We start from the raw sequence: 72,089 nt of genomic DNA, 5'->3' as shown, positions 1-72,089 counted from the left end.
TCACAAGATACAAGACTTGGCCCCTGAGAGAGTTTGGGATCAGATTGGAAAAGGATTTGGTGCAGTTGGAAGTTGGTTTGCAAATTTAGGAAGTGGAATCCTGGGATACATCTTGAAACCAATAATAATGGCTGTAATCTGTGTTTTTTTATAGAGATGATTAAGACATACAAATGGCACAAGGCAAGGCAAGTGGAGAACTCCTTAATGCAAAGAGAGAGAAGGGAAGAAAAACCGCAGGACAATCATTACGAGAACTTGAAGAGATTGGAGGATTTCAGACAGAGAATATTAGCCACGAAGTTTGTTTTGATCGGTCTACTATGCAGGGATTTAGGAGTGTTTTATGATGACTCAAAGACATCAAGGGGGGAACTGACAGACTGCAAACAGCATTTTATTTGTAGGGGTACACTATATTCACGTGTTAATTGCACCTGCATATAATCCTTTATTGTATTAACGCTGGTTCCCTGGCGAAGTTGTGTTGAATGCTCGCCAGGTAAGACCACTCTTGACTTTGACCCCACTTTCGATTTAATTGCGCTCACATTGCATTTTAATACTTGCTGCACTGTGTTTTTTATTCTTTGCACTGAGCTCTGTTTAGTGATTTGGAGGAGGGAGGGGGATCGATCCGCCGAACCACCAGGGCAGCAGGTTAGCGGCCTAGTGGTTGAAAGCGTGGCTATTTAGCCTGCATGCTGACGCAGACGCGCAGCGGACATGCGCATTGGGTGCGCTGCTGGTGGGCCGAAGACGCGCCAAAGGTAAGCCTGTCTGCGACCGTCCGCGCGCCGGCCGGGCACTGGGCCAGTCCCCCTAGCCATTTTGCCCCAAAATTCATAAAGTACACCAATGAGGAGCTACATGGACTGAACCCAGTTAAGAGTAGGCTATGCTGTCCTTCTAATCCTCTAATTGATATTGACAAAGGCATGGAGAGTCTCTCCTGCCTTAGCTGCCGGCAACAACTTCCCAGCGTTCTTAATCTACCAGCACATGGTTCGAGTGTTGAGATTGATAATAAGATGGACGTAAATAGTGCAGGCGTTTGAAAATGTATTTTATTTAATGCTAGATCTTTAACTAAGCATAGTATGGAATGTGCTTTACTGTTAGAGGAATATGAGGTAAAGCTGGCATTCATCACGGAATCATGGACAGACAATGCTGCTGGACCAGACCTTGTTAAGGCTACCCCTCCTGGATTTCACTGCTACACCTTGGACAGGCCACATAAAAAAGGGGGCGGGCTTGCTGTTATCTATCATGACTCCCTGGGACCTAACTTTTTCCCTGTCTCCAACACTACATGTGAAGCATTAGCTTTCAACATTCACTCTATAAATCACAGGACCTTTAAAGGCATATTATTATACCGCCCACTGGTTCCTAAAAATGTTTTTGGGGAGACAGTAGGTACCTTACTTGAAGAAGGACTATGTCTAGAATCCTACACAGTAATGGGTGATTTTAATTTTAATTTAGAAAACCATTTGTATTCTGACACTAATCGGTTGGAGCAAATCATGGGGGCCGGTGGCCTTCGACAGTTGGTGAAGGGCCCTACGCATGAAAAAGGACACACCCTTGATGGCATATACTTGATCAACCATGACCTTGTCTGTTCTTCCGTCCTTCCCATCTCATGGTCGGACCACTGTGCCATTCAGTTTGAATTGAATAGCCATGGTAACCAATTAGCTAATACTAAACCAGCCCAGGAGATTGTGACCAGAGCCTGGGGAAAACTGGATATTAATAAATTTGGAAACTCCCTCATTATATCGATGCAATCCCCTCCCATTGGAGTAGAAAATGCCGCTGCAGCCTATAATCAATGGCTAGCCACATCTTGCAATCAGCTAGCTCCTCGGTAACAGTGGATTCCCAAATGAGCCCTACCGTCATCCCCCTGGTATTCGGAAGAACTCAGAGCTAAAAAACTGGATTGTAAATTGTTAGAACGGGCATGACATAAAAATTATGGTGAAGCAGATAAGGAAAGATACAAACACTGCATCACTATTTGAGTTATTTGAAAGCACAGGTGCACCATGGAATGAACAGGTTTTCAATAATAACTTCACAAATATGAATGGCCAGAAAGTCCGTTTTGTGTAGATTATTTATTTTTTCAATAGAGTGAAATAGGACAGCCCACAGCATCACTATTTACAAACAATTGTTACTGGAAGCTAAAAGAAAGTTTTTTTCAACTCAGATAGCATTGGCCAAGTCCAATTCAAAGGAACTTTGTAACACCATTAAAAAATTGTCTACTCCTACTGCCCCAAGGAGCCCTAGCAAGCCATTATTATGTAATAAAATTGCAGATTTTTTTTAAACATAAAGTTGAAATTATATTTTCTTCCTTCACTGAAGCCAATAAAATGGCACAGTCAAACTGGAATCTGAATAGACCACGCAGTAGTGGTTCTTCATTGGTATTTGACCAATTCTCACCACTGGAGGTATCAGAGACAATTAAGGTCCTGACCTCAATCGGCTCAGGAGCTCCCAGTGATCCCTGCCTTGCCTGGGTCATTAAACAAATACCTGAAGTGATAGGAATGGCCTTGACTCCCCTACTAAAAGCCATTTTTGCATCTGGTACAATCCCTATAATCTGGAAGCAAGCCTCTGTTCTTCCTCTATTGAAGAAGCAGAATATGAATCCAAAAGACCCCAAAAACTACAGGCCAATCTCGCGGCTCCCTTTTCCTGCTTAAATCTTGGAAAAAGTGATGAACATCCAGCTCAATGCATTTCTCCATCGTAATTACTCTCTGGATCCATCGCATTATGGGTTCAGGGCAGATCATAGCACTGAGCTGGCTCTGTTGAAATCTACTGAGGAAATTAGAGAGGCCGTAGATGGAGGAGGTAGTGCTGTACTCATTTTATTGGACTTGTCTGCGGCCTTTGACACGGTCGGTCATAAATTACTGATGGACCGGTTGTCTGTGATCGGTGTTGGAGGCCCAGCATGGAAACTCTTACAATCTTTCCTAGCTGACAGGTCACAAACTGTGGATCTGGATGGTAATTCATCTAAACCATTCACACTCCCTTGTGGGGTGCCACAGAGTTCTTCTCTTAGCCCAATGCTTTTTAATATATACGTGGCACCACTGGCAGGAGTTATTGGATCCTTTGGCTTCCAGCTCACCTCCTACGTTGACGACACACAAATAGTGTTGTCGTTGACTAGGGAAGGTGAGAAATAAACTGGGGACCGTTTACATGAATGCATGAGCGCAATATCCTGTTGGACGTCCTTCAGTTGCTTAAAACTTAATTCCAACAAGACTGAGGTCTTAAAGTTTGGGAATAATCCACAGGTGTGGACACCGGATTGGTGGCCGGAAGACCTGGGCCCTTGCCCTGTACCCACCAGGAAGGCCAAAAACCTGGCGGTATTAGTGGACAACAAACTCACCATGGGTGATCAAGTAAGCATGGTGACCTCAACTTGTTTTATGATTCTTAGAATCATAAGGAAAATCAAGATCTTCTTTACCGAGAGCAATCTCAAGACACTAGTCATGGCCCTTAAAATGTCGCGTTTGGACTATTGTAATAGCCTATATCTGAAAATACAAAAACAACATATGTATAGGCTTTAATTAGTCCAAAACGCAGCGGCCAGGCTGCTGTCCGGAACACACAAATTTGTCTCTGTGAAAGGAGACCATAAGAAGCTACACTTGCTTCCGATTAAACAAAGAGCTTGCTTCAAGGCACTCTGTATTGTTTTTAAGGCCATCAATGGAATTGGCCCTGAGTTTCTTAAGCAAAAGTTCCACTGGTATGTTCCTGGTAGAACACTACGATCTTCCAGTGCTAAACAAGTGCAAGTCCCCATGTCAAAAAAAGTTAACTAGGGGGCAGGAGTTTCACTCTCTGTGCCTTCGAGAGCCTGGAATGAGCTTCCCTTTTTTCTTAAGATTGCCCCGGATCTTCTCTCATTTCGGAAGGGCCTGAAGACATGGCTCTTCTCGCATTAGTACTTCTCTCAGCTTGCCCAGGTAACCAGTACTTAGCGCCAGGACACCCAAGGGTAATTGCGCGCTCTACAAGTGCAAATAACATAACATAACAAAACAACGTAAAGTGTTAGAATTGGGAAATGTGAACATGAATATGTGACTTATTTTAGGCAAGTGAAAAGTATCACTGAGACTCAACGTAGAAACTAAATGTAAATAGCAAAAACCATTAACATGCAGTGACAAATATTAAAAAAAAATAACCATTGCAAAAGCATGCCAAGGCCAGACCAATTGGTGTTGCTAATGTTTTTTATAGGTCTCCATCAAAATGGCACATTGCTGAATTGGTAACACATTTATATCCTAACACATTCAAACTGCACCTGTCACTGCTGCATTACTTGTAATATCCCCTAGCTAGTGAAAAAGGTTTAGTTAAATGGTGCTGCTGACTCAAACGATCTGGATTGCTTTGATTACCAATTTTAACAGAAACAAATAAAAAGGTGAAAAGTAATTTCAAGAATAAAGTGAAAACAAAAACTTTAACAAGTAACAAGTGCAAGCTTTTCTGTTACTTAAATATAGAATAGCGTTAAATCAAAAAAATAGAGGAAACGTGCACAAAACCTTATGACTGGTTTCATTTAATGTACATTTATATGTGATTTTATCAAATTAAGTATTTGTGTGCTATTCACTTCTCAAGCACCTATGTCGAGTTTGAGGTATAAGGTCGAAAAATACCAGAATTTGGTTGTTATAAGAAACTGAACATTAGCGCCCATGCACTTGTTAATTTTATCATACATACCCCTTGTTAATGTTGACGAAAAAATGACCTCTCTTTTACATCTCTGAGCATGTTTACATTTTTAATGTGCTATTTTATACAATACGAATGTGTGTCAGAGAGCAATATATTTATATCAATGAAATAATGATAGATGTCTTTTTATTGATTATCTGTACAGTATCCAGATTGAAGAATGACGCTTATAGGTCAACTTTCCTTTGACTGAATTACTGACAGAGGTAATATGGTCTTTATAGATATTATTTTATTCTCTGAAGGTCCTAAAGAGGCGTCTGCTAGACGATGTCCTAAAACCTCACACCCCAGCTACCGTACATTCTTCTGTTGAAGACCAAAGAATTAACTTTTGGTGCAATTAATGTAGCTTCGTAGTTTCAGAATGGTTGCAGGTGGTCTTGCATAAAACGGTACTACATGGTATGTAGTTGTTCAATCTTGTTTGGTTCTTTTCAAGATTCCAAATGGAAGGGCACTGTTTTAGCGAGTTCCTCTCTGTGTCACTCTGGTGTGTTTATTATGATTTGCAATGAGCTTTATTCACTATTACGTTCTAAATCTACACTTTCAGATTTACACTTATGTGCAGGTGTAGATTTATATCTTTCTGGGATTCGCAGAAATATGTATGAAAATCTGCTGCAGGAGTCTGGGAAGGTCATCTGACATTCCCATTGGGATCCTATTTCTGCGGTAAAAAGTAGTGGAAAACACCATTTGAGGTGAGTAGGGTCCCCTGTTTTTTCTCTGCAGGGAATATATGTTTGTCTAGTGGAGAAACTCCTTCACCTAGACCCCCAACAAATTTAGAGGTGACCCATTCTCCTTCCCTCCCTGAAAAGGAATTTATGGCAGCCATTGGTTGGAGTTAAAAGACAACCCTTTCAGGGGTTAGAAGGGGAAAGGAGAAGTTTGGAATGCCCCAAACATACATGTTTGTAGACATTTATGAACATCCAAGGTTTATCTAGCCTGGGACACCCAGTTTCCCATCCGCTGAGTACATATGTAGAGAGCTTTGCTCTTCGGGCAGAGATCTCCTCACACACGGATAGATTTTCGTCCTCTAAATTTGGTTGTAAACTTGCATTTACTATCAATTTTCACTTTCCGAACAGGGCCCATTGAGTTGTTTTGCAATTAGGTTGCTTTGCATCAAACTAAAAACAGAAAGTTGTGCAAAAATCAATAGGTCCTGGGATCACACAAGCATGTGAAACAAGATGGCTGCCACCCAATAGATCTCCGAAAAGCCTGCTGTAATGACGATATAAACGTTGCGTATTTGGCGAGTTTACCTGCTTGGTTTTGCTTCTGACTGTCAAGTAAGGTGGACACTTGGTGTTGGTGTCATCGCTGGGTAATTTTTGGCTTCCTTTAAGGGGCTTCCCTGCTTTAGCTGTTCACCGGTCAGGCAAGTGAACTTCTGTCGTAGCTTTCTCTTGAAAGGGCGGAGTTATTTAAAGGAAAGGGCGCGGCTGAGGCCTAAACCACACCCACAGTTAGTTTTAGCTGCTGTATACCCTCTTTTTACAGAGTTAGTCATGTATTTCCTCCTATAGCTTTATTTTAGGCTGTTGTTATCATTATTGCAGTGTAATTATCGAAATAGAAGGGAAAAATGTGCATGTTGTGTGTAACAAGCGCAAACAAAATATTTCTCCTCCACCAGTCAAGTAAAAAATTGTGGACTCTGAGAAACCTTCTTTATCCATTTTATTAGAGGAATTACAAGCAGTTAATTCCAGTTCATAAAATATTGCATCAGAAATTAACAATATGCGCAAAAATATGGCAAGTCTTTCTGACAATGCAATTAAAATTCAGGATAACAAAGTCCAAAATTGATGATTTGATGCCTATTACAGCAAAAATATTGCAGGTGAGTAGTTTGCTGCTTGATTTAGAAAATCGCAACAGAAAGTACTCCCTGTGTATTTAAGATTCGCCACAAGATGTTGAAGGGAATAACTGTAGTCAATATTTAAAAATTGTTACTGGGTCTTTAAACCTTACTTTTCCAGAAAAATTTGAAATTGATAAGGCTCATAGAATTCCTTCACATTGTAATCCAAGCCATACCAAACATCGGCAAATGATTTTCAAGGTTTTGCGTCATCGTCTGGTGATGATCTGGAAAGCAGCAAGAGAGATCCAATATTTGATGGTCCATGGTCATAAAATTTGTATTCACCAAGACTACGCTAAATAAACTATTAAAATACACAAGGAGTTCCTAGACTGCGACTAAATAGCTGTGGTTTAAAATATGGCCTTTTTCATCCATCTACTATGAGAATATGGAAAGATAATTTTTCTAAGTCTTTTCATCTCCCTGAGGATCTTCGTCTCTTCCTGGATCAGCATTTACCACTCTCAATGGAAACAAATTTGTCTGGCACTTGATTATTATTTTATACATTTTTCTTGTTAACTGGCCTTTGAGAGCTTTATTTAGGCAGGTACATCTTGCATATGCGTGTGTGCAATTCTGAGCTACTATTTAAGTTTTTATGTTGTTGTGTTTATGTTTGTCTAAGTTGTCTTTTTAGTGTTTGTCGCCTTATTTCCCTTTCTTCCTTTAACTTCATTTGGAGCTACTTTTTATTCTCTTATTTTACTTGTTTTTTTTTTATGCTTAGCTGACTTTGCTCTACTATAAAAATGGATAATATTTAAGGTATTAAAATAGTTTCTTTAATGTTAAAGGTTTACAACACTCTGTGAAACGTAATTAGGTTCTAGAATATTTAGCTCGACGTAAAGCTGATAGCTGTTTACTTCGGCAGAATTATATAGATGATACAGTTTTATCTTATATGAACAAAAATGGGTTGTCACTGATACATATCCTCTCCTGCACTTAACAAAACAAATTGAGTTGTTATTCTATTTGCAAAAAATTACATCTTCTAATTCTAATCAAATGTTCAGATTCAGAAGGATGTTACATCATTGCTAAAATTAAAATTGACAATACCATTTTGCACCTGTTAATATGCATGGTCCATCGTACGATGATCCTCATTTTTGGTCGCTTTTCACATCAAAAATACTAAAATTAGGTAATGTTCTGCATATTATTGAAAGCAGTTCTAATCTTATATGTGACCCCTTATTGGCTATCTTCTTCCCAAGGCTTTTTTCACTCTATAAAATCCTTTTTTTGAACTACCAAATTAGTGGATGTTTGGCACCTACATCATCCAACAGAGAATTTTTTAATCTAATCCTCATAATTCATACTCTTGTTTAGAGTATATATTAATATCTCATCAATTAATCCCTTCAGGTTTTGCTCCTACTGTTCATAATATTGATATTTCCGATCATGCACTAATTTAATGTGTTTTACAACCTAGCTCCTCCCAGCAATCTCAAGGTCGAGGGAGCATGAACACCAATGTTGTTCTCAATGAAAAAAATAAGCCAAAGCTTTTGTTTGCACTAAATGATTATTTATTTGTTGCACCCTGAAGGCTCTACTTCACTTGGAAATAGATGGGATGCATTTGAGGTGTATATTAGAGAGGCAACAATTTTTAGTATGGCTCTTAAGAAAAAATCATTTAATTGAAGAGTTAAAGAATTAGATAAATAGAAAGCAATGTATGAGCATCTCTTTATCACATCTAATGACATCAAATATATATTGCTACTGCAAACCCTTTGTTATGAATTAAACTCAACAATAAGCAATAGAGCTGGTGTATGATTTTCTAATAGCAAAGCAAAATTTAATTTCAATGCTAATTGATTTGGAAAACATTTGGCAAATTATCTCTGTATTAAGAGAGATAAAATTCAAATTAATGCAATTCATAATTCTAATGGTCAAACTGCTTTATCCTACAAAGGATTAGTTCAAGAATTCATTAATTATTATTCAGCTTTATATGATACGCCTCCATCAGGTGATATGTTACATTTTAATAACTTTTTAGCTATGTGTGATTTCCTAAGGCTACTCAGGGGCATATCAGCAACAGTCGGCGATAATTATGGCTAAGTGCGCTTAGCTCAAGGATAATTATCGCTTAGCGCAAGGATAATTATCACCGGCTATCACTGGATTTTATCGCAGCGATAGCACGCTATCAGCAACGCTTATCTCCAATGTGATAAGAAATCCATCGATAGCTGCAAAATGTGCGATTATCGCTGTAAATCCAGCGATAATCGCACAGTGATATGTAAATCCTTATAGATAGGGCAGGGTGATCTCATCCTTATAATCCACCACCCATAGCCTATATTGGTTTAGTCAGTTTAAAAGCAGGCATAATAAAACGTGCGATAAGCGCGGTTAGCACTACTTTTATCGTCGCTATGCAGATAAGCGTGCAGCTTGATAATTGGGGAAATGTCTGTTAGCAACATTTCCCACGTTATTTTAGTCATTTACGCCCTCTTTGCATGTCATTAACGTTGCAAAGTTGGGAATTGAGGTAACGGGCGCAGAGGCTTAGGAGCACGCGCTAGCGTGTCATTGCTGATAGTGCAATAAAATTATCGTCGCTTTTCGCCCAAAAATGGACCCTAAAGCGGCGATTATTTTATCGCAGGGCCTTGATAATATGCCCCTCAGTTAGTTACAAATACATTGGATTTATCGATTACATTAGCAGAAGTGAAATCAGTTATTAAATCCCTTAAATTACTTTCATCTCCTGGTCCAGATGGTTTACTGGCAGAATTTTATAAAGAATTTTCTCCTCACCTCACGCCTCATTTATTTAAATTGTTTACTTATTTTGGTAGAACAGGTTCAACCTCTAAGACCTTTACTGAAGCTTTAATAATAGTTCTCCGGAAACCTAACAAGGATCCCACCATTGCCTCAAATTATCGACCTATTTCTTCAATTAATCAGGATTGTAAACTTTATGCAAAGATTTTGGGAACCAGATTCGCCTCTGTTGATACTATTGTTCATATATACCAATGTGGTTTCATGAAAAATAGACATTCTGTAAATAAGGTAAAATTACTATTCCATACCATTGAACCCCGTCCCTCTTTACAGAAGCTTTCTGGTGTTTTGGCATTAGATGTGGAAAAGGCATTTGATGGAGTCCATTGGCATGATCTTTTCCGTACCTGATCTGAGTTTAACTTTGGCAGCTCATTTATTAATATGGTCTCTGCTCTTTACTCAGGTCCTTCTGCCAAACTTTTCTTTTTAAATGTATTTTTTATTGCAGTACTGATACACGGCCATTCCGCCCACAACCCGGAGGTCGGGCGGCAAATTGCAAACGACGTATGATCACTGGTCCAGCAAAAAGCCCGACACATACAGTCTGCACGCCTGCCAAACTTTTCTTTAATGGTCAAATTCCTAATAAATCTTTCCTTTCTGGGATACCAGACAAGGTTGCCCCCATCACCTTTACTTTTCCTACTTGCTATAGTACCTTTACTTATTGCCATCAAAAATTTTGTGGAAATTGAAGGTCTCCTCCTAAATAATGTTCCAATTAAAACGTCTATTAAATCTAATTCACAAGTATTCTCAAATTTCAGGGTATACTTTAAAAACTAATGAAACTATTGTTTTCCTTTGAATGTTTGTTATTTCCCAGATATGCTACCAAAGAAATACTATGGCAAAAAGATGAACTTAAATATCTATGTATCTTATCTTCTCTCACCATTAAACAATCGATTACATTGAATTGTGATTATATTGCCAATCATATCAGACACACATTTCATAAACGGTCCGCCTTACATTTATCTTGATGGGGAACAGTTGAGTCTATTAAAATGATTATTGCTTCAAAATGTTTTTATCTTCTTTGTATGACACCTTTTCAACTTCCTCTTCAGGTTTATAAAAATATTGATAAACTCATTTCTAATTTTATTTGGAATACATTTCCTAGTGTAAATTATAATAAATAAAACATTGCAGGGCCTTTGGTTGGGATTGTATTTCTGCCCATTATAACTGTGCTTTGGGTGGTCCTAAGAGGATGGGGCCATCACTGAATCGTCCAGCAAGATGTGCTCTTTGTTTTTAAGGCATTTTCTCGGTTCTCTCCCTAGGTTAGGGAGGATCCCAAAATCATCACTTCTCTCACTGTGTGCTAAATTAATACTTTACTTTTTGTGAAATGACTATATCTATTTTAGCATATAAAGACAGAGATACTTGTTATTTTACCAGAAATATATGAGGTTTTTGTTGGCAGAGCAAAGTTGCGGATTTGGCAGAGTTTTTGTTCAACTTCGTGGAGTTCTGAAATAGTTGCCTTATTATTAAATAAAGGGTCTGCTTTTTTGACTTTTGATAAATTACAGCAAAAGTTTACTTTGTAACCCTCAGATAGTTATAAATATGAGCTCTTGTGTAATTCAATCCATGATTCACTTCCAAATAATTTTCTTCTAACGAATGCTTTGGATTTAGAAATGTTCATTTACACAATTGCTTCATCATCACCTGCAGTTTTTTTTCTTTACAAAAAATTGATTAATTCAAACGGGAACAATATTAACAACTTGCTCATTGTTTTGGAACAATGAATTACATTTATCAATATCTCAAGACACATGGAAGAAATTTGGATAAATAGTATATCTGGCTGGTTGACTGTATCTCTATAGAAAACAAATTAATTTATAACAGTTAATTGTTTATTGTCACCTTTAAGATTATTTAATGCAAATCTTTCAGTAATTTGTAAATCATCTTTACTTAAAACAAAGATGTCCGTTATCAATAGCAAACTTCTAGATTTTTGTAATTTCTTCTGCTTTAAAATCAATTATTACCAATTGGAAACATGTTTCATTGTTATCTGTACATGCATGCTGGTCCCGGATAACATTTACCAGAAAGGGAGCTATATTGACTTTGCCGGGTGTCATTAATAATACTCCTAATTATCATTTTTTTGGGAGGCCTATTATTTTTATTGATTGGTTCGCTTTAGTAGCTCTATTTCGTTAACATTGAAATGTTGTTTACATTTATTCCTTTTACGGTTTCCTTTTACTTTTATTAACAATATCCTATTTGAGAATGTATAGATACATTATTGGCTTGCTTTTATATTATCTTACAATTGATAGAGTTTTTGGCTTAGTTATTAAATTGATGTAGAATTCTATGTATTTTTTGGTGCCCTTTTTGTATAGTCTTTTGTTTTAACCTACAATTCAATAAAACATTTTGAATTACAATAGGTCTTGTAGTTCAAGGTAATGTGCAACAAACAGTAGATATTGCTCATGATGCAGTAGTTCAAGGTGCTGGTTTAAAATACCTGTGGGATTTTCAAAAGGCCAGGGAGCAATTCCTCCTGACTATACTAGGCGGTAAACCTGCAATCACCCACCAGAAAGTTAAGCAGGCAACCCACATGAATTGCCAATTTTTAGACCTATATTGACAGATTTATATATTTTAATGGATGTCATGCCAGTTATTGTGGGACATGGCAAACTGCATAGTTTAATATAGTGTTCCATGTTATGAATTTTTAGATTGACGCCTTTATTTAATAATCTATCATTTTAAAGGTGAGACACAATAAAAGCCACACACATCAATTGCAAGAGACAAAATTTGTACATATGCATTTTCCCATAGTTTTTCAGAAATGACCCCCATAAACTTCTATATTCCTAGGGCTGGTTAAACTTGCATTCAAGGGTGGCTTCTCTTCAGGAGCTTCGTGGGGTAGCCTTGCCACCTGTGAACTATCACATAATTCATGGAGGCACTGCTAAATTAAATACAATTGTAATAATTTAATTTAGCAGTATTCATTCAAATCCAGCTTTCATGTTTATATGAACTCTACAGTGTACAAGTCTTTCCACTCGGACTTTCCACCAGGCTCCTGATGATAGGAGGATTGGCTGAGGTGACTGAGCGATGATTCAGCTGGAGGGCGTTGCTTAAAAACACAACACTCTGAAGATGGATGTCTGGATTGTGCATGTTAGGTGCATAGATCAGCTACATACTGTGCATGACCTAGGCATATCTGCTGAAATGGGGGTGTCACGGCACACATCAGTGCATCCTTGAGGCCAATGACGAGTGCCATAGAGCAGCAGAGGCCGGATTCCCAGCACTATCCCAGTTTCTGATGGGGATGTGCTTCCAGTCCTATCAAGAAGCGGGGAGATGGCCTGAGGTGGGTCTTCATTTGAAACCTGGCCCAGCTCCTCAATAGGAATTATGGCCATGGAACGACTGAATAGTCAGCATAGAAAGAAAGGTAGGTAACAGAAAATAATTCAGTGTTGTTTCTCTGTGCATGTGTGAGTGAATGTGTATTTGTGAATGAATGAAATAGAATGATATTCGCTGAGAGTGTGTGCTAGTTTAAGTTGATTGAGAGGGCCAATGAGAGTGAAATAGTGAATGTGAATAAGTGAAAGTGAGGGAGTGAGTAAAGCAGTGTGAGTTAGATTGAGTTAATGAGGGGGAGATAGTGAGAATAAGTAGGAGCGAGCAAGGGATGCCTCTATCAATGATGCAGCAGGTGGAGTTGCACAAGGACACACAGGCTCTGGTTTAACTCCACCTGCTGCACTCGGAAAGCAGAGCACATGTACTCCAGGAGTTCAAATAAGAGCCCCTGTACGACAGTAGTTGTGAGTGAGGGTCAGTGACTGTGAAAGTGTGAGTGTGTGCAAGAGTGTTTGTGAGTGAGAAACACAAAGTAAAGGTATGACTACATTTCTTTGGAAGGGCACCCAGAGTCAAATTTGTAAAATCAGGTGAACACGTGGCAAGTATTATGCCCCAACACCTTCTGGGATCACCAGCCACCACTGCCTGCATTAATATATTGCATCCATCCTCAAAGATAAATCAATTCATTTGAATCTTCCCTCTGTAATGGTGGGTATAAGTAGGAATCCTTGTTTCCCTAGTGCTATATAATCCGCTAGTGCTATGCAATCAAGCAACTTGCCACCAGAGTGACTTAGAATACAGTACTCACTACAGGCCGATAACTTTCAAACCTCAAATACAGCCAAGGAGGGCCATGTGGGTCAACGTCTAGGGCTCAGTCCACACTGCAATTCTAATATATCATAATATCTGAATCTATAAGGTTGCCAACAGGATGCGGTAAAAAAAATATGAACTACTTATACACCTGCTATTTGCATCTTGGTCAGTGATTTATTGTTTTTCTCAGGTCTATTACGCAATCTATACAAATGTATATATTGCACTTATCTTCATTTTTCCCTGAGGTGAACATTTAACCCCAATGACACTCTTTTCCATCCAAGAACTGTCTCAGAGATATTGCAAAATGGATGGATCTCAACTTTTTGAGACTCAACACGGGAAAGACAGAGGTTCTATTCTTTAATCAATCCTCTCCTCTGCACTCAAACCTCTGGTGGCTGGTAGATCTGAGTCCCGCCCCCTCCCCTAAGGACTCTATCAGAAACTTGGGTGTCAGATGGGATAAGTGTCTTTCCTTCCACAATCAAGTTCATACGGTTTCTGCAGCTTGTTCTCCAAAATCAGAATGATAAAAAAATTCATCAATTACTTGCCCAGTAATACCAGAAAAACAGTTGTCCAGGCTCTCATTAGATCCACCTGGACTACGCCAATGGACTTTACCTTGGCTTAACATCAGGCTTGTGCCACAGACTTCAGATAATCCAAAATGCCGCAGCGCGGCTAGTCTGTGGCATTTCACTTGGAGAACATATTTCTCCATATCTGCAAAAGCTCCACTGGCTTCCTGTCCATAAAGGATCGAGTTCAAAGCCATGACCCTGGCTTTTCGGTCCACAAAAGGCCTTGGCTCAGCCTATCTCTCACTGAGTCTACATCCTTACTGTAACACCCGAGTCCTTCGCTCCAACTCTAAGCTGTTACTTGTCATCCCGAGATTCAAAAAAGCGCTCATGGGTGGTAAAACATTCCAAGTGTGCGCCTCCACCCGATGGAACAAACTCCCGCTCTCCCTTCGCCTGATTCAAGCGGAATCAGCATTCCGTAGATCTCTTAAAACTTTCCTTTTCAGTTAAAAGGTCTCCTCTTGTATGTTCTAGCTGTCTGTGCATCAGCGCCGGGACACCCCGTTGGGGTAGCTGCGCGCTTTATAAAATACACAAATAATAATAATGATAATGGACATATAATAGCTTCAAAGCTTAGAGAGTCAAATTTCTTCAAATATTCATAAGGTTTTAAAAGTTTGAAATGCTGTTCCTCTTTGGGCATGTCAAAAAAAATATCCTAAACTTCTGGTTTATTTGGCTTTCAGAAACGATTGCTACAAACAGCTCCTGGGTTAAAGATACTCATAGAAATTGGCATGCATACTTAGCACTTTTAAGGATTCAAAAGCTATATCAAGATATATCCTCAGATATTCACTGCACAAACATTGGGGATGACATAAAATCAATTCACAAACAGATGAAGAGCACAAGGTCAGTGCTGGACCTGACTCTCTCTGCAGGGCCACCGCCAAACATTTTGCGTTTAACCCTCCTGTTTTCTGAGGTTTTTTGGGGGGATATTAGGAATATGTGCACTTTACCACTACTAACCAGTGCTAAGGCGCTAAGGTGCTCATGCTCTCACCCTAGAACATTGTAAAATTGGCTTACACCCAATTGCCATATTTCACACATTTCAGTTACCAATAAGCCTCTAGTAAAGTGGTACTACATTTACCAAGGGCCTGTAATTAAAATGGTACTAGTAGGCCTGCAGCAATTATTATGCCAGCCACTTGAGCAGCCCTTTTAAACATATCATTGCAGCCTATGTGCAGGTTTTAACTATGAACTTGACCTATCAAAATAAACCTTTTAAGTAACCTCAATTATGGTCCATATCAAATTTATTATAAATATAAATACTGAAAAAGTCTCAGAATGGAATAACTATCCCAATGCGAAAGTGCCAATTAGAGTGGATGAGGAGGCCTCACCCACTAATTGTTACATGCTTCCTCATCAGCCTTATACTGCCAGTGATCACACTTAATTGCAATTATTTTGTTGATTGTGGAGGTGTGCAGTGAAGGGCCTCCATCTCTCCCTCTTATGTTACGTGGTAAAATAGCCCTTTTGCCAGGCCTAAACCTCCCTTTTTAATACATATGTCACCCCTAAGGTAGTCCTTAAGCAACCCCCTCCTAAGTGCAGGGTGCAGTGTATTTCATCAAAATATCTTTATTCGATTCAAAGAATCATAAAAGAAAGCGAGTCATAAAATATACAAACAATTCCAGTAGTTAGGATATGTTCACAGTTTGTAGATTGCCAATGTATGCAATATTACATTTGTGCAAATATGCAATACAAGTTTAAAGTGCAATCAAATCAATGCAGAAGAGAACGCATTCATAAAATCCAGTATGATAATATTCACGAGAGTAGATGGCTAATTCATGGGAAATAACATTTGTACAAATACACAAGATCCGGACTAAAGTGCAATTGTCATAAAAACAAGGAATACAATTCATGTATAAGATACAATGCCTAAACTACTTTTCCGAGAATTACTAGGAATATATTTTATAATAAAATATAAATACTATATACAGTAAAAATTTCAGCTAGAAGAAAGTACATTCTCAATGTTCTCAGATCTGATATAAAAATAAGAATCATGTTTAAAATTTCAAACCCTTTTTCATTCTAATAAAGTTAGCAGCCAGTAAGAATCTCGAAACTCCAAAAACAACAAGCTGGGTATTATCAGTCTTTAAAATGCGCAACATTTGCATGTATCTTCTCACACCCATCTTCCTTCCTAGCGGTTCAATCCATTTCTGTCTAGCTTTCATATAAATATGACAAAATAAAAGGACATGGGCTATGCTTTCCTTTGTAGACAGCTGGCACATTGTACACTTGTTGTCTTCCTCCCGTTGCGGGTCATTTCTCACTTAGCTGTAAAGGACCTAACTAGAAGTGTCCCATACCTAAATTTTAGATACAATATTTTGGAAGTTGAGGTTCTATTTGATCAAGGAAAACCTCAAAACAAGGGACAGATTTAACCATCAAGTAATTATTCGTAAGTGGGCCAGGCTGCTGTTTGATGCTACTTTTAGTACAGCCTGGCTCCAATAAATCTTCTTAAGTTCATTTTTTGAGTTAAGGGTCAATTTTTCTGGGTTGAGCCAGAACTCGCTGAGCCCAAGGTCTGTTAGCCACCTACGAATGTTGGCCAACCACGGGAAGGATACATGTATATCTAATGCAATTAATTCTTTTAGTGCCTGTCTGTAAATAAAAAGTTCATCAGTGGCCCATAACCTGATCCAATATAATAGGGTCATCAAAACTGCTCTGTCCTTACTTCATACAATGACAAGGCGCCATAAGGTCCATGCATATTTAACTATGAGGGGGATCCACATAGCACTACTCCAGGAAACGCACGTTACTAAAGCGGAGGGGCAGGCCCTTCAGCGGCGCTGGCGGGGTCAGATGTTTAGTACTACGTACTCGGCATTTGCACGAGGAGCGCTGATATGGATAAGAGCTTGGGTACCTTTTCAGATGCTGACACAGATTGTTGATCAAGAGGGTAGGTTTGTAGCAGTGACGGGACGGTTGCAGGGCAGGGATACAGCAATCTGCAGCGTTTATGCACCAAACATAGACGAGGCGCGTTTCCTTGAGGGTTTATCCAGAAAGCTGTCTCATTATCTCACAGGTTCAGTGTTGGTAGGTGGGGACTTTAATTCTATAGCCAATGTCTCCTAGATAGGTCACACCCGCCCTTAGCGGGGTCCCCGGTGCTTAAATTAGCTGAATGTAGGCAGGAGTGGCGACGACAGCACCCTCGCGACCGGGACTACTCGTATTATTCTGGGATGCGTGACTTACATGTCAGGTTGGATGCGATGGTGTGCTCTGCACGGTTAGCTCCTTCGATAGTACACTCGGAATATCTGGCCCAGACCATTTCGGATCACAATCCCCTGATGATTAGGGTACGCTGGGCAGTGACAGAATCCGTTATCCCCACTTGGCGCTTGCGCCCCGAAACTTTAGCCGACCCGGTCTTTCAGAGGGAAGTACAGGACGGGATACTACATTATTTTAATGAAAATGCGGGTACATCCTCCGCTAGAGCACTGGAGTGGGACGCCTTTAAGGTGGTAGTTAGAGGGATTTGCATTAGCAAGCATGTTGGAGTAAGGAAAGTGTTGGTGCAAGATGTGGAAAAAGCTGAGAGCCATTTATGGGCAGTGGAGTTGGCAAGGCCTGGGTGTCCTGAGAAACAGGCTGAATTAGCGGAAGCCAAGGAAGCCGTGGCGGTGGAGGTGGGGAGATTATGCTGTTTTGATTATAAGACCTACCTCACGAAAGTGCACTTGGAAGGTGATAAGGCGGGGTCTTTATTGGCTTGGTTGGCCAACCCGGTGCAGTGGGGTTCCTCCATATTAGCCCTTGAGACTGGTGATGGCAGAGAGGTGTTTACACAACATAAGATTCTAGAGCGGTTCTCACAATACTATGAGGCATTATACAGGAATGCTCGGCGCGCGGATGGCTCCGATATTGATTCCTTCTTGGAGGGACTGCCCCTTCCGCAATTGGAAGAGGAGCAAGCTAAATGTCTGGGCGGCGATGTAACATTGGGAGAAATTAGTGTGGCCATCAACCATATGGCCCGGGGTAAGACGCCGGGTGTGGACGGGCTGCCGGTGGAATTCTACTGGCAGTACGTGGACCTCCTGGCTCCGCGGCTGTTAGAAGTATATCGGGAGGCGAAGGTCCTTGGTATGCTTCTTAGTTCAATGCGTGAGGCACTGATTGTACCGTTGTTGAAACCAGGGAGGCAAGGGACGGATCCTGCGTCATATCGCCCGCTTCCGATGCTGACCACTGATTCCAAAATCCTGAGCAGGATTCTGGCGACGCGTTTGTTGCAGCATATGACGACTCTGGTGCATGCGGACCAGGCAGGGTTTATCCCGACGAGGAACACGGTGGCTAATGTGCGGAGGCTGTTGCGGTTAATGGATGTGGCTCAGTCGGGGGAGGCGTGCCCCATGGTATTATCAGTACACATAGAGAAGGCGTTTGATAGCTTGGAATGGGCCTATTTATACAAGACTCTAGTAAGCTTTGGAGTAGGGGAGGATTTTGTGACCTGGACTGGGGTGTTATAGAACTCTGTGGCGGCTAGAGTGAAGGTTGGGGCATTGATTTCACCTCAATATAATGTAGCCTGGGGAACGAGACAGGGATGCTCGCTTTCCCCATTGTTGTTCGCCTTGGCTATAGAACCGTTGGCAGCCAGGGCAAGGCTTGGAGAGTACTATGGAGGCCTGGGTGACCAGCACTACATCTCTGTGTATGCGGACTATCTGTTGATGTTCCTGGAGGACACGGATGCTGCGTTGGAGGGGGCGGCGAGCTTGTTGTCGTTGTTTGGTAGTTTGTCTGGATTGGGTGTGAATTGGTCCAAAACCTGCTTGTTCCTGATGCGAGCTGGGAATAGACCGAGTCAAGGATCTAGAGTAGTGCGTTGGGAGCCATCCTGCATGCAATATCTGGAGGTTCATATTTATCATGGGGTCGGTGACTTGTTAGAAGGCAATATAGGGAGATGTCTGAGAGCCCTGAAGGGCAGTATGGCCTTTTGGGCGGGTTTGCCGCTTTCCGTTATGGGTCGAATAGCGTTATTAAAGATGGTAGCCCTGCCCAGATTATTATATTATTTTCGGACGCTCCCTATTTGGATCCCAAGTTCAATTTTTAAAACACTTAAGTCCTTGGTAGTTGTTTTTTTGTGGGGCTCGTGCAGGAGGAGAATAGCACAGACAACACTGATGCGCCCAAAGACGGAGGGCGGGTTGGCGGTTCCTGATTTTGAGTTATATTACTTGGCAGCCCAGCTGCAGGTATTGACACAGGCGATAGCCAAGGACTTCAGGGGACCTGACGTATTGCGAGGCAGGGACATACCGTGGCATGTATTATCATTCATAGTTATGCAGCAACAGCTGGACCTTAGAGATCTTACGTTGGAGGAAAGGACGTTGCGGTTATGTTGGAACCGCTCGCAGCGGAGAGCGGGGGTGTTGCACCCCTATGCGCCCGAGATCCCACTTCGGATGGTTACAGCGTTACCACATGGGGGGATTGGTCACCGTTATTGGACTGGGAGCAGGCGGGGATCCAGGTAGTGGGTGGCCTGTATGAGGACGGGGTATTGGTACCCTATCAGGTGTTATGTGAGAGGTATGATCTGCCCGGCGGAGGGTTTTTACTCCATGCAGCGCTGGTAGCTGCGCTTCAGAAACACTGGAAAGGTGGTTTGGCTGAACCGGTGATGACGATGGCATGCTAATATGTGGTGATGGCTTCGGGGACCTTCAGGGCGGTGACTTGTCTTTACTCTAGGATGCTGAATGAAGGGCTGCCTTCGCTAGATGCATTGAGAACCAAGTGGGAAGCGGGCATCAGTAAACCCATACCGGAGGCTGCGTGGGGGAAAATAGTTAGAAGGGCATGGAAAAGCATGAGAAACGCTCGATTTCAGCTAGTGCACTTCTATATATTACATAGGGCGTACTTAACACCGGGCAAGATCAAGAAATACTTTCAGGTAGAAGACGCGGCGTGCCCCCGGAGTGCGAGGGCGGAGGTAGAGCTGGAGCATATGTTGTGGGGTTGCCCAAGGCTAGCAGCATACTGGGCTGAAGTAGGGGAGGTATTGGAGGGGGTCACGGATAGGCCAGTTGATTATGATATAGCCACCTGCTTATTGCATTGGTTTCCACATACATCTAAGACTAAGTTGACGAGCAGATTCATTGACTTGGGCATGATATTAGCTAAAAGAGAAATTACAAGGCACTGGAAGTCTAAGGAGGGTCCTAGTGGCAGAAGATGGCGGGTAGAATTACAGAAATGGGCACATAGCGAGAGCACGGTCAGGTATCAACAGGCGCGAAGATTGAATAACGAAAAGGCATTGGAAGGGGCACATGCATGGGAAGCAATTGTACAGTCCTTGGTAGATCAATGTACAGCAGATGAGCGGGCGGAGGGGGCTGGACAGGAGGAAGTACCCTCACAAGGTTGATTCTGATTAGTTATCGGAATGGCGACGTCAGGCAAGAGGGCTAGAGATTCGCATGTTGCTGCACACACTGGTGGAGGTGGAGGTGGAGAGGGATGGGAAGTTAACTTTGTAACCAAAATGTGTAATGTCGGGTTTATATGGAGAGGGGTATGGGTGTGAACTGGAATTGGCCAGGCCTACTGAGATTTACAAGATGTAATTGAGAGGACTGAAGAGGGGAGGGGGCCGGGTCTGGACCAAGATTGCAGGCTGTCGGTGGTGGCTGATGATACTCTGTACCCTTCCTGAATAAAATTAATAAAATGTGTTTTATCCCTAGGTCATATACGTACGGCATCATCGGGGTATTTTGGCGCAACGGGATCAATGCTCTTAAGACCCTGTTTTCCCCCATAGTAATTGAGGTCAGTTGCTCCCCACCCCACAATGCATAACCATAGAGGGCTGCAGTTTGAGCCTTTGATTTGTATACCTCCAATGCCGGGGTGATAGATTTAGTGTAAGTGGCATGGAGTTTTTTCAGGATGGGCGCTGAATTTTGCGTTAAAATCGTTCCTGATTTCCTAATGTGGGGACGCCACAAAAGCTTAGAATCTAGGGTCACTCCTAGATAAACAAAGTTGTCAACCCTCTCTATTGCTGCACCATTTAGAATTATATTATTTTAAAAACTTTTGTGGGGCCTGATGCACATATATTTAGTTTTGGAAGGATTTATTTCCAGGCCCTTTTCTATACAGAGCTCGTCCAGCTTATTAAGGAGGTTCTGGAGCCCCCTGGGAGTTTGTGAAAGCAAAATAGTATCATCCGCAAAAGTAAGGGCGCACACGTGGGAACCGACTAACTTAGGCAAATCAAGTTTTGAATTCAATAAGGAGTCTACCATGTCATTAATGTAAAGGAAGAACATGGTTGGCGCCAGGACACACCCCTGGCGCACACCTCTCCTCACCGGGATCTCATCGGTTAGTTCCCCACCTAGTCCCCAACAGACTTTTGCATAGTTGTTTTCATGGAGTCTTATCAATTGTACCAGGATATTTTTGGGGAGACCTTGTTTTAACAGATTTACTCACAGCAGATCTCTTGGGACTAGGTCAAATGCGGCCTTAAAATCAATAAAGGCCACATACAAACTACCCAATCTTAATTTGGTATATTTCCAGGCAATGGTTAGCAGCCTGAACACCTGATCTATGGTGCTGATTCTTTTTCTGAACCCAGCCTGGTAAGGGGACAGTATGTCATTATCTGCTAACCAAACATTTAACCTTTCCAGGATCTGCTTAGAATATATTTTTTGGGTAATATCTATCAGGCTAATCTGCCTGTAGTTGGCGGGATTGTCTTTGGGACTCTTCTTATGTATAGGGACAATCACCGCCCCCTTCCATGAAACAGGAATGGGCTCACCGGTACTTATTGCATTACACAGTAAATTCATGTACGGGACCCATATATCTAGGTCGTGTCTAAAAAGGTCCCCCGGGACATTATCGGGCCCTGGAGCTTTCGATACCTTAATTGATACTATAGCCTTCTTAGTTTCTGTAATAGCAAAGTATAGTAGAGCAGTATCATCAGATATTAACAACTCACTAATTATGTCTGAGTTCTGCTTTAATATCAATTCCTCAGGTGCATATAAATGTGCACAATGTTTAAATCAGGTGGTAGGAGCCAGGTAATAGTCCTGGGCTAACTTACTAGACTTTGTACCTTGTGCAATGATCCGCCAAAATATTGAGTGGTCTATTGCCCTTGCGGCAGCTAACAAATCTTCCCAGCCTGCGTCCTCCCAACGTTTGGGTTCTATCCTTAGGGTCCGGCTATAATTGTTCCTCGCTTGCCTAATTGGAACTGGTTCTTTAAAGCGCAGTGTTTTTATTAAGTCTATTTTAGCTATTCTACATGCTTCATTGAACCAGGGGTTAGCTAGTTTCGACTTGGTATTGTGAGAAGATTTCCCCATTGCTGCTCTAGTAAGAAAGGGTTCAATTTTTTCCACTAACATAACGTGGATTTGAGGGATTAGAATAGGATTTGCATCATCATTAGAAAAAAATAAAAGTAAAAGATCACAAAAAATATTATAAATAGAGTCAATGGTTCAATTTTCCCTAAAATTTTCTGCCATCTAACGGCCCGCCTGTTATTACACAGCATAGGTTTTGGTCCCTGCATGCCTAGACTAATCTGAGCCTGGAAGTGTTTGGCTTCTAACAATAGACATAGGGGGAAGTGGTCACTTTCCCTCCGTCCCTCTACTCTAAAATCAATCACATACCCCCAGTGTGTAGCACTTACCAAAATGTAATCTATTGGTGAAAGTGCCTGACCCCTAATAAAGGTATTTATTTGCTCAGTGTCAGATGGGCACCTACCATTACACGCCCGTTGACCTTTTTCTATGGTAAAATTAAAAATCTGGAGAGCTGAAACAGTACACCTTGCTAATTTGTCAGTGCTTAACTGCGGGATACCTAATGCTTGATCTCCTTCCTCAGTTATTTTTACTATACCCCGTAGGGGGTTCGTAACAGCAATTAAAATCGCCGCCAATTAGGATAGGACCCACATTGGTGATAGAATCAATAATCTCAGTTAATTGTGTAATTAGCAATGATTCTTTTGAAAGGTCACGAGGTCTTATATATATATTAAAAAGTAGAAAAGTAGATTTATTGGGGAATTTTAGAAATGATCCCTGAAGATCATGTGAACCGGTCAATATATCAACTATTTCAGCCTCTATTTGGTTCCTAATCCATATTAAGAGCCCACCAGAAAGTCTATCTTTATTAAGGTGAGTTGCTGCAATGCTGAATGTTCGATAACCCACTTTAAATAATGGTTCCAAGGCCAAATGTATCTATATAATTTTGCCAATCTGGTTCCAATCATTTTTTTGTAAGGCCTGCTATATTCCAAGACAAAATATTAAAACTACTTGTTATAGGGGCGATATCACTATAGTCTGCTTGCTTACCGTGTATTTAAAATGTTGGAGATGTACATTTAGGTTTTACATGTCCTGGTAGTGAAAAACTCCTAAATTAGTTTTTCACTACTGTGAGGCCTACCTCTCCTATACAATTTAAAATATACCTTTTATTTAGGAACAGGTAGAAATGTCATATTTGACTCAAAACATTGTAATTTTAAATCCTCTTTATTGGTTAAAACTGATTTTAAGTCACAATTCTGAGAATGCCACTTTGCCTACTTGGTATTTCCTTCTCCTAACCATTTGGTGCCTGAAGCCTGTGTCCTGGGTCCCATGGCTGAGAATAGAGGGGCAGTTGGCTTTTGTGTATTCCTCCCAGCCAGTGAGACAGAGGGGGACTATCTGGTTGCAGACTGGGAGGGGCGGAGTTGTTCCCTGCTCTACTTACGTTTCAAAGGAGCTACTTCCAACACACTCACAAAGAAATTGACATCAGTTTTTTTCTCTCTAGATGTCTGGGAGCTTGGGTAGTGGAGGAAGGAAATTCCATAACTAAACATGGGGGGAAAATCTAGAAGTTTCTCCCACTTCAAACGTTTAGAACATGTATAAATACTGGACTGTCAGACCAACACTTCACTACACTTCTGGACTTGTGGAGGACACTCAGAAGGCTTGTATTGCACTTCAGAGATCGACACTGCTGCTTGAGGGCTGCTTTGTACCAGAGAGGACTGACCTGCTGCTTGAAGCCTGTCTTATACCCTCAGAGGAATGCCCTACAGCTTGAGGCCTGCCTTTCTGTTTGAACCCAGAACTATAAGAGTTACTGCTAGGGCCAGTTAACTGGCCTCCTGTTCTGAGCTACAGGGACATAAGTTCCAGCAACCTTGAAACTTGAACCTGACTCTGTCTGAAGTGAGTCCTGCCCAGTAAGAGCCACTGAATGAATATAATCTTGTCCATTGGTTAGACCACAAGGCAACTGTCTAAGGCATGTGGGCATAGAAACTATGAATATATTGTTAAAATAAAACAGACTTACATTCTGACATGACGTGACATCCCCCTTCTGTCTTCTGAATGGCTTGAATGTGGTATCCAGCAGCAAACTCCCCTAACCAATCCTGGTGCTGCTCTCACCAGCATGAGAGCAGCCCCAGGATTGGAGGGATTGGCCTCACTCAGCACTCCTAAGAGCACTGGAGGTCTGTGCTTTCCATTAACCCAGGTCTTTAAGATACACATGTCTGGCTGGCCAAACAGACATGCACATTTTAACGCACACAGCTCCCTTCTGCTGTCATTTGGCACTGTAGCACTGGCCTACCACATCCTGTCACTGTTCAGGATGTTTTTTTGTTGAAAAATAAAATGGTAATAAATAAACTTTATTACCATTTTATTTTTCATCTCTGGTCTGGGGCTTTCTTAGAGGAGCATCACTCCTCCACTCCAACAGAGGAGCAGCCCATGGCCCGATTCACAAAGGCCCTCCAAACTCATGTCGGAGGCCTCGCAGTGGTGGCAGGGAGCTGGCACCCGTGGTGAGACCTTTGCAATCAGAAACTACTATGCAGATGTTTTGCCAACACTCCGGGGCCTCTGCCACAACAGCGGGGCCTCCTCCGCAAATGCAGTGGCGCTTTTTGAATCACGCCCTAGTCATTTAGCAAAGCCAGCAGAGGGCTTCTAAGAAACCCTTTGGGCCTCAGCATTTATCTTTTTTACATGATTGAGCCCAGGCAATACAACTAAGGTTGTGATAATTAAATGACATTTTCTCTTATGTTTATATATTCATGAAAATGTAATAACATATCTGTTTACATTAGCAAACTCTTTTAGCATGTGAGTTGTGATGTTCAGTCAAGGAAATATCCCAACTCTGCCTATAAATCATAGTTAAAAACCTTGGCAGGTCCAATACTGCTTCTTGTATTCTCTGTGGGAGAGAGCCCAGCAGCCAAGAAGGCAACATCTGCTGCATCTGAATCCGAACCTCGTTCGGCCCTGTTCCAGCTGCATCTTCCAGATGAGTGTTCCTTCTTGGATACAACATGGGAAAAACAGAACACTTGTGAGAAGATCAACGTGAAAGAAATGTAACAAGTTGGAAGGCACAACCTGTTAGGGTTTTGTCCCAGCTACCCAACTAGAGAGTTCTCACACCAAGTACTGGACTGCAAATGCTTGTTTCTAGCTTGTGAAATCATCTTATTACATATGTATTTGCTTCCTTTGTCTGTTCCCTAAATTTTTTTAAAAAGCTTAATAAAATTAAAAAATGTATTTTGGCATGCGCCACCTACATCTAATGTTTTAGAAGTTGAATTAACTGTTTTAAATAATTCAAACATATTACTGTGTTGAATTACCATGAACTCAATTAAGTTTCCATGTTTATGAAACACAAGCTTGGGAATGCCAGTCGGTAGGCCTGATTCGCAAAGAATTAGACGAAAGTCTAACTTTACGACTTTCAGTATTCACGAAGGGCATTTACTACTCGCAAAATCCCTTTGTGGATACTGAAAGTCGTAAAGTTCAACTTTGGTATTCACAAAGGGCCTTTCTGAGTAGTAAATGTCCTTTGTAAATACCAAAAGTCATAGAGTAAGACTTTCGTCTCAGTTTACCTTTGTGTATGGGGCCCGGTATTTTTTGTATGTAAACACGCATTCATATTAAAATGTGTATTTGTGTTTTACAACATTTCGTGCCACAGGTATCATTCTTATATAACGTGCACCCTCGAGGGATGACATTGCAATTGTAACTTGTATTTATTTAGTGTGTTGAAGCACGTAGAGGCGAGTAGTACACCACTCTGTCACCCATGATTAGTGATAAGAATTTAGTAGATCAGCAAAAAGGTTTTTTTTTTGTTTCCTTGTGGATTAGTTGTGGCAAGTGTGGTAAATTAGTGCTCATTGAGATTCCATGTAATTACTGTATTGTTTCGAAAGGGATGGATTAATCAAATCTGAAATTGTGTTAGCAGGCCCATGCCCTTATGTGTAGTTACTAAGCAGAGTAATCCAGGTGGAAAAACCGTGAGTTGTGCACAGAACTGAAAATAGCTAGACAGAGTGCCATACCTAGAAAAAGTGCTTCATTTGGAAAAAAGATAAGTGCAGGGTCCTAAAGTTTTGCTTGTTGTCACATAACAAAAATGCATAGCCTTGATTCCACCTCATGCCTCTTTAATCCATCACCTCTCTGCCTCCTTATCTCACTTGTGCTGGCTCTTCCTGTCTCTGTTTGTCACTTTTTTCCCATCTTTCACTTTCTTTTTCCTTCCCCCTTGTCTGTTAGGAAAAATAAGGGTGCAGTGTAATATAGTGGATGGCGTAGAGTGGAGTGGGTTGGAATAGTGTGGAGTGGGTTGGAATACAGTGGAGTGGGTTGGACTTGTATTGAGATAGTGGGCTGGATGAGTTGAAGTAGATTGGGCTGGACTGGATTGGAGTAGAGCAAGTTGGATTGAGTGGAGTGGGGTGTATTGGAGTGGATGGACTGGATAGGGTGTATTAGAGTGGGGTGGATTGTATTAGTGGATTGGATTGGCGTGGAGTAGGGTGAATTGGATTTTGCTAGGCAGGATGGATTGGATTGAGTGGGGGTACTGAACTGTGGTGGGGTGATTGAAGTAGAGTGGGGTAGATTGGACTGCAGTGGAGTATGGTGGATTGGAGAGGGATGTTTGTATTGGTGTGGGATAAGTTAGTTTGGATTGGAGTGGAGTAGGGTGAACTGGAGTGGGTTGAATTGGAGAGAGGTGGATTGTAGTTGGGTGGATTGGATTGGCATGGGGTGGAATTGGATGAGGTGAATTTGAGTGGAGCAGATTGAATTTGGCTGGATTGAGGTGGATTGGTGTGGGGTGGATTGGGATAGAGTACAGTGGATTGGATTGGGGTGTGGTGAGGTGGATTGGATTGGAGTGGGATGTGGTGGGGTGGATTGGAGTGGGTGCGATTGTGTTGGATTGGAGTGGGGCACATTGGAGTGGGGCAGATTGTTTTCTATTGGAGTGGGGCAAATTGTTTTGGATTGGAGTGGGGCAGATTGTTTAGGATTGGAGTGGGACAGATTCATTTGGATTGGAGTGGGGCAGTTTGTTTTGGATTGAAATGGGACAGTTTGTTTTGGATTGAGTGGGGCAGATTTTTTTGGATTGGTGTGGGGCATATTTAAGTGGAACAGATTGTTTTGGATTGGAGTGGGGTGGACTGAGGTGGATTAGATTGGAGTGGGGTGGAAAGGATTGAGGTGAGCTGAGGTTGACTGGATTGGAGGTCAGTAGATTAGATTGGAGCAGAGTGGACTGTGGTGGATTGGAGTCAGTGTATTGGGTGTACTGGGGTGAGGTGGATTGGATTGGAGTGGGGCAAATTGGAGTGTGGCGGATTAGAGTGGAGCGGATTGGAGTTGGGCAGTTTGGAGAGGGTAGGAGTGGGGTGGATTGGAGTGAGGCAGATTGCTTTTGATTGGAATGGGGCAGATTGTAGTGGGTGGACTGTTTTGGAGTGCTTCAGATTGGAGTGGGGTGGATTAGAGTGGGGCAGACTGTGTTGGATTGGAGTGCTTCAGATTGGAGTGGGGTAGGCTGGAGTGGAGCAGATTGGAGTGGAATAACAACAAAAACACTTTGATTAGGGTCTAGGCGGGAATTTAAAGACCAAGCTCTAGTAAGTCCCAACCATACACTGAACTACAAATGTACTAGAGGGTCTGAAAACATGCAAAACAGTAAAGAACAGGAAATCAAATTAACATCCCTCGCGTATGGTCCACCCACAGTCACCCTTCACCACGACCCTCATGGTGGTCAGGAAAGGATGCCCATCCCTTCCCGAAGGATGAGCAACTGGCTTTGAAAACATTATCTGAGAATAAGGGACTTACAATCAAGCCCGCGGACAAGGGTGGTGCCATTGTCCTTCTCGATACTAGTGATTACCGTGCAGAGTGCCTTCGCCAATTGAGTGATGTGAATTCCTATCGCCCCTTGGAGGCGGATCCAACCGAGGAATTGAAGACGACTATAGCCAACATGACTGAGGAAGCAATGTCAGAAGGGTGGATTACACCGCAAGAAGCCGCTTTTCTGTGTAATACTCATCCCGTGATTCCCTATTTTTATGCCCTTCCAAAAGTGAACAAAGCCAAGCGACCTCCACCTGGCCGCCCTATAATTTCGGGCATCGGGTCGGTTCTCGAACCGTTGTCAACTTTTGTTGACTATTTTTTACGGCCCATAGTACAGGAGATGCCCAAGTATCTAAAGGACACTACAGATGTACTACGCCTCTTACCCGGGATAGATTTTGATCCCACCATGGACCTCCTCGTCTCTTTCGATGTGGAGGCCCTTTATACATCGATACCTCAGGATGAGACCCTTGAGGTCATTCAGCTCCTCCTGCAATCTAGGACATTGGACAACATCACCCCAGTACACTTCATTATGGCATGTGCCACTTTGGCAATGAAGCGTAACTTCTTCAAATTTGAGGACACAATATATCTCCAGGTATCAGGTACCAGTATGGGGAGCGTTTACGCCCCCAGCCTGGCGAATTTATATGTCCACTCCTATGAACCGGAACATGTACTGACCAATACCAACCCCTATCTTGGAAACATCAAGATGTGGCGAAGGTACATCGATGATGTCCTAGTAATATGGCGAGGGACAAGTGAGAGTTGTCATGAATTTTTGAAGTGGCTGAACAGCAAGAAACGATTTCCTTCGCTTCACGATAGAAATTAAGAGGGACAGACTTGCTTTCCTAGATCTACTGATTACATCAACTCCGGGGGGTTTACAATCTGAACTCTACAGGAAGCCTTTAGCAAAGAATTCCCTTCTTTGCTTTGACAGTCACCATCCTCGATCGCTGCGGGAGAACCTGCCATTTGGACAGTTCTTGAGAGTACAGAGGAACTGTTCTAGTGCTGGAGCCTTCAGGACACACTCCACGGCTTTGAAAGAACAAATGATCTCAAGGAAATACCCAACCAAATTGGTACAACGTTCTCTCAAACGGTCCAGGAATAACAATCGGTCTGCCCTTTTGGAACCTTCCATCGCCAAACCATCTCTGGATAGGTTAACATTTGTGACCACTTTTGGAACACTATCCAATAAAATACAAAAGTTTGTCAGACAACATTGGTCCATTCTCAACTCTGACCAAGCCAGTGTCCAGACCCCGCTCTTTTCATTAAAAAGAGGACCAAATCTTAGAGATAAACTGATTCACACCAGACCGCGCACCGAGGAACCCAGGGCTCTGGGGTCCCTTTGGGACCTTCCTCCAGTTACAGGGCACCATCCCTGTGGTACGTGTCATTCTTGTCCACAAACCAAGAAATCAACAGAGATCGACATAGGGACTACAAGACCATGGATCCAGACCAGATTTACGAACTGCAATAGCAGTAACCTTGTCTATCTCATTACCTGTCCCTGTGGGATTAAATATATAGGGATGACCACCCGTAAGATCAGGGTCAGAATATCAGAACATAAGAGCACCATCAGGTGCAAAAGGCAGGCAACGAAACTGACTAATCACTTCCTGGAAGCGCGCCATCCATCCACTGCGTTCCAATGGACAGTAATTGAACAACCTTACATCCCTGCAGACATTACTGATGTGTCCAAATTTCTCCTTCTTAAGGAACAGAAGTGGGTGTTCAAGATGGGCACAAACCGTGTTGGCCTGAACGATGATATACCCTGGGCTATCTTGTAAACTTCATGAATCTTATAATTTCAGATTAAGATTTTGTGTTTCTTCCAGCATTATCATCCTGTGAGTCCACATATGTACCAACAATGTCTCTATATATATATACCAACATTGTCTATGTATATTTACCAACAGTGTCTGTATTTCTATTGGCATCTTGGGTGTAGGTTTCTGCCTAGCCCTTTTTCTATAGAATTATCTTGTCTATAGAATTATCTTTTCAATAGAACAATTTTCCTGGGATGTTACATCCACTTCCCAGGAGTGAATTTTGCCACATACTTGCCTTTGGGAATAAAGAGTATCTATGTCATAATGGGTTTGACATTAGGCTGTCATTTGAATCGAGCGAGAAGGTGGGGCACAGCCAACAAGGTTTCTTTGTGTTAAAGTTTCTTCCCCTTAAAGTTTCTTTGTGTTGAAAATCCAGAACAACCCTGCGTTCTCGAGTGCTGTGTATAGCACTATTGAGAGAAAAAAACGTAGTGCAGGCTCGAACTTGGTGCCGTTTTTCTCGGGTCCTGATTGACTGTTGTCTAATCCAATCAGACGCCATGTTAAAGAACTTGAAGCGTCACGTGATCGGACGTCTGACCAATCAGGCGTGGTTTCATATACAGACACCATGCATTTCCGGGTACCTCCCCGATCGGCTCAGAAGTTGAGCCTTGGAGTACCGACAGAGAGGTAGAATGTTTCCTTGGCCAGCGCAATACTTTGGGGTTATTTGCTTCTTAAAAACGCAGCATTTTGTCAGCATCTGATGTGTCTTTAAATATAAGCCTTATTTGAATAAGTTCATGTCTGGTACACGCTCTGTGATGCTGCAGGGCGAGTCATGTTTAAGTTAATTAACCTGCCTTTTTAAGAACGACATGGTAACGATCCCATTTGTCATACTTTGTGCAGTACCATTAGTCGTTATTGTTATTATTTCAGTTCATTGCCTTTATCGAGACAGTTCTAAGGGTGGCGCTGGTAACTTGCTCTTTAGATGAACAAAGGAGTGGCATCAGTCCTCATATGTGTGCCTCTTTTCTCCTTAGAGCGGTGCTTCCCCTATCCCTGAGCCGTGGCCAGGTGGGGTGAGGTTCATACACCTCCCAAATTGGGTAATGTGTTTTATCTCCCTTTTTCATCTGTTATTTCGAGTACATGTGGGGAAATTAGTACTGAATTATACAGGGTAACAACATTAGACGTTACCCAAGTACTGAATGCAAGGATGCCTACATCAGCACCTTATAGACTTATGCTATGACGTGAATGCAACAACTATTGACAGTGGATTCATTCTAAAATCCCTCTTTCTCTCTTTCACTTTCCTCAGAAATTCGTCTGAAGTGGGAAGGTGGAAAACGATAAGGACACCTAGTAGACTCAGGTGATCTTTGTATCATGTATGGTTTGTTAGCACATTTTCTTTTTCACTAGGTTGCAGTAGCTATAAATAGAGATTGGTCCTGAAGAAAGCAACGGCATATCATGCCAGATTTGCTGAAACATGTCGACCCCAATACACATCTAGACAATTTGTAATGTCTTGATTGTCTCTGACTACTTTTTAATATTGGCATAGTGGGTAACAACAAAATAAAGTTATCAGTGCCCACTAATCCAATTTTAAATACACGTTTTTCTCTTTTTTCACACACTTTTTTGCACTGCAAGATCAGTCCCGGCTACTTTTACATCCTCACAATGAGTTATAAGACCACATAAGATCTGTCTGAATGAGCACAGACTTGTTCTAACATCTGGGCCCTCGTCATGCGAGACGAGTGGTACCCTTCGTGGTGGTCTTAAAAGAAACCCAAATGATGAAGGGCAGATTGGAGTGGGGCAGATTGAAGTAAGGTACATTATTTTGGATTATAGTTGGGCAGGTTGAAGTAGGATGGATCAAAGTGGGCATATTGTTTTGGATTGGAATGGATTAGAGTGGGCAGATTGTTTTAGATTGGAGTGGGGCAGATTGTTTTAGATTGGAGTGGGGCAGATAGTTTTGAATTGGAGTGGGACAGATTGGAGTGGGGTGGGTTGGAAGGATTGGAGTGTGTTGAATTGGAGTGTATTAGGTTGGGGTGAGTTGTTTGCATTGGATTGGTGTGGGGTGGATTGGATGGAATGGGACAGATTACTGTGGGGTAGATGGAGTGGATTGGAGTGTACCTCATGATTATGTATTAAAGCATAATTTCAGAAATTACATGTAAGAAAGAAACAATGATGCCTCATTTTGAGAAAAGTGACCACGAGCTAAAACAAAAGAAAACATGAGTGCAAAGTGAGAAAAGAAGACTTGGCAAATCAAAAGAAAGCTAACTATAGAAAAAAAAACTTTGCAATTTCGTTTGTCCGGCTGGGAATGTTTTTACCAGTCTCAAGCCTTCTGTTTGCAGGTCCTTGGAATTTGAAAAGCACAAAATGGTACCTCAATCACATCAAGAGCAGCGGACGCGCACTAATTAAGTTGAATCACTTAGTGCTTGGTCCCTACTCCACTGAGAAGAACAGAAATAATGTTAGGCCTGCATTGATGAATTATGAGGCTGTAAATAAGAGTGCCACGCATGCCAACAAAACGGTAAGCAGTGGGTGGGCTCCAAGCCCTTTTTGGATACAAGAGTGTCTCACAAGCAAGATACATGAGCTAGCGCATGCTCTCGCTCTCTCGACCGTAACAATAAGTGCCAGTTGGCTCCAACTGCAACTACTGGCTCAACTTAAGTACTCATTGCATACAATTGTAAATATTGAGGCAGCCTACCTTCCTGAATGAAACCTCTGCTCTTCAGAGAATTGCAAACATGCAGGCAAATATGCCTCTGCTTTGAACACAATTGCAAACAACAAAGCTGCACACCAGGAAGAGGCCTCTGTTCTGCACAGTACCACAAGCAGGGAGGCAGTATACCTCCATTAAAGAGCCACTGCTCTGCAGTCCTTGATGCCATTGAAATTGGCTGTCACATGGAGGAAATCTCATTTCTGTTCTGCTTTTCCTTTCTACGCAAACATAAGTGCCTTTTGTCAACTCCACAGCCGTCTCTGCATGATTTCACAGAACCCTCAAGGTAAATATGCACCAGAATCTTAGACCCATATGCTAAATTTATAGGCAAATCCAAGGGCCTGATTAACAAAGGTAAACTTACACTTTTGTGAAAGTTTACGATTGCTTGCAATTCACAAAGGTATTTTGTTAGTAGTGTTTTTGCAACTGGGGAGTCTTCGCACTTAAAAAATAGGACAGTGCCATATTTTTAAGAGTGGAGACCCCACAGTTGTAAATATGCTACTAGTAAAATATCTTTGTAAAAAGCAAGGAATCGTAAACTTTCACAAATATGTACATTTACCTTTGTGAATAATGCCCCAAGTCATCGGGGAGACCATTCTAAAGTATATGCCATTCTTTTCACAATCCATTGCATTCTGGCAGCTGTGGTGTTGATTCATTTTGTCTGAAGCATTTGGATTAACACCCATCAACACAATGATTTGTAAAAGAGAATCCTTGGACTGGCCCATGTTATCCCTTTTATCATGGGTCTGTCTGACAACCTTTTCACTGGTACTTCTTTGCTTCAGCATCTGCACTGCACACGCTAGTGGAGGAAGGGCTTTAAATCAAGTGGGGTCCTCTACATGTGAGACCTAGCAGTAATTAAACATTGACGTTGACTGTTGTGTCCTATATTCATATATTTATTATACATGCAAGAACAATGATTTTCTGAACAATGACTGTTAAAATCATTAAGATAATCAATGTCAATGATGTAGCTCCTGTTTAAATTTCATGTTTTACTTAATCGCTCATTCCCTAAGAATGCTTGGTTTTTCCAGGATATTGTGTTTCTGTATGTTTCTTTTCACACAGAATATTACTGTCACATGGTGTGTACTGTGAACACAATCGCCTTCAGGTGTCAGGAGGAGTTCTGGTTGTGGATGGGTGTTTAGAATTGAAAGCTATTGAGGCAAAATACACTACTGGTTTCTCACAGTTTATCTCAGTGTCTCATAAATGTGTTTAGAATACATTCACATTCAATCCTTGACCTCTCTCCAGATCGCACAGAGCAACGGTCATTTGTGTCAATTGTTATTGTGATTCTATATGAAAGCTTGTGAAGGCGGTACACAGTTGTTGAAATATTGATGGGAAAAGTAAAAGAAAATGCAGTGTAGTGTAGTGGAGATGCTGAAGTGCAGGAGATGCCAGGAAGTACAATCATAAGAGCGAGAAAAGAGGATGCTGAAGAGGAAAGATGAGGTGTGAGATATGCAAATGGAGGATTTAAGAAAGATGTTCGGAGAAACCAGACATAAGTGTCTAACAGCTAGACTGCAGAGGAAAGTTGTGCTTAAGGAAGAATGGGAGTGACTGAGACACTCCGAAGACTACTACTCCTTCCACAGACGGTATACTATTTAACTACCATCCCATACTATCAGAATTGAAACAATAAATTATAATTATTGACAACAAAATCATTGTTGCTACACATTTAACTGAATCTGATAATAAGCTTTGGCAATGTCAAAATATTTGACTTATTTTAGGTGTACGTTCATTGCTGTATGATATGTCTGGATGCAATACAGAAAACTCAGAGAGAAGCCTAAAAGAAAGGGTAGGATGGGAAGCACTGGATTTTAGTTTATGTGTTTAAAGCCATACCATTAATTATATGCATCATGGGCCACATGCATCAAGCAAAATACCAGTCGCAAACGGGCCGATTCGGAGAATCGGCCCCTGTGCAAATGGTATTTTACCATTTGGGATGCATCAACCCAAAAAGCAAATTGCAAAAAAGGTAATCACAAAATTTGTGATTACCTATTTTGCACATGCAGTTAGGGAATCACAAGTTGTGATTCCCTACATGGGATACATTATGCATTTGCAAATTGCATTTTTGCAATTTGGAATCACAAATTACCATCAACTTCAAGCTGATGTTCATTTTGCAATTCCTTTGAAAAATGCATTTGTCAAAGTGCATTGTGGTGTATACAGATGTATATATAGGGCCCCCTTAGTTTCCTCACCGCCAGACGTTTCAAACTGTGACGGTGAGGAAACTTGCAATATACTTGGCGGTGCCAGCATATTGCGGGCCTCAGACTGCTGCAAGATCACCAGGGATAGCAGTGGTGCCATGGCTGTCCACTCTCCGAAATTGTAATAGCACAGTTGGACCGCCGGTGCGGTGGTAGCCGCACTGCCACCGTGGGTTTGGTGGTCCATCGGACCATCAAACTCATAATCAGGGACTCAGTATTCTGTATCTGAGTCTTCATGGCATTGCATTCAGTTTTTTAGTATTGCCTATTTTGGGATTTTGTAAGAAAATGTTAAACTTTTCCTCGGACTAGAACTCCGTTTTTGAGTGGACCCAGTCATTCATTAAATTACTCTGCTACTTGCTGGGGTTTATGTTAAAAAGGTTTATGACTTTTATTGCTAGATCAACGTGCTGGAGCTAAGCCACTGAAAACAAATTTTGGACTGATCTACATACTGGGGTGCAGGTAAATATTGGAGTTTAGCTCCACCACCCCCAAAACTATTTGTCCATAAATGGCAGCGCCAAATACGAAGTAATAAAGGTGGGTCTGCCTGCAGCCATAACAGTACTCCCCTCCCATCAATAACATGCTCTCACCACAACACATTAAAGAGTATACTTCACTCCCACCGAACACAACACAGATATTCCATATAGTTGGGTATCAATGTACTCACAAACGCATACCATAATAAACAAAATACAACTGTGCATTTTTCTGTTTCAGTAGAAATGCATTAGACAGAATACTGTACACACGGAACATAGCAAAGATATTCTATATAGTTGACAAGCATCAAACTCACAACTGCACCAGCCATAATAGTAAACATTCAACCCGTATCTTCAGTCCACTCATATATATCGCTCAAGCTTGGTAATGCTCATACCAGACCTTCAGATGGCAGGCACCTGAATTGGTAGTGACCAGCTTGATACGCCAAACTACACTACCCCAAACATACACTCACCCGTACCACGGATGATACTAACTAAACTGAAAAGAGAATTTGTCTGTGACGAAGTCTACAAATCCTTCTTAACATAGAATACGTTTCCCACCTGAGTTATTGGTATTAACTGGGTGGTATAATATTGTAGCACATAACTAAGCACTTTATTTTAAGAAAGACCAAGGTCCTCCTTTAGAGGATGGCAGCTGGTTCACTGACCCACCAGGGCAGCATAGGAGCGTATACTGCTGACCCGGAAGAAGACCCACCTCCATAGTGAGATGGTCACTAGGAATGATGAGAGCTCTGTCCCTTCTATGTTCCTGAGCTGAAGCAAACTTTGCTGTGAGTGCCATGTTTAATGGACCTACTCAGCAAAGTTTTCTGTTTTTCAAAAAGAAACTTCCAAAGTAGGAGTTTATTATTGAAACAAAAAGAAATGCCCTGCACACAGTGGAAGTTATCTCCTAGCAGAGGGGGACATTTCTTTGGTATCCTGTCTGGCTGTTTGGCATCCACCAGGCTTTCCCTTGCAGCGTCTGACGGGAAAGATGTATGTTGAAACACCCGCCCTCAACAGGGCGGACAGTTTTAGGTACAGTGACTGACAGCTCAATGTCCCATAGGGTGTGCATCAAAGGTTTCTGCCAGCAGAGCCAGCATCGTATTCACTGGCAGAAACATGACTAACTACAGAAGAAGAAATGCAAGTTGGGTGGACAGAACTTTGCTACTTTTTATTGTCAATGCCCCCCATCCATGAAACTATATGTAGTATAAAACATCTGGGCAGCAGTGAAATACACAAATAAAAAACATCCTCTTCTTCTACACTGAGGAAAAAAAGATGCTTTGATTTTCGGTCAGTTCAAGCAGTGCTTAATTTGAACCAGTGGTTTCCGGTGCTACCAGCACTTAATCATCAACATCTGCACTTTTCATGAGCACCACTCAAGGACACGTTTATTTATGGGAGATTAAGTGATTTTCCCAGAATCACAGGATGTTGAGCCGATGTCGAGACTCGAACCTGGTTCCCCAGCTCCGAAATCAGCAGCTCTTCCCATTATGCCGCACCCTCTCGCAAATTTCATTGTTAGTAGTTGGTTATGTTTTAGGCGGCGCTAAAAGGAGAAATTGGCTGTTGCAAGCTGCGTCCTGTCGAGAGCCCCTGCACTTTTTGGAAAGCACGAGCAGAGTTTATTAAATGTGTTTTTCGGAAATTAGATGCCGGATGACCCAGCGCTAGATGATCTCATTCTGATTCGTCTTTAAATACAAAACAGCATTTTACGACACAATTTTAGTTATGAATATTTGAACATAGTGTGATGCAACAGAAATGAAATGCGTGACTCAAATATAACATCAGCATCTCTTGTCAGTAATTACGTAATCCTGCGTCTCCCAAGCGATTCGGCACATCAATAATGAACATACACTGCAAAATGACCTGTCACGGCTGGCTAGAATGTCCTCATATCTCATGCACCTCTTATTGCAACGGAAACGAGTTCAGAAGCATAGCCAGGTGTAGAGTTTTCTCTTCCCAGTGTTCATAGAAGTATTGGTACGTGTTAAGTATAACTCTATAAACAATGATTTTGCATGCAACATATAGTTTATTTTTCTTGTAATTATTAAATAAACTAGTGGCACGTGTTCTTATTTCTCCTGATCAAAATAATGTGTAATTGAATTTTTTTTTATTAATTTCAAGTTCTAAAATGTGATTTTAATCCAAATGGCTTGCTATGTGTGCTAATACACAGTGGTCCAACTCTACCATGCCTTACTTTCAGCCAATAGAATACTTAATTGTAAGAAATTGGGTTACTGATTCAGGGGGGTAAAACTGTACTCAAGCAGCAACCACAATCCTTGTCAGGGCGAAGTCACAAGCTACCCCAAATTAACCTGTGCTCAACCCTCTGGTAGCTTGGCCCAAAACCGTCATTCTTAACTTAGAGGCAATGTGTGAAGTAACACTTCAAACAGTAATAAAGTGCAACACAATGCAAGAAGAATCATACAACAATTTCGAAAAATAGAGTAAAATGTAATCAATAAGACCAGAATTATAAAACTCCAATCAATAGAACCAGAGATATGCAATTTTAAAGATATAAGTGACAATAGGGCCAAAAAGTACCAAGCCCCAACTGTTGCTATCTGGTCGCACCAGACTGGGACAAAGTCACATGTCCAGGCCGGCTACAAAACCCAGTTAGGCCTGCTGAATAAGAGTCCCTTAAACCCTGGTTGCGCTGCATTGTGGAGTCCCGCATTGAGGATGCGCCTCTCAAAGGTGATCCGTGGAGCTGCGAAGCTGTGGTGCGAGATCCTGCTTCATCGTTGAGGATACCGTCAACGAGGGGCTTGCGATGTGAAGTCCTCTATTGAGATGCATCATACACGGCTGGTTCCACAGAAGCTGCGGGGCTTGCAATGCAGAGTTCTGCATCGTCGTCAAGGATGCAGTCGATGAGGGGCTTGCAATGCGAAGGCCTGCTTGAGGTTACGTTGCGCTGAAGCAGTTGCTGGAAAGCTGCCGGTGGCAATGGGAAGCCTCGTGCAAGGGACAAACCATGCAGTGGTCCTGATGCTGAGTTTGGTGAGGCATTGCATTGTGCAGCAGCTCTGATGCAGAGTTTCTGATTGGCAGTGCCTCACTCTGCAGCTCCAGTGAGTTGGTTCTGCTGGGACCACAGTTGGAGCTGGTGGAGAACCATCAGGCCCACTTTCATGGGTGCAGGACTAGGGTCGCACTACTTAGCAGGGAAGGGCTCACAGCTGGCAGAGTCCAGAGGCTGGGTAGACAATGGAGGAAGCATGTTCTGTCCCTGAGGCTTCTGATCAAGCAGACAGCAAACTAGCCTTGGAGTCACTCTGGTAGTCCTGGGTTGAAGATGCAAGTTCAGTCTTTCACTCAGACAGGGGGTACAGCAGAGCAGCAAGGCAACAATGCAGGGCAGCAGAGCGGCAGTTCTTCTTGCAGCAGAGCAGAACAGCAGTCCTTCTTCTGAGTCTTCCCCAGGTCCAGATGTGTACTGACGAATTTGGGATTTGATGTGCAATACTTATAACTGGTACCCACATTGAAGTAGGACATGCTTCTAGAGGATTCAACCTCCCAGAGGTGTTTGGAATTTCCTGCCTCACTCCCCTGGTACTAGATTGTCTGGGCTCACAAAAGACTAGTGTCAAACCCTTTGTGAGAGTGCCCAGTGAGGACCTTTGTAATGTGCAAGTGTGGGAGGTGACAGAACCTTCCTCTCGTCAACTCAGTGGCCCATCCTGCCAACACCTAGCGTCTCTTTGTCTTACTGTCAAAGAGCAATACACAAAGACCAACTGCCGACTACGCCTAGTCATGTGACCCAGGATATGGGAAGCAGACACCATATGGTGGTGAAAACGGCACCTTTCTAAAAGTGGCATTTTCAGAATTGCGACTAAAAATCTGGCTTTACCATTCAAGAGGGCTTTTAATTAAAATTCTTTAGACGCCAAACTTGACCAGTTACCTGTTCACAATTGAGAGCTGTCTCTTAATAATTGTAATGAAGTAGCCCAATGTTATCCTACAGGAGAGGTAGGCCTTGCAGCAGTGAAAAACTCATTTAGGAGTTTTCACTACCAGGAACATGTAAAAGTTAAAAGTATATGCCCTACTTTTTAAATATACCGCTCCCTGCACTGTGGGCTGTACAGGGACTACCCTGGGGGCGACTTATATATTTTAAAAACATAGATTTGGGGTGACAAAAGGTTTTTTTTGCTAGATCGAAATGGCAGTTTAAACCTGCACATATAGGCTACAATGGCAGGCCTAAGACATGTTTGCAGGACTACTTAAGTGGGTGGCCCAGTAAGTGCTGCAGGCTCTCTAGTAGCATTTAATTTACAGGCTCTGGGTATTTATGGTACTACATTACTGCATACTTGCATGTCAATTAAATAGGCCAATTAGGTGCAAGCCAATTCTACCATGCTTAAAGGAGAGCACAAACACTTTCGCGCTAGGTAGCAGTGGTAACGTGCACAGAGTCATAAGGCCAACAAAAATGAATTCCAGCAAAAACAGGAGGAGTGAAGGCAAATTGTTCGTGGGTGACCCTGCAGAGAGGGCCCAGTCCAACCCTAATCAAGACATACAGAGCAGAATTACACATGGTCCAATCAGTGATCACAAAGTATTCATAACATTTAAAATCACTGGCCTAATAGAATTGAAAAAAACGTAAAGACCACAACATATTTTTTAATCTAAACTTGACCTTGAATATGTTAGGCTCTGTTATAATATCTTATGTGCATAAGAGGCAATGTCAGCCAGTGCCTTGGCTTTTTGTCTGTCTTAAGTTTCCGAGTGCCATGTCCCCACATCACTGTCCTTTTATCTCTAAGCCCATGTCTCACTGTCACAGAGTCCTTTATCTGTGCAGTGTCTCTCTTTACCACTGTCCAAGCCTATGACTCAGTGTACCTTCATTAAGGATTTCCCTTCCTGTGTCCATATCTGCATCTTCCTGTCTGCGTCTTTCTCCCAGTGTCTGTGTCATCATCTCTCTGCCGCAATGTGTTTCTGTGACATAGCTCCCATGCCGATGTCTCTGTGCTTCAGTGTTATGTTCCTGTTACCAGTATTGATGTCTCTATGAGCATAGTGTCTATATCTCACTGATAATTCTCGGTGTCTTTCAGTATGTGTCATTGGCTCCACTTCCCTATTATCCATACCTATCCTTGCCATGTCAATGTCTTCCTGGCCCAGTGTCTGTGTTTCTTTGCCTCAGCATCCCTATCTCCCTCTCTCAGTTTCTATGTTGCTCGACTACTGGGTCTGTTTCTGTGTATCCTCATGGATGTAGGGAGCCACTTGTCACCTACACTCTTGCACACATTCATGCCTGACACAGGACAAAATACTCATCTCTTGAATGCATGAGCTCAGATGACATGGGAAATAATACAGTCTGCCCATCTCCTGAGTTCTCAGCACCACTCACAGATCATTGTCAACAATCCCAGTGTGAGAGAATCTGTGCTTAGACAATTGGTGATGCCAGTAGCCCGTGAGCCTCTGCCAAAGCATCATGGATACCACAGACTAGTCCTCAGTTCACCCACCCATGCATCTGCAGCTGTGAAGTAAGGGTAAAAGAATTGTCCACGTGTGTCTCACCCAAACTTTTCAGACCACTACATATTTAGAATGGGGGCATTGCATGCAATTCAACAGGCACTAAAGTGGATAGGGATCCGATTGGTAGTGATGTTCATTTGGCAGATCCAGTGGGGAAACAGAGCCCTGCAGGGGAGTACTATGAACATAGACTAGGTCTGCCCTTGGTCATAGGAGGTCAAGGACCTAGCACAAAGAGGCAGAAGAAACAACAACGAAACACAGTTCACCCTCAGAACCAACACGGTGCTGCCCTTGAACTGTAAGAAGACCTACAGGACCAGCATCACTCGGTTATGGTATAGCTAGGGGAATGTACCCAAAGAATAACACAATGGGTAATAACAACCAAGACGATGCCGAGAACCCATTCAGTGCCAGTCCAGTGTCCAGTATTGCAGGTCCAGTTGTAAAACAAGATCATCGACCTTGCAAGACCAACCCTGGGATCTTGTTTTGCTCAGTGCACCAGATGGGAGGTCACAATATTCTACTACCTCCATTCAGTAAACTGAGTGACTCAGTGAAAGCAGCACGTGGATAGTGCATTTGGGTGGCATGCATCAACAACCACTTTAAAGTTACGAAGGACACCAATAGGGAAGTGAAAAGGTCTGGGGAAGATATCTTTAAGTTATTTCAAAACCTGCCAAACAGGGCTAAGGAGAGTATGAGAAGCGCTGATCCCCATTGAACTCTGACTTTGTGATATTTAAACTGTCACAAGACAGGCAAATGGAGGAAGAGTCCATTAAAGTCTTCTCTGAAAGACTATGAGAGCTATCATGCATGTGCAGAGGATGACTCACACAGTGAGGTACATGCACACATTTCCATGGGCTTAAGGTCAATTGTGCTGTAAATGTTCATAATCAGGAAACCCGGTATGTCTCTGAACGATATACTAACTCTTGTAAAGATGCATGAGTTATCAACTACATGAGTACAACAGATGATAACTGTCTTTGAAAAGAACACACTCAGTGAAGATCCAGTGAAGGATGAGACAGCTGAAGGCATCTGAAAGGGCTGAAGCACCCTGAGTGCAGAGAAACCACTCAAAGAGAGCAGATATGACATGCTGTGTTCAGTGCACTGTCAGACATGCCCCAGCTGTCTATGGTTAATCCACCCACTATTCTAGGGTTTGCCTGGAAGGTAGATGTCAAGGTCTCAGTAGGATGAGGCAAGCCCCATTGTAAGATGGTTAATAACAAAAACATGACTACCAACAGGAACAAGGCTATCCACTAACAGAAGTGGGACAATTTGAAGCCAAGAAGAATGAAGACATTTTCTTGATCTGCTTCATCATTGACAACACAAATCACAGGAGGACCCACCTGATATGTAGTGCAAAGTACAAGGACCATCCAACACAGTGCTCATTGAGAGGTGGGTGTCAGTGAATGTCATGAGTCTTGAGCAGTTCTGGAAACTACAGTCACCCCACAAACTTTCTCAGACAAACACTAGAATGTTTGCTTTAGGTGATACTGACCTGCTACTGGGTACATTTCAGGAAGGTGTCAGTCATGATACCATCATGCATCCGATAAAATTCTCTGTGACCCCTACTGGAGTGGGAACACTACTCATTTGAATGACAGCAGAGGAGCTTAAGTTCATTCAATTTGCCCAGAGCATTGACACTCATGAGGTGGGTGTGATACCGAATGACTTCGGCACACCGAGTTCAATTGGGCAAGACTGGAAAAATGGAATGGCAAAAGCATCAAGTGGAGCTTAGAGAAGTAACTGGGCTGGGTTTTCGTTCCTTCAAAGGTCACATTGAGTACCCATTCAAGACTAAGCTAATTGTACAGTAATCTTAAACAAAATAATTCAGATGCGTATGAGTTCCACCACCATTTAATGGCCTCGCTCAAACCTTTGAGGGGTACTCTGCCATTGTATAAATGCAAAAGTCACACCCGCATGAACTAACCACCTAAATTAGGTTCATGAAGCTAGAAGGGAAACATATATAAAATATAATTTTTCGCAAAAAACAGGTGTCACGTACCAACTTCCCTGAAAAAACACACCCTGTGTATGATTTACAACTAATGCAACAGACACTGTAGATATGAAGCATTGACATCAACAAAGCATAAACAATATGATAAATAAGTCAACTGTAAAAAAGCAGTCATTAAAAAAATAAATAGCATAACTATAACAATGCCATAAGAAGCAAATGATGCAATCTCTTAATTTGCACTCTCAAGAAACTCAAACTATTTAAACAGTGGGTTGAAACACTGCAAATAGAAGATGGTAACCTCTTGCAAAAAGAACTCCACCACATGGAAATGCACTTACAGATGACTCATATCCTCATTAGTCAAAAAGGAAGAAATCATCCAGAAGAAAGAGATTTAACCAACTAAAAACAATGCAGACCACTTGTGACTTGTAAGAATTGAAGGGGCGTTACCTAATAAAGCCCCTCGTTAAGCCCATAATTCTCCTGTTTAGATAATACAGAAAATCGAGAAAAAGGATATATGAACCAAAGTATGTTGAGATTAGATTACTGCATGCACTCAGGTGCTATTCCGCAGTTGTCCTTCAGCAGAATGTCAGGGAAGTTACTGCATTTTACAATCAACAACTGAAAAAGCACTACTTGGTTGCAAGTACCGGATACAATCAAACCTCATGTGGTAGTATGGTAGGTATATTATTAGTTGTAATTCTGTGGTGATAATGATGGTGGTGGTAAGAGTGGTGAGTTTGATGTTGTAATAGTAGTGGTGGCAATGGTTGTAGCAAAATGGTGCTGGTAATAGTGTTGATAATAGTGGTGGTGGTAATGGTGGTAGTGATAATAGTGGTGGTGCTAACTGTGGTAATGATGGTCGTCATAATGGTGGTGTTGGTAATAGTGGTGGCCTATGGTGGTGGTAATTGTTATGATGGTAAGGGTGGCGATGGTATGCTGAGGGTGGTGGTAATGATGGTGCTATTCATGGTTGTAACTATGGTGGTGGTAATTGTATGGGTGGTAATGCTGATGACATTGTTGGTCATATGGCCATGTCTGAACTGGGGTGGCTTGGTGAGCAAAATAACGATGGATTAAACTCAGATCTGTGACTGAGGGTGAATGTTTTGGAATTGTGCAACATTCCGTCCATCATCTTGTGTGTCTTGCTGACATCGTTGGTGGCATTTTTAATGGTGGTAATGGCCCTGATGCTAGTGATGGTGGTGTGGATAAAGTGGGTGGCCCTGGTAGTAGTAATAGCCATATTGATAATGGTGGTAATGGCACTAAAGATGGTAATGGTGGTGTTTGTGGTAATGGCAGTGAAAGTGGTGATGGTAGTAATGATAATGGTGTAGTCTTGATGGTGGTATTTATGTTATTAGTAGTGCATGTAATGGTGCTGTTGGTAGTAGATGTTTCTGGTGGCAATGGTAATGGTAATAATAGTGATAGTAATGTGGCAGTAGTGATGGTTGTGGTAATGGTGGAGATGGTGGCCCTTCAAATGGCTGGAATGAAAATGGAGTTAATACCTGCAGTGATAATAGTAGTATGACACTATGCTATCAAGCTCTCGAATGACTACTCATAGCCACTGTATAACCTTTTGAAAATCATTACTGTTTATTTATTAGAATGCTTTTAACAAAGTGCTGTACAATGATACCCATTTTACTAGCAATACACAGTTACAGACTGATTCTCCTGGATTAGGTGGTAGCGCTGCAACGTCTTAAAGATTAACCCCCAGATGCATCAAGCATCCATTTTGCGATTCCTTAGTAGCGAAAAATAAGGAATCGCTAATAAGGAATAGCAAAATGGTATGCAAGAAGAAATCACTTTAAAAATAGCGATTTCTTAAAATTCCTTAATTGCGATTCGCAAATTGCGAGTCGCAATTAAGGAATACCTCCCCATTCATTCCTATGGGCCTAGAGGCCCATAGGAATGAATGGGAAGAATTTTCAATTTGCGAATCGCAAATAGCGAATCGCAAAATGAGAATGCGATTTCAAGGGTGCAGGGGTGTCCAAAGGACACCCTGTTGCACCCCTGAAATTGAAATTGATCTGTGCACATTTGTTGCGCACACACATGCCCTTAGGGGATGATGATGCATCCCAAATGCAAAAATACCGGTCGCAAAGGGGCAGATTCTGAGAATCTGCCCCTTCGCGAGCGGTTTTTAGCTTCATGCATCTGGGCCTAAAAGACTGGGGGCAGGTATAATGAGAGAGGAGCTCAGAGTCAGGCAACAGTTTAAGAGCTAATAACGCAAGTCAGATAAGTAAGTGAAAATAAAAGATTAACATATTCACATCAGTCCCTCATTTGTGTTACTGTTCTTCTCGTGACTGTTGTTGTCATTCTCGAGACTCTCTCGCGTGTGTAAAGATGCCATGTTTGTGTTCAATATGGCCCTGCCATTCGAGATCCTTCTCCACGGTTACTAGCGTTGGGCTCTGGCAGTTCAATTTACGAACCAGTGGAGAAGGATCTCTCGGATGTGGGCTCCTTTAATACTTGAATAAAGAAGAATTTTCATACAAAACCAAACCTTCGTTTTTCCTCCTTGAATTTATTCTCGCATGGTAAGAGTACCACATTACACATATGAATTTCGAATGGTCTTCCGAGGGCCAAGTAGATATTTTGCAGTACCGAAATAAAGTTAGGAGAAGTAGTTGGGTAATTAAAAGAACAAGCATTGAAGAAATCACTGAAGAGAAGAAAAGGATAGAAATGGTTTGATCTTGCATAGATTACACAAGTGGAAATGATATATCCTCACACTGAAGAAAGTGAGAAATAAAATGAACAGACTTGTAAAGCACACTGCCCGAAACTTGGTGCCGAAACAGAGAATGAGATCTGACCACATTCGAAAATGATAGGAAGAGGAGTAGATATTGAATCAAAAGCAGGAGAAAACAATAGTCTCTGTTTAGAGGTTAAGTTTAAGAAAGTGCAAAGGCAGCTCCTCTTGTACAGCAGGTAAACACGTGTAGATACAATTTTGTAAAGTAGAGAATTAAACATTAATTTGTTAATCATCTGCATACAGTGAGAGTCAAAACCAAAGGAGTAAATAATAGAAGATTAAGGAATACATGGGCTACATATAAAGTAAAGGATCCAGAGCAGACACCAGAGAGACCCCAATGTGAGCCTGCAAGAAATAAGAATGGATGGCCTTCCTAGGAACTAAGAACTAGTGACCAGAAAGATAAGAGCGAAACCAATTAAGTGTAAAGGCAGCAGCCTCAAAGGGCGACAAAGAATGTAAGAGAACAGAGTGATCCACCATGTTAAAGCAACAGCAAAGTCCAGGCAGGGTGGCTGCCAGAAGATTCGCATTGAAAATGAGTAACCGGCCATAGAGCATGGCCAGGCCAGAAAAGAAGCCAAGGTAACAAGGATGACAAAAGGAGGTGTGTGTTGGAACACAGGAGCCAGGATTACAGTGAGAAGCAGCCCAGGATTGCCTTGAGCAGCAGTAAAGTCCCTTCAGAGGGAGCGTAGGGTAATGTAGGAGTCAGGCCAGTAGCGGCCTGTGGAGGGAGTTACGTGGGGCGGTGAGGCGGGGCGGGGGGAGTAAACACCGGAATATGGATGAACGGAGGTAAACAAACATTTAAATGAATAAAATGAATTTTGTTGCGCGCGCAACGAAGCTTGTTTTATTCATTTAAATGTTTACTTTAATTTAAAGCGTTTGATTTTCCATAATGTGTTGAGTTGGTAATTAGCTACTCTGATTGTTGCACTAATTTGGTCTTGCATATTTAGGTGTCTGTCCAGAGTTATGCTTAATGATCTAGTTGAGTCCACAGTATGTGGAGTGCAATTGAGGGCCATTATTTGTTTGAGCCAGCCTTGAATGGATGTCGGGAAATAAGGACGTATTCGGTTTTCAGAGTATTTAGCATAAGGTTATTGTGGTTTAACCAATGTTGAGTTTTCAGAGTGGGAGAACGGAGGATAAAAGTGCTTTGAAGAGAGTGGCAGGCAGAGGATCATTGAAATGATTTGAGGTTTTTAAAGAAGTTATAGTATTGAGTAGCTCATCGTCGCCTGAGAGTCGACAGGTATTCCACAATGCCTCATTTTATGGAGAGTAAAACATAGTGGTAGAGGAGGGGCAGTGGACTGGGACAGACAATGTGTATTTGGTGTGATGCATAGTATTTCTAAATCGATCTTTCTTGTCTTTTCCATGAAGTGTACAGAAAACTCCTCACTACTAGGGGTTAACTCATTGAGTGCAGAGTGTTGGTTACTTGAGTGGTGAGCTTGCTGTTTGATGATTTTGAACAGTGTTTTGGCTTGTTTTTAGCATGGTTGAGCTGTCACCTAAAGTGAGCAATCTTGTTACTGTGGATATGTTTGTTGTAGGTACTTCTTGTCATTCGCAGCTGCTTAAGGTTTGTTATGGAGGGAGAGTTTCTCTATGACCTCTCCGCCAGCCTTTGTTTGTGTCTTTCCTCATTAAGGGAGTAGTTGAACCAGGGATTAGATGGTTTTCTGGGAATTCTTTTCAGTTGTTTTGAAGCAATTGAGTCAAAAATATTGGTCTTGGAATGGATGTAGTGTTCCGTGAGGTAATCCAGATTTGGCAGGTTAGGGGGCGAAAGAAGTAGGTTATTACTTATGCTTGTTAAGTCATTCAAATTGATGTTCCTCTACCACCCTTTCCAATATGTGGAATCAGATTAGGTAATGATCCAACCAGTCACAGGGTGATATGGCATCCAATTGAATAATGTTATCTTTAGTAATGATTAAGTCGAGGGTGAATCCCTTGATGTGGGTAGGTTCATTGCAGGACTGGGTGAAGTGTAGATCAGACTGGAATGCCTTGAAAGTGTACAATAAGGGATCATTTACATCATTCCAGTGTAAGTTGAAATCATCCAGGGAGATAAGATGAGGTGTTAGTCAGAGTTGGGGGATATGGTCTCCGAAGGGAAGATTATCACTGGGGGGTGATAGATCATGTGGAGTATACAAACTAAATTGTCATTGTTCCCGATTTCGATGCCCAGGTGCTCAAAAGTGGACAATGGATCAGTTTTTGTGTGTCTTAGGGTGACAATTGATCAAAGGATGCAAGCTATGCCTACTCCGACTTTCAGAGACCTATATAATCTAATGATGCCATACTCAGGGGAACTCAAGTGTCTAAAATTGGTGAAGAGGAGTCTTTAAGCCAGGTTTCCATTAAGATTAGGAGGTTCAGTTCTTGAGAGAGAATGAGGTCTGCAACATCAGCAACATGTCTTAGCGATGACCTGCAATTAGGAAGCATTGTTTTAATGTGGGATTTAGTTACTAGCTCTTCAAGGTGAGAGGTAGCAACAGGTAGTAAATTGTCTATGTTCGTGGTACTGTGATTGACACTGGCCTCTCTAAATGGGTTGGAGGGAATAGTTTGGATATTGAATGGTGCAAGTGAAGAACTGCTATGCAAGGCATTGTAAGATAGTAGAAGGAAGTGAATATCATCCTCCGACAAATGGCCAATGATCCTATGGGGCCTGGAGAGGTGACTAAGAAGAGGCATTGATTTCCAGTGTAAATTTACTGCACTTTCCACAGACTAATTTTTTCTTAGGTTGTTATTAGCAGTAGTGGGATTGGGAAGTTTGATTAGTCATGGAGGACATGAAGAGGTTCCAGTGCTTCCCCATCTTTATGGAGTGGTGTAATAGGTTTTGAAGATCCTCTTTTATTAGTTGAAGCTCATTTTGGTCTGTCAACTTTTCCAGACTTGTTGGAATCGAATTTCGATAACAAGTATTATTGGCCTATTATATCCCATATTACCTCGTAAATATATAATCGTGTCGTTAGAATGCACTATGATCACCTAGTAACCAATGATTCACTTTTGACTTGTTTGCTCCTATTGATATAACCGGAGCCATTTTGTTTAGTTTCCCTATGTGCAAGTACTGTTTCCCTGAAACCACGTGATTATGTCTGCTGCTTGAAACTATGACGGCAGCCAGGCCGTCTACTATAGTTGTTATCCGGTAACTCAAAGAAACCCAAGGTCACATCTGCCTTTCTTGTGGGATGCGCACATTCTAGCAGAGCCCGTTCCTGTACTCCCCGGGCTACAGATAGATAGGAAGGCACCTTACTGACCTGCCCCTGGAATAGCTTAGGCCTAGGCTACTAGCAAATCAATTGTGCCTTATATGGGTATTCCTCTTGGCATACTGACAAGTTGTATCTTTCCTTGTAGGGTGTCATCTTGAACGCATGAAACGTATATATGCTTTGTATTCTGAACATGTAATCAGTCTCCTCTGCGCACCTCCGAGGGTCTTGTAGACTGAGGCTCCCCTGCCAGGGCTTGTATTTGATGAATAAACGATTGAACCTTCTCCATTGCCGACTGAATTATTATTACAGATAAACGTATATGGGCTATTGGTAAGTATAGCCCGCTACAATTAATTTTGAATCCTTCAGTTGGCGACTCCGCCGGGACTCCGTGATAGGGTCGTCCCCCTCCTGTAAACAGGGGTGATGGGACAAGGAGGAGTTCTGGCCGAGTGGGTGGACGGAAAGAGGATCCTGATTTGAGACACCCGTTTGTGGTATGAAAACAAGTTGTTCCACTCTCGAGCCCAGTATCCCTCCCAGGTACTGAAGACCCTACGCCGGAGTCCTACGGGCTTAACCCGAGAGAAGAACAGACTGTGTCGGTCTGTCTAGGTGTCGGCAGTGGAGAATTCGCAATCGACCTGAGTGCACCAGGTGAGTGATATTTGAGATTGAATTGGATAAGGAAGTGTTTCTTTTTGGATAACAGTTAACTGTTTTTGTTTGAAGGTGGCCGGGGAAGCTGGACCACGAGGGAATCTGGGGATCTACCGTTGCGGCGAAGGGGCTGCGCGGGTAGAGACCCCACAGACTTGTTTGGTGAATAATTGAGACTACATCTGATGCCTTAGCAGAGTACGGCGTTGCTCGCTCGTCCGAATTCTCTACGGGAAATCCCTGGGAGCAACTGGGTAAGCTAGGGTTCTGGAGACGTGTCTAGATGCCCGGCCCAACCAGAACAGGACCATGGGATGGCCTGTGAGAGAGTTCGTGGTTCGCCTTTGGTGAGATTTTGTTGGTCTGGAATCGGCGGGCTCTGTTCGTATTTGAAGACGTCATTTGCATAGAATAAGTTCTGAGAGGTTTGCCTTGCACTGTTTTACGGCACTTTATTGTGATCATTGAATGAAGAGGTGTATGAGTGGATGATGTAAAGGACGCGTCCAAGTATGTGTGTGTTTTGAGATTTTGTGACTAAAGCAACGTATAAGTATTATCATAATGTCGTGTTTTAGCAAAATATGTTTTGGATGCTGTTGTCGGAGAGGTACGCGGCTTGAAGAAAGACAGCCTGCCACTCCCGAGGGCAGCCCCAGTTTCGATATGTATGTAAAACATGGTTTACAGCCGATTTTATTTAATACTCTTTGGAACAAATATACAAAAGATAATTCGGATTTACAATGGCCTCTTACGGGGTCTTTTGATGAGAAAAAGATCAATTATATACAGAATAAATTATTTATGAAGAAAAGTCGTCAGTCAATGTTTGATTCCTTGAACTTATGGTTGAAGGAAGCAAAAAGACGACAAATTCGAGAAGAGAAGCTGGGGAAGATAGTCACTCAGAAAGCAGTAGCGTATGATAAAGAAATGGTGGAAAAAAATATAGAACGGATGGATAGGCAGTTTCGGTTGGAGACCGATAATAGCTATGTGGCTAGACCAGAGACAGGAGATGAATTAAAAGAATTGCTGGAAGCCCGACCACCTCCTCCTTATGCCCCGTAAGGCTTGTATCCAGCTGTGCCTGTGGTACGAGTTGATCAAGCGGGAGCCGTTTCGGCCGGCAAACCGCCGCTAGGGGTGGTTGCCACGGCCCCCGTTGGCAGATCGGGACCTGATGTTCCGTTTTCCCCTCCTTCTCTTCGACCAACTACCTCACCCTTAATATCCCTTCAGCCGAACGCGGCTGTCCCTTCTCCTTTGCATCCTGTGTTTCTCTCCCCTCCGACTCAGACTACTTTAGATCTTCGAAATGCAATTAGTCCGGGTGCCACGCCCAAGCGACCGTTGTCTGACTTGAGTGATCAGCGAGCTTTCACTCGGTCGCTATTGGGACAGGAGGAAAGGAGAGCTATTATAATTCAGGCATCCCAGTGGATGCGGAATCCTATTTATACTCTGGAAGATATTTGGAGTACTATGAAGGATTTTGAACCCGTTGCACAGCAGCTGGCTCTAGAGAGCATGGCGATCCAATTGATTTCACTATGGGAACAGTGTTTCGAGGAAGGATTGCCCCCTCAAATACTGCGTGACATCAGGGATCATGCTCATAAATTCCATCTCCAAATTGATGAAGTGTATCAGAATGTGACAACGCTTTTATATTATCGGGAACGAATGCACCGGAAGAGTGCCGAATGGGGAGCGCAGCACCGCATGAGGGAGGTGCATCATCTTTTCTTCCCGGAATTACCTGAAATAAGAGATAACGGGGGCAATGTCACGAGATCGCGAGTGGACGCTAGTCTTCAGGAACAATGGGTTTACACTCCTTGGAAACGAAGTGAGGTCCTTACGTTAAAAGCATAAAGCTGATATCAAGCTATTTTTTGGTCTCCTGATTCCGGTGGATATTTGGAGACAGATACATGATACGGACCATGTCCCCGAGCTAGGAGGAACATGGGATCAATTGAAAAATTGGGTTAAGGAACGAAAGCCGGGTGAGAAACCCCGGGATGAAATATTAGCAGTACCAGATAAAATTGTTACATACATGAAGACTCTTCTCCCTCCTAGGAAAGTAGATTGGGACAAATTAACAGCATTTAAACAGAAGAAGGATGAAAGTGTGTCTGATTTCTTTTACTCGGTTTGAGAAAGTTTTTATAGATTTCAGTGGCCAGGACCTCTCTACAGAGGGAGGAATTCGATTATTTGTAAATAGATTTGTCACAAACTTACTCCCTGAGGTTATGACCCGTCTCCAATCAGCTGAAAGCACGCGTACTACGGATGCACCCTCTGTTATCCTTACCATGGCCCAATATTATGAACATCGAGAAAACAAGAGTAAGGAGAAATCAGAGAAAAAGACTAAGGATCTAAAAACTAGGGTACTACTGCAGCAAGTAAGTAGAGGGAATAATTTAGGACGAGGAGTGCGGGGCTCATTTCAAAGAGGCCAGATAGCAGGAAGAGGTAGAGGAGGCCCTCCGAATATTGGGATAAACCAATGTTCTTATTGCAAAGAGGAAGGACATTGGAGAGTAGATTGCCCTCTTTTGTTGGCAAGGAACGGACCAAGTAGAGGACGAGGAAGAGGTTGAGGGAACATAGATCGAAATAGCATGAGAAGAGAGGAGTCACAGCATGAGAGTTCGCGTAAGAATTATTTTGATGACCCTCAGAACAGACAATACTACAATGAGACTTATCAGGATGACAGGTATAACGAGCAGGAATATGCATGAGACAGCCATGGACAGAGCGGGGGCCATATTACAGTACCAGTTGACCAAGAGGGACCTTATGTACAAGGAGAACTATTGGATACATTGGGAAAGTTTCTAGTGGATACTGGGGCGATGAGTAGTTCAGTCGCCCATACACTGATCCCAGGGGCAGCTCTGTCTGGCCAAAATAATGTATCAGTAGGATTATCTGGAATACCGGTAGTGAGCCCCGTTTCAAAACCTCTGCCTTTTACGATAGGTCCCATCTCCATGCACACCCCCTTTCTTCTGACTTCTAATTGTGGTGAAAACCTCTTGGGGTTAGACATTCTAAAGAAATTACATGCTCGCATTTATTGTTCCCCTGATGGTGTTTTTCTGACGATGCAGAAACCATTGTTGAAAGAGGTCCAATACTTTGCTAAAAACGAGACCTTGCCCCCTGAATTCTCCACCATTCCTCGGACACTGTGGGCGACAGGGGACACCGATGTAGGTCTGTTAAGAATAGCTCCTGTGTCAATAACATTGAAACCGAATGCACAGATGCCACGCATTCCCCAGTATAAGATTTCACCAGAAGGTGAACAGGCCTTGTTGCATATCATTCGTGACCTCATTGACAGGGTGGTGGTGGAAGAAACAGCTGCTAATGTTTGTAATAGTCCCATTTTGCCGATTTTGAAAAAGACACCAATTGATGGTGCCCCTGATTATAAGACTGCCTATCGCTTTGTGATTGACCTTCGAGCGTTCAATAAGATAGTATTCCCTCAATACCCAGTGGTGCCGGACATTACCACAATTCTTACAATGATCCCCCCTACGGCCCAATATTTTTCTGTAATAGATTTAAAGAACGCCTTCTTTAGCATTCCGATTCACCCTGATAGCAGACATATCTTCGGATTCTCATTAGGAGGCCGAAGCTTTAGATTTTCGCGTGTACCCCAAGGCTATACAGAAAGTCCCAGTATTTATAGCCAAGCTCTAAAGGCAGTCCTGGATGAATTAATTTTGCCTGCGGTTAACGCAATTATCCAATATGTGGACGATATTTTGGTGGCCTCCGATACAGAGAAAGGCTGCAAGGAAACGACTGTGAAATTGTTACATCATTTGGCTTATAAAGGAAATAAAGTCTCCCTCTCTAAATATCAATATTGTCGACAGGAAGTGAACTACCTTGGCCACTTACTGTCGAAAGCGGGGAGACGACTAACACCAGAACGAATATCTGTAATTACTAATATGTCTGTACCCCGTACTCAACGTGATGTCCGTGCTTTTCTTGGCATAACCTCTTACTGTCGCCAATGGATTCCTAACTATTCACTTCTCTCTAAACCCTTGTTGTATTTGACTACCAAAGATGTGCATGAACCCCTATCCTGGACGGATGAATGTCAAGAAGCCTTTGACTCTTTGAAATCTGCTTTGTATTCTGCACCTGTCTTGGGTACCCCGGATTACCGGAAGCCTTTTTCACTCTATGTGCACGAGGTGGACGGTTGTTCTCTCTCAGTATTAACACAAGATTTTAGCGGAAAACAGAGACCCTGTGCTTTCTTTTCATCAGTACTAGACATAGTCGCACAAGCCCTTCCCAGTTGCCTGAGGGCTACTGCAGCGGTAGCAGTGGCCATCCGGCAATCAGAAGGTATAGTTTTGAATACAGAACTCACAGTCTTGGTACCGCATGCTGTGGATATTCTGTTAAATAGAACTAAGACCCAGCACCATACAAGTGCTCGTTTAACAGGATACGAACTAACATTGTTTGCACCACACATTACAATTAAAAGATGCGCTACATTGAATCCAGCAACATTATTGCCTCTCCCTTCCAATGCTAAAACTGATGATACCCATGATTGTATATTTAGAACTGAAGAAGAAACAAAAGGCCGTGTAGATCTTACCAACACCCCTTTACCAGACCCCCAAGGAGAGCTGTATGTGGATGGTTCTTGTTTTAAATTACCAGATGGTACTGCCACAGCTGCGTATGCCATTACGACCCTCAAAACGGTGGTGGAAACCGCTAGGATTTCACATCACTCAGCCCAGGCAGCTGAACTAATAGCTTTGTTATGAGCCTGTGAGATCAGTAAAGGCTTGAGAGTAAATATTTACACAGACAGCCAATACACCTTTGGCGTTGCCCATAGTTTTGGGAGGCTGTGGAGGGAACGGGGTTTCTTTATCACGCATGGTCAGAAAATTCAACACGGTCCTTTAATTGATCGTTTGTTATGTGCCTTGACATTACCAGAAAAAGTTGCCATCATTAAATGTAGTGCTCATCAGAGAATTATTGATTCTACGGGAAAGGGAAATGCTTATGCTGATTCGGTAGCTAAAGAAACAGCGCAAACTAAGATGACTCCCATGTTCCCCAGTGCTTCAGCCCGGTGGGTGGCGGAAACATCCGTGTTTGACAATACCATTGAAAGTGTGAAAGAGTTGCAGAAAGAAGCTACCCCAGATGAGACACAGAGATGGGAACGGGAAGTGGAACAACTGGATAAGAATGAATGTTGAATAGATCGAACTGAGAAACAGCGTTGGTTACTTCCTAATGCATTGGTATATGCTGTAGTGACCATGGCTCATGGTCCAGCACACATAGGAGCCAAAGGTATTTGTGCAGTACTAGATCCAGTCTGGAATAACCCAAATATTCCTAAAACTGCAGTACATGTGGTTAAGTATTGCCCTGTGTGTTTGCGTTACAATTCAGGAGGTAGAGAATCTATCCTGAGTGGAAATTTTGCACCGCCATCTTTGCCATTTGAAGTTTTACAAATTGATTACATACAGATGGAGAGAGTGAACAATTTGAAATATGTACTGGTGGTGGTTTGTGCTTTCAGTAAATGGGTTGAAGCCTACCCCACCAAAGAGGCCACCGCAGTTGCCAATGCTAAAGCTTTGATTAAAGAATATTTCCCCCGATATTGTTTGCCCCGGATTATCTGGTCTGCTAATGGAACACACTTTAATTCCTTACTGGTTCAGAGTGTTTGTGATGGTCTGCAAATTAGGCAGAAGTTTCATGCAGCCAGGCATCCTCAGTCAGCCGGATTGGTCGAAAAATACAATGGCATATTGAAATTGAAAATGGCCAAGATTTGTGCTAGTACAGGATTAAAATGGCCCGATGCCCTCCCTTTAGCATTACTGTCTCTGAGAACAACACCACACACAAGAACGGGGTTATCACCCTACGAAGTAATCTTTGGCTGACCGGCCAATGTGTGGGGAGTCCCTAGGCCCAGGTCCTTTAGAGATATTGATTATCCTTTGATGACAGACTACTTGTATGCTTCAACTAAACATCTGCATTCTATTCATCAACAGGTATCCGAGACATTGCGGCCGCTACCATAGGGTCCAGGACATCGATTGGAACCAGGCCAGTGGGTCCTGGTGAGGAACTATCAACGGAAATCGAGTTTGGAACCGAAGTGGTCTAAGCCCCACCAGATCATCCTCGCTACGAGGTCGGCTGTGAAGGTGCATGGACGCAAACACTGGATCCATGCTAGCCACCTGAAGCGCCTCCCGCTCCCTTTGCCCTTTGATTTGCAAAACCGCGAAGGAATTCCCAACCAGGAAGGAGAGTCGCTGCAGAGCTTTGTACCTTTTTCAGAAGCCCAAGAGGTGGGGCAGCCAATTGAAGCGTTGCCCTCAGGTGACAGGGCGGCGGCTCAAACAGCGGAGGCCATTATTTCTGGTGTATCACAGTGGTCGAATGCATCTGATGCCCCTGCAACCGAGTTGTTTTCTGACCAGGAGCAACCTGGTCGCTGTAACTACGACCTGCGGCCCCGAAAACAGCGCAGTACCCCAGTCTCTCGTGGAAGGAATTAGGGAAAGACTTCAGTTGAGAAATATCGGATAGATACACTGGGGTACTGAGCGAGACACTGGACTGAACGCGTTGAGAGCTTGGAACACTGTGTTAAGTAGCTCTATTCAGCAAGAAGGACTGAGTTGGGGGCTGCGGTTGTTCTATCAGACGAAGAAAGTTGTTTGCTTTTTCAATTAATGGATGACAAGAGTCTGCCTGTGAGGCTCTAGAACGGACACAGGGAGAAGATCCCCTCTGGTGGCGTGCGTGCTTTGTGGATACAAAGATAGTTTTTTGGACTTATAGAGAGGGAACAAATTAGATCTGGACTTATAGAGAGCATGTTTCCATTTGCTCGATTTGCAATGGAGGATGAAAGACCACTAGCCCCTCGGCGATATGTGGATAATATGCATTTATTTTCCGGATGGTTCACCAGAGTGAAGGTGGCATTCGTTGCTTTTATTGTTATCATTACAGTAATTATGATGTGTGTATTTGTATACTTAAAGTTTCAGCATCCAGTACAAAAGCTGTTAGGAACTACTGTTTCCCCGGAAGAGCATCTCTTCTATTCTTTGCCCCCTCACAAGGCCAGACACAGAGAAACCTATATGAAAAATGCTTTTATTGAAATGTTGCACCAGACACACAGCACCACGAATAAGACAAACTGTTGGGTATGTGGGTTACTTCCTTCAGTAATGCACCAGCACGAACTGTTCATCTCCTTACCGATGTCTTATTTAGCTAGTTGTGAAGCCTGGTTCCAATTATTATCTTTGATGTACTCACATTATGTAGCTGAACCAAAAATATATACTGAAAAGGATTATGAAGCCATCCTAAAGTACATAGAACAACATCAAGGGTTTGATGCAGCAGGAAACGGGGGAGAGGGCTCTTTGGACCCCAATGCTTGCATGAACGTATATACGGATTATAAGAATGTTACATGGTTAATGGAGGAAATGCAGGATTTTGAACTTTTTAATGACACTATGTACTTTCAGCATTTTAAAGAAAGAAATGTTACGAATGATAAAGCTTCGCCGATCCCCATCATTAATACTACCTCTCCCTTCTGCTTTCAGGGAAGGGGTCATGTTAAGGTAGGAAAGAGCAGATGCAATTACACCTACACTTTACAGGTATATAGTACCCCACCTATGATTACCCCACCAGATGTCTATTTCGTCTGCGGTGAGAATGCATACACATGGCTTCCCCGGGGATGGGCAGGAAGTTGCTATCTCTCATTTCTCCACCCTCCTGTGTATATTGCTCCGCCCGACTATCACCGAACTCATCAATTAGTTCAGAAAGGGGTAGTGGTTAGCCGAAATATTAGAAGCTATGACACCGACAGTACTGATCAAACAGATACCTCCCTGCAGCAATTCGAAGATTTAGCTAAGGGTCTTACCCCCTTCTGGGGAGCCATATTTAATAGCCGCAGTATAAGACGCCTGTCCCGAATAGTTGAGAATGTGGTCCAGACCACTACTGGGATCTTAAACAATATTACTGTGGAGCTTGCAGCGATGAGGCTTGTTTCGCTCCAGAACCGGATGGTTCTTGACGTCATCCTCGCAGATAGGGGAGGAGCCTGTCGTGTGATCGGCAGCTCTTGCTGTGTATTTATTCCAGATTCAGCCCCTACCATTCATCCTGCTATACAGAAACTACATCGATTAGCAAGCGAAGCACATGTGGATAACGGCACCTGGTCCCTTAGCAGTTGGTTCTGGGGCCTTTTAGCTACCTGGGGTTAGAAGATATTCATAGTGCTGGCAGGAGCTTTTGGAGTAATATTTACGTGTTGCCTGTGTCTCCAATGTGGTCCGGCCTGCTGCTCGTTTTGTGCAACCAGGATAACATCTGCGTTGAACTTTTCTCGACAAGTCAAGGTTGAGAAGCAGATGATTCAAAAGGAGGTGTCAGACCTCATGCAGATCGATGAAGGGGTTTTCGTAGAATGAATCTAGGTATATTGGCTATAGTAGGCCAAAAGGGCCGTCTGTTGGGATCGAATTTCGATTACAAGTATTATTGGCCTAATATATCCCATATAACCTCGTAATTATATAATCGTGTAGTTAGAATGCACTATGATCACCTAGTAACCAATGATTCACTTTTGACTTGTTTGCTCCTATTGATATAACCGGAGCCATTTTGTTTCGTTTCCCTATGTGCAAGTGCTGTTTCCCTGAAACCACGTGATTATGTCTGCTGCTTGAAACTATGACGGCAGCCAGGCCGTCTACTATAGTTGTTAGCCGGTAGCTCAAAGAAACCCAAGGTCACATCTGCCTTTCTTGTGGGATGCGCACATTCTAGCAGAGCCCGTTCCTGTACTCCCTGGTCTACAGATAGATAGGGAGGCACCTTACTGACCTGCCCCCGGAATAGCTTAGGCCTAGGCTACTAGCAAATCAATTGTGCCTTATATGGGTATTCCTCTTGGCATACTGACAAGTTGTATCTTTCCTTGTAGGGTGTCATCTTGAACGCATGAAACCTATATATGCTTTGTATTCTGAACATGTAATCAGTCTTCTCCGCGCACCTCCGAGGGTCGTGTAGACTGAGGCTCCTCTGCCAGGGCTTGTATTTGATGAATAAACGATTGAACCTTCTCCATTGCTTGCTAAATTATTATTACAGATAAACGTATATGGGCTATTGGTAAGTATAGCCCGCTAGAATTAATTTTGAATCCTTCAGACTAAGGGGAGGGTAAAGGTGTGGGCGACAATCCTGTGGGTAGATACTGGTTGATACCTCTCTGAGGAGGGGGCTGTGGTCGGCTGAGTGGATTCCTCGAAGTAAGGGAGGTCAATAGATGGGGAGGTGCTGGGAGGTTGGGCGTGGTGTTGGATATCCTGGGGGTGACAAGTTGAAGATGGGAGGGACGAGGTGTCAGGTTCCTATCATCCTTGGACCTCTTATGCAGTTGGGCCTTTGAAACCTGGGTGTAGGGGAGCATGATGAGTGGGTGGGGTCCTCCTTGAGGCGTGGGTAAAGTAGGGGCAGTGACGCAAGATGACCTCACGATCGCCACATTTTTGCTGCTGAACATTTTTCGGGTGTGAGTATTAAGTGTCAGTGTATCAGTGACAAATGAGGAGTGGGTGGAGGCAAATCACCAATGTAGGGACTACAGTAGTCTTTCACTGTAATCCAAGGTCTTGTTCCTTCCATGAAGGAATCATTGTGAGTGCAAGCAGACAGGTCATTTTGGGTCCTAGTAGGTGTGGTAGGGATGGCAAAGGTGGTGGAAGCGGTAGCTAAAGATGGGGGTTTCATCGTGGAGAAGGGACTTTTATGTGTCTGGGTGGACTGCACATTGTTTTCTACTGTGTTTTTAGTCTTCATGAATATTTTGTCAAATTGTTCAAGATTTGTGTCTGAAACTTGTATAAGGATATTTCTGTTGTTGTATATGGAAACTACGAGATCAGCATCGAAGTCTGGTGAGGGTATTATGGTTATTCTGAAAGCCTGTGGTGTTTTCTTTATTGGTTGGAGAGGAACATGGCAGTTAAGACTCTTCTCCATTCGGCTCTTCTGTTAGTGAAGAAGACTAGGTTGTATGTGTGCTGTTGTGTGGACTGATCCAGTCACTCACACTCCTATGTATTCTGTCCTGAGGGCTGCCCCAGTATCTCACTCACTCTGTTATGTGTGCTGTTTTGTGGGCTACCCCAGTCACTGTCTGTTATGTGTGCCATCCAGAGGGCTGACCCAGTCATTCACTCTGTTATATGTGCTGTCCTGTGTGATGCCCCAGTCACTCACTCTGTTATATGTGCTGTCCTGTGCGCTGCCCCAGTCACTCACTCTGTTATATGTGCTGTCCTGTGGGCTGACCCCGTCACTCACTCTGTTATATGTGCTGTCCTGGGGGCTGACCCACTCTCTCACTCTATGTGTGCTGTCCTGTGGGCTGCCCCAGTCACTCACTCTGTTATCTGTGCTGTCCTGTGGGCTGACCCAGTCACTCACTTTGTTCTATGTGCTGTTCTGTGGGCTGACCCAGTCACTCACTTTGTTATATGTGCTGTCCTGGGGGCTGACCCACTCTCTCACTCTATGTGTGTTGTCCTGTGGGCTGCCCCAGTCACTCTGTTATTAGTGCTGTCCTGTGGGCTGCCCCAGTCACTCTCTCTGTTATGTGTGCTGTTGTGTGGACTAATCCTGTCACTCACTCTGTTATGCGTGCTGTCATGTGGACTAGCCCAGCCTCCCACTGTTATGTGTGCTATCCTGTGTTGTGTGTGATGTCCAGTGGGCTGTGCTGAAATATTGTGTAAATGACACTCCAAAAGAGTATTGACTGAAGGAGGTCCCCAAAGCCCCTTTCTGTGTTTGGTGTTGCTAAGATTATGATGTGTTCATTATCAAGATTACATGAGGCCTATTAGGCAGCAAAAAGCTGCTTCTCTTAGCCAGGCCTAAAAAGCACAGGGAGGTAGGTAGAAGTGTGGGTTGCAAGTATACATGACTTACATGTAATAGACAGTGTTTACACAGCAAGTGTAAAGGGGTGGAGAAAATGCAGTAACTTTCCAAAACTGTTTAGAGTTATTGCCTGTTAGGCATATTTTCTCCATCAAATGCATGTTTTCACTTTACCCAATATTATGCACTGCACCCTAACTTTCACTGTTTTATCACTTGGTTTATTAGCCACGTGTCAGGTTTAGTAGGGAGAGGAGGTTAGATTTCCATACCTGGCAGTCTTAGCCACGTCAGCACCTTGCTGTTCTCACTTTGAATTTGAGGTTGGACTCGACTACCGCACACAGAAGTGCGAAGTAACAAAAGCAGGCCTATCTACAGTACAACTATATCCATCTATCTGGTATCTCAATCGTGTATTTTTCTTATCTGGCATAAGTGTAGAGAACCACAATCTTTGCACTTATGTTACACCTGAAGATAGCTGAAGTGAATTGTGCAGAGAATATAGGAGAAGCCTGGTTACCCATGATGTGGAGTGAAAGTGGTGCCATTAAAATAAGACTATTTTCCCGGATAAAAAACACAATGATCACGCATTGTGTTTTTGAATTATAGGCAGGTGGATGCCTCCACAGAACAAAGATCCTGCAAGGTTACAGGAACGAAAATAAACAGAGTTCTAAATACTCCGGGGCTTATTTATGAGCCCTTTGCGCCACAGCTGCATCACTTTTTTTGATGTGTTGAAGTAACAAATGTGCCGCATTGCGCCATATTTACTTAGTAAAGCCCTGTGCTACAATATACCTGTGTCAGGTATAATATATGCAGGGTGGGCATTCCTCCTGCAAAAAAGGCTAGTAGTAGGGTCTCAGTAAAATCAATGAGATTTCACTGCAACACTTCTAAGACGCCACTGCGTCAAATCCTTACGCCTGCCTCACAGCAGGCGTAAGACTGATGCAGGCCCTTAAGGACGCATTGCTGGAGTTGCATCTGTTTTCCGACACACTCCAGCAATGTGTCATTTTTGGGCCAACAGATACGTCAGGATTCCTGATGAACCTGTCAATCCTTGCGACATAGAGCGCCGTAAAGTACATACGGCGCATCAATGGTGTCGCAAGGAGGGCGCACTGAAAAGTGTTGCATCTCTGTTTTACTGCAGCGCTGCAACACTTTTCATAAATGAGGCCCTCTCCTTTCTTTCTGCATCCCCCTCCAGTTTGCCTTCCCTAAGTCTCTCAGCAGCAAATATGACGTTATTGACGACTTAACATAGGACAAAGGTCATCCTTCATAATATCATCTTCAGTCCAAGGGTGTGTGATGTCACGCCTGCTATGCTGGCAATTTGACGAATCCGTTTTAGTGATGCAGGAACAAGAACACAAACTTGTATTACCTGAATGTTCACAGATAGTGTACACGTTTTGAAAAAACGTCCAAAGGAAGAAATCCTCATTGCGAGTTACAACAGATAGTTACAGACCTTCAATGTTATGTTTTGACCCTCTCAGTACCAGGGAGGGTTTCTCATCCTACTAATGCCAATATTGCATAGTTGTGTGTCCAATTATCTGTTCTTTCAAATCAGTGTGGCTTTCTTCAATATGTTGGCTTTTGTGAAATCCGTTTTAATATGTCCGAGACATAAAATCAATATCCTTCCTTATGCATGGACTGTTGCTCTCCAGTTACAAGCTCAAACAGCAACAAGCAAGTGCATTCCTGCACAGCATCCCTCCAGCACTTTGCTGGAAGCTGACATTTTTTATTTGAAGTTTGCCCTAATTAAAGTTCAGTTGACATTTACTTGACTGGGATGCTACGAACAGCACAAAGCAATGAATAAATGATGACAGAGCGTGCACAGCGATGCATCATCAAATGGGCTTCAATGAACTTAGACAAGACGTAGGTACTGGGGTGCTGGTTTGAGGAGATTCTCAGAAGGAATTCAAGGGTGCGAAGTTATCTGTCCGACTGTCTAAACAGCCATGTTTTCAAAACATGTTTAATATTTAATGCGATCAAGTTCGATTAATGAGGTCAAAAGCAATTCAGCGCTGGGAAAAGGGCCTGGAAGAGAACTTGTAGGATGATACAATTAGAGGTGACATGATTGGATGATGGGCATGACGCATTGATGGACTAAAAGCATAACATTTAATATGATGTGCAACTGTAAGATGAAATACCTGTTTAACCATTTCATCATCTGCTAAAGTGCTGTCAAGGATTTGCAAAGGAACCGAAGTTGGAACTACCCCTCTGTCAAATTCATATTAAAACTACAAGGAGCAAAAACTGCAAAAAATAAGGAAAGGAGAGCTTTGAAAGTAGGAGAGCTTTGAAAGTAACACACAGACCACAAAATCTAAAAGGTTTGCACTTGTGCAGGTTTGTTTTCATAAGATTGGAGACAGTCTTTCCGTTACCCTGTAAATTCCAATTGATTCTAGTCGACCAGTTTCAACTTGATCCGCTTGGCACCAGAGGAGTTCCTAGATAGAAAGATGCCGGTCGTTAAAAAGGGAGGTAGAGGACCTGGATTATGGGCCAGACTTTTCTTTTTTTTTTGTTTAACATTTTTTATTGGGATTTTTAAATTACTTAGTGCACATACACATTTTTACTTCATCGTGTTGAAATGACACATAACTGCGATTAGAAACAGAATGATTGTACGATATAGCTTACACACGTTTCCTGCATTCCAGTCCTACAAACATTGACCCTCTGTGTGAAGTGGGACGACTCCCGGTTTGACTTCAGCGTGACCTTAGGTCGGGGCGGAGTGGTCCTGATATTGAATTTTTGCTACTGCTACTGCAGGGAACCGGGGTGGGTCTGGGATTGTGGGCTGCCTGTGCTGCTGTCGGGGTTGTTTCGTGTGTGAATGCGTGCAGCAATTGTGCCCATTCTAAGGAAATAGGGTGTTTACGAATGCCCTTAACTTCCTCGTCTCTCAACACCTCTTCCTCTGCTTTATCCCACTTTTTCACATGGGTCAGACTTTTCAAAGGAAATGTGGGTATAAGTTGTATAGCCCCAGTTATTTATATAGCATCAAATGGGGTATCCTAAAGCACAAAGGGTCTGCAACATTGATCAGAATACGATACGTCTTAAAGACCACTGAACGCTTTTGTTGCCAAATATTAGCACATTGGTCCAGAAACATTAAAATGACGCTAGCATTTATATGTCATGCTCTGCATCTTCTCCGTTTGTTAAAACAGGACTTGAAAGCAACTTTATAAAGACTTTGGAGTTCTCATCCTTTCTCCAAAGAATTTCAGTAACCATGAGTACCGAATAGAGCCATTTTAACTACACTAGGCCAAGCAAAGATCTAATTAGTCAACTTTTGCAATGATATTGAAATCCCATTTAAGGTAGGGGTGCTTAAAAGTGGCTGGGCAGCCACAGCTAGACTCCTTCTGTGCAGATGACCTCATAATACGTATGCTATAGTATAACATATAAAACAATTTCATCGATTAAACAACACTGCAGCACAGTCCCCACCATATTGGCATTTGTCCTTTATTGTACATGTAAGAAATTGTGTTAGGGATTGAGATTGGTGAAACACTACTCAGGCAGCAACTACAATTCTTTGTTAGAGTGAAGTCACAAGCAAACCCTAAATTGACTCATTGTCAGTGAAATTGCTCTCCCACCCTCGCAGCTCCACCATTAAGTGAGGTGCCCCTGCCCCTGCACTCTTGAGTGTTGGTGATCGAGGCCCTCCTCCACCCGCAGGTTTCCCTGCGCCTCATCCCTGGTGGTCCAGTGGACCTCTGTCTCCTTTCTTTCTTTCCTGCTCCTTCACTCCTTTTTCTCCCCTTTCTATCTTTCACCTTTCTGCACCTCTGCTCTTTTGCGCCTTATTTCTGCCCATTTCCCTTTCTCTCCCTCTGCTCCTTCACTCGTTTTCACTCGTTTTTTTCCCTTTCTATCTTTCACCTTCTGCACCTCTGCTCTTTTGTGCCTTATTTTTGCCCATTTTCCCTTTCTCTCCCTCTGCTCCTTCACCCGTTTTCACTCGTTTTTTTACCCTTTCTATCTTTCTCCTTTCTGCTCTTTTCTGCATCTCTGCTCTTTTGTGCCTTATTTCTGCTTATTCTCCCTTTTTTCTTTATCCCTTCTTTCCTCCCTTTACCTTTCCCCGCCGCTGCTGCCCCCGCGGCCCCTCCCCCCCCCAGCACGACCGGCCCAATCCAGCTCCCCTCCCCGCTCCCGCCTCCCAGCTGTCGAGCCCTCCCCGACCCCTACTTAATGGCGGCCACTGCGGGGACAGGCGAGCAAGACCACTGACTCATTGTCAGTGAAATTGCTCTCCCACCCTCGCAGCTCCACCATTAAGTGAGGTGCCCCTGCCCCTGCACTCTTGAGTGTTGGTGATCGAGGCCCTCCTCCACCCGCAGGTTTCCCTGCGCCTCATCCCTGGTGGTCCAGTGGACCTCTGTCTCCTTTCTTTCTTTCCTGCTCCTTCACTCCTTTTTCTCCCCTTTCTATCTTTCACCTTTCTGCACCTCTGCTCTTTTGCGCCTTATTTCTGCCCATTTCCCTTTCTCTCCCTCTGCTCCTTCACTCGTTTTTTTCCCTTTCTATCTTTCACCTTTCTGCACCTCTGCTCTTTTGTGCCTTATTTTTGCCCATTTTCCCTTTCTCTCCCTCTGCTCCTTCACCCGTTTTCACTCGTTTTTTTACCCTTTCTATCTTTCTCCTTTCTGCTCTTTTCTGCATCTCTGCTCTTTTGTGCCTTATTTCTGCTTATTCTCCCTTTTTTCTTTATCCCTTCTTTCCTCCCTTTACCTTTCCCCGCCGCTGCTGCCCCCGCGGCCCCTCCCCCCCCCAGCACGACCGGCCCAATCCAGCTCCCCTCCCCGCTCCCGCCTCCCAGCTGTCGAGCCCTCCCCGACCCCTACTTAATGGCGGCCACTGCGGGGACAGGTGAGCAAGACCACTGACTCATTGTCAGTGAAATTGCTCTCCCACCCTCGCAGCTCCACCATTAAGTGAGGTGCCCCTGCCCCTGCACTCTTGAGTGTTGGTGATCGAGGCCCTCCTCCACCCGCAGGTTTCCCTGCGCCTCATCCCTGGTGGTCCAGTGGACCTCTGTCTCCTTTCTTTCTTTCTGCTCCTTCACTCCTTTTTCTCCCCTTTCTATCTTTCACCTTTCTGCACCTCTGCTCTTTTGCGCCTTATTTCTGCCCATTTCCCTTTCGCTCCCACTGCTCCTTCACTCGTTTTCACTCGTTTTTTTCCCTTTCTATCTTTCACCTTCTGCACCTCTGCTCTTTTGTGCCTTATTTTTGCCCATTTTCCCTTTCTCTCCCTCTGCTCCTTCACCCGTTTTCACTCGTTTTTTTACCCTTTCTATCTTTCTCCTTTCTGCTCTTTTCTGCATCTCTGCTCTTTTGTGCCTTATTTCTGCTTATTCTCCCTTTTTTCTTTATCCCTTCTTTCCTCCCTTTACCTTTCCCCGCCGCTGCTGCCCCCGCGGCCCCTCCCCCCCCCAGCACGACCGGCCCAATCCAGCTCCCCTCCCCGCTCCCGCCTCCCTGCTGTCGAGCCCTCCCCGACCCCTACTTAATGGCGGCCACTGCGGGGACAGGCGAGCAAGACCACTGACTCATTGTCAGTGAAATTGCTCTCCCACCCTCGCAGCTCCACCATTAAGTGAGGTGCCCCTGCCCCTGCACTCTTGAGTGTTGGTGATCGAGGCCCTCCTCCACCCGCAGGTTTCCCTGCGCCTCATCCCTGGTGGTCCAGTGGACCTCTGTCTCCTTTCTTTCTTTCTGCTCCTTCACTCCTTTTTCTCCCCTTTCTATCTTTCACCTTTCTGCACCTCTGCTCTTTTGCGCCTTATTTCTGCCCATTTCCCTTTCTCTCCCTCTGCTCCTTCACTCGTTTTCACTCGTTTTTTTCCCTTTCTATCTTTCACCTTCTGCACCTCTGCTCTTTTGTGCCTTATTTTTGCCCATTTTCCCTTTCTCTCCCTCTGCTCCTTCACCCGTTTTCACTCGTTTTTTTACCCTTTCTATCTTTCTCCTTTCTGCTCTTTTCTGCATCTTTGCTCTTTTGTGCCTTATTTCTGCTTATTCTCCCTTTTTTCTTTATCCCTTCTTTCCTCCCTTTACCTTTCCCCGCCGCTGCTGCCCCCGCGGCCCCTCCCCCCCCAGCACGACCGGCCCAATCCAGCTCCCCTCCCCGCTCCCGCCTCCCAGCTGTCGAGCCCTCCCCGACCCCCACTTAATGGCGGCCACTGCGGGGACAGGCGAGCAAGACCACTGACTCATTGTCAGTGAAATTGCTCTCCCACCCTCGCAGCTCCACCATTAAGTGAGGTGCCCCTGCCCCTGCACTCTTGAGTGTTGGTGATCGAGGCCCTCCTCCACCCGCAGGTTTCCCTGCGCCTCATCCCTGGTGGTCCAGTGGACCTCTGTCTCCTTTCTTTCTTTCCTGCTCCTTCACTCCTTTTTCTCCCCTTTCTATCTTTCACCTTTCTGCACCTCTGCTCTTTTGCGCCTTATTTCTGCCCATTTCCCTTTCTCTCCCTCTGCTCCTTCACTCGTTTTTTTTCCCTTTCTATCTTTCACCTTTCTGCACCTCTGCTCTTTTGTGCCTTATTTTTGCCCATTTTCCCTTTCTCTCCCTCTGCTCCTTCACCCATTTTCACTCGTTTTTTTACCCTTTCTATCTTTCTCCTTTCTGCTCTTTTCTGCATCTCTGCTCTTTTGTGCCTTATTTCTGCTTATTCTCCCTTTTTTCTTTATCCCTTCTTTCCTCCCTTTACCTTTCCCCGCCGCTGCTGCCCCCGCGGCCCCTCCCCCCCCAGCACGACCGGCCCAATCCAGCTCCCCTCCCCGCTCCCGCCTCCCAGCTGTCGAGCCCTCCCCGACCCCTACTTAATGGCGCGGCCGCGGGCTGCGGGCGCGCCGCTGGTGCACCGAAGGTGCGTCAAAGGCAAGCAAGTCTGCGCTCGTCTGCGACCCATCCGCGACCAGCACCAGGAACCCTGGACCTCCGCCCCGCCAACGCTACGACCCAGCAGCACTCCACGCACTCAACCCAGGCTGCAACAACAACTGCAAGCTAGCATCACCAGCCGACACCCATGGACCCTTCAGCTGTCACCGCTGCCGGCACACCTGCAGCACCGCCAAGAACACGGATCCAGCACAACCCGCCCACAAGAACACAACCGAACCGAAGACCCTGCAATGCATCCTCCTCAACGTCCGATCCCTCCACAAACACGCCACAGAAATCTGGGACCTCCTCGACAGCACAACCCCAGACGTAGCATTCTTCACCGAAACCTGGACCAACACCACCTCGGGACCGGACATCGCCATCGCCATCCCCCAAGGATACAAGATCTCCAGGAAGGACCGCCCCATCCACCCAGGAGGAGGAATCGCCATCATCCACAAATCCAGCCTCCGCCTGAGCACACTCTCTGACGAGTCCACAGAACTGATGGAACACCTTCACTTCAAGATACTGGCCAGCCCCACCGCCGCCCTCCGAGGAACCCTCATCTACCGACCTCCTGGACCCCGCGGACCCTTCGCCAACTCCATTACGGACATTATCTCCCTTCAGGCCATCGCATCCACCAACTACACCCTGCTGGGAGACCTCAACTTCCACCTCGACAATCAACTGGACCCCAACACCACATCCCTCCTGGACAACCTCCACAACATTGGACTCCGCCAGATCGTGACCGAGCCCACGCACTCAGCAGGACACACCCTCGACCCCCTCTTCACTACAGGAAACTCCATCACCTTCAGCCACACCACCGAACTCCCATGGACCGACCATCGTTGCGTCCACTTCACCTTCAGAACACCCACCATCCACAGACACCAGCACCTGCTTCCACAAAGAAACTGGACCAAAATCACCGATGACCAGCTCACCTCCTCACTCAACAACTCCACCCCAACCATCGCGGAAAACGACGACCCCAACACCGCAGCCCGAACCCTGCATAGATGGATCTCGGACAGCACCAACACCATAGCCCCCCTCAAGAAAAACAACAATACCCGTGCCAAGAAAGCCAGATGGTTTACCACCGAACTTCGAGAGTCCAGGCGCACATGCCGCCGCCTCGAAAAGGCCTGGAGAAACACCAAATCCACAGAAGCCCACTACAACTTCAGAGCCGCCACCAACGCCCACCATCAACTGATCAGAGAAACGAGGAAAAAAGCGATTGAAGACAGAATCTCCACCCACGCACACAACAGCAAAGAACTCTTCAGCATCATCAAGGAGTTCGCCCAACCCACCAGCGAGTCTACCGACATCCCTCCCTCACAAGACTTCTGCGACAAACTCAGCATCTTTTTCCACCACAAAATCAAGAGCATCTACGACAACTTCGACGAAGACAACCAACACACTGAACCCTCACCAACCACCCCCGACACCCGGAAACCAGCGATTGATGACTGGACAGCACTCACCACCGAAGACACACTGAAGACAATGAAGTCAATCCACTCAGGGGCCCCCACGGACCCCTGCCCCCACCACATCTTCAACAGAGCCGCCAACACCATCGCACCCATGCTCCGCCAAACCATCAACCGCTCCCTGGCGACCGCCTCATTCCCCGACGACTGGAAACACGCCGAGGTCAACCCCCTCCTAAAGAAACCCTCAGCGGACCCCACCGACCTCAAAAACTACAGACCCATCTCCCTGCTCCCGTTCCCAGCGAAAGTCATCGAGAAAGCCATCAACAGCCAACTCGCCACATTCATTGAAGAACATAACATCCTCGACTCCTCCCAATCCGGCTTCAGAAAAAACCACAGTACGGAAACCGCCCTCCTCGCCGCAACAGACGACATCCGCACCTTACTGGACAAAGGAGAAACAGTAGCCCTCATCCTCCTCGACCTATCAGCGGCGTTCGACACAGTCTCCCACCGCACCCTAATACGCAGACTCTACGATGCAGGAATCCAGGACAAGGCCCTCGACTGGATCTGCTCCTTCCTCTCCAGCAGGACGCAGCGGGTCAGACTCCCCCCTTTCCTCTCGGACCCCACACCTATCACCTGCAGAGTCCCCCAGGGCTCCTCCCTCAGCCCGACGCTCTTCACCGTCTACATGGCTCCACTTGCCCCCATCGTCAGAACCTACGGACTCAACATCGTGTCATATGCAGACGACACCCAGCTCATCCTCTCCCTATCCAACGAGCCCAACACTGCCAGACGCAACTTTCGAGAAGGCATGGAAGCCGTCGCCAAATGGATGAAAAACAGCTGCCTACAACTAAACACCAACAAAACAGAAGTACTCATCATGGGCCCAAACCCCGACGCCTGGAGTGACACCTGGTGGCCCACCGCCCTCGGAAACCCGCCAACCCCCACAGACCACGCACGCAACCTGGGAATCATCCTGGACTCCGAGCTCAAAATGGACCGCCAGATCAACTCTGTCTCATCTTCCTGCTTCCACACCCTCCGCCTCCATTGTAAGACCTTCAAATGGATCCCCCTCGAACACCGAAAGACAGTCACTCACGCCCTGGTCACCAGCAGACTCGACTACGGCAACGCACTCTACGCTGGAATAAACAAAAACCTCATCCGCAAGCTACAGAACATCCAGAACGCCGCCGCAAGACTGGTCCTCAACCTGCCAAAACACTGCCACATCTCCCAGCACCTGCGCACACTCCACGGGCTCCCCGTCGAGGCGAGAATCACCTTTAAGATGCTCACCCACGCACACAAGGCCCTCCACGGCACCGGACCAGCATACCTGAACAGCCGACTCAAATTCCACGCACCCCAAAGGACCCTACGATCAGCCCAGCTTTCCTACGCTGTGGTCCCCCGCACCAGAAAGACCAGATCGGGAGGCCGCTCCTTCTCCTTCCTCGCGGCCAAAGCATGGAACGCCCTTCCGCTCCACCTCAGACTGACAACATCGCTCCCCATCTTCGCAAGAAACCTCAAAACCTGGCTCTTCGACAGACCCCCTCCTTGATGGAATGGAACCTGCACCCCCCCAACCCCCCCCACCCCTAGCGCCTTGAGACCCTTACGGGTGAGTAGTCGCGCTTTAACAAACTCCTGATTGATTGATTGATAAATTAATCTGTGCTCAACCCTCTGGTAGCTTAGTGCAGAGCAGTCAGGGATAACTTAGAGGCAATCTGTAAAGTATTTTTGCAGCACTTTAAATAGTAATAAAGATAAACACAACACAGAACAAACCCACACCAACTCAGTAAAATCGAGTAAAATGTATTAAATAATTTAAGACCAAAACAACAATAGTCCAATCAGTAGAACCAGGGATATGCAATTTTAAATATTTAAGCGAAAATAGCTCCAAAAAGCACAACGAGCCAACTGTGTTTATCTGGTCACACCGG

The 72,089-nt window shown here is 43.7% G+C and overlaps 1 long non-coding RNA gene across 1 annotated transcript; it reads left to right on the top strand.

Moving 5' to 3' along the window:
• Positions 1-31,233: 31,233 nt before the first annotated feature.
• On the top strand, positions 31,234-59,829 carry LOC144807773 (uncharacterized). The gene is made up of 5 exons (XR_013606434.1): positions 31,234-31,276; positions 31,636-31,701; positions 31,920-31,973; positions 32,992-33,176; positions 56,695-59,829. It is a non-coding gene; the product is annotated as an uncharacterized LOC144807773 (long non-coding RNA).
• Positions 59,830-72,089: the final 12,260 nt, after the last annotated feature.

The sequence above is a fragment of the Lissotriton helveticus genome, chromosome 1_2 (assembly GCF_964261635.1).
Source record: "Lissotriton helveticus chromosome 1_2, aLisHel1.1, whole genome shotgun sequence".
NCBI lineage: Eukaryota > Metazoa > Chordata > Amphibia > Caudata > Salamandridae > Lissotriton > Lissotriton helveticus.
The sequence above is the reverse complement of the archived record's forward strand: the minus strand, read 5'-3'. Positions and strand labels throughout refer to the sequence as shown.